We start from the raw sequence: 51,514 nt of genomic DNA, 5'->3' as shown, positions 1-51,514 counted from the left end.
TCAAGTTGTAGAAACATCAAGGATGATCAATGGAAACAGGATGCCCCTGAGCTCAATTTCAAGTCTCATAGCTAGGGTCTGAATACTTTAAATAAAAAAGGTATGTTTTTTATTTATTTTTAATACATTTACACACAAAAAATCTAAAAACCTGTTTTCACTTTGTCATTATGGGGTAGTGTGTGTAGACTGAGGATTTTATAAAAAACAAAAAACAATTTTAGAATAAGGCTGTAACGTAACAAAATGTGGAAAAAGTCGAGGGGTCTGAATACTTTCCAAATGCACCGTATATAATACCATTAGTATATTACCATAAGTAGTTATCTATAACCCTGCTACCAGTCATGTTTTAGGCCAATATACATGTAAACAGGACTATCACGCCTACACGGACACTTGCACACCACTTATGATGCTGCCATACTGTTTACTATTATTATAAGGGATTCACAGCAAAGCTATGCTGAACAAATTTGCCTCAAGAACCCATACGGTCCCCCAGGATAGATTTTCCTCCATTTTGGACATTTTGAAAAATCTTTGAAAAACTTCTCATGAACCATAAATCCAAATTATACCATCTCTTAACTTAGTTTGAGAAAAACTAAGGGATTGGTGACGAGATGGCTGAGTTATTGATAAATCAGGAAATCAGATTGTACATGTCCATTTAAAACCTTTGTAAATCCACAATGGCCTAGCAACTTTGTAGGGTCATCAAATACATTACCATGATGAACCATGTTAAGTTTTGCTTTGATATCTTTAAAAAATGTAGTCAAAGTGAATTGTTAAAAGATTCCTATTTAAGGCTAATGTTTAAAGTAATCATAAAATAATCTTCACCTGGACTGAAAGTCTGATACACTCAGAATTTGGTATTTTGAATCATCAAAACAGTCCCTAAACAGTTTGAGAAAACAACATTAATGCATTCAAAGATGGCCACACTATACCAATAGATGCATATTAGCACATATGCTAAAATGTGAAAAACAAAAATATAATAATAACTTCAAAGAAATCTTCTCATGAACCATGACACAAAATGTGGAATGTTGGCCCATGCTACATCTTAACTTAGCTTGAGAAAAGCTAAAGGGATTGGTAAAAAGAAGGCAGAGTTACAAATCAAAAATCAGATTTGACGTGTCCATTTAAACCACAGTAAAGCCACTCCAAAGTGGCCTATCAACTTGAAACGCATCATCGCCATCATGGACATCCTTAAGATGAACCTATAGATGCATGTTAGCACATATGCTAATAATACTTAAAAATATATTCTCATGAAGTCAGATTGAGTCTATATACCAAATCTGGCGTCAATGAATTAGCCTAATGAATTTGACAATGATTAGTTGCTGCATTCAAAGTCGGCCACACTGCACCACATCACACCAGGGCTATAAAGAACTGAACCGATGGACATGGGCCATGAAACTTGGTAAGTAAACCTTACATATATGTCCTTACAAGCTGTGTGAACATAAAGTCACTGCAACCTTTAGATGGCTGCACCAGACCAGTTGGTGGCACTATAGATGTCATTGGCAAGAGTGGCACCATAAGATACTAGAGTAAATACTATTGGTCAAGTGGACTTTGATATTAAACAAGATCGCTGGTGTAAAAAAATAATAATAATAACTAAACCATATATATATATATATATATATACACACACACATATATATATACATATTTGTATGCATACTAATGCATGCATTGCTCTGACAAAGTACAGTGAACAAGGACCCAAGTGTACTACTCAGGCATAACTCTACAAGAGCATGTTAATATCGCAATAATAGGGCTGCAACATTTGTACACAGAGGCTTGGGAAATACAACAAATGTAACACTATTCTATCAAACAAATTAACTGACAAAATAAACCCACCAGGTCAGAAATGCACACCTCCTCAAACGTATTAACATCACTAACGGTGCATTTAAAGGAGGGTCAGAGAGGCTATGGGAGAGATATCACTGTGTGCGCACCTGTGTAGACATGTTAGTGCCATAACAAGCTGTCTGTGACCACACCACACTGGGCCTTCATTCCTTCCTTCCTTGTCATTACAGCACAGCTCTGTGAGCCTTCAACACAGATCTACTGTGTGCATCTTAGGCTGGGTTTGCACTCTACCAAGCGTTCAAAAACATTATTGACACTAGTGTAAAGTTGTGGTGCGTGGTGAAGCGGTTGCAGAGCCTCTACGGAGTACATTTACATTTAAGTCATTTAGCAGACGCTCTTATCCAGAGCGACTTACAAATTGGTGCGTTCACCTTATGACATCCAGTGGAACAGCCACTTTACAATAGTGCATCTAAATCTTTTAAGGGGGGTGGTGAGAAGGATTACTTTATCCTATCCTAGGTATTCCTTAAAGAGGTGGGGTTTCAGGTGTCTCCGGAAGGTGGTGATTGACTCCGTTGTCCTGGCGTCGTGAGGGAGTTTGTTCCACCATTGGGGGGCCAGAGCAGCGAACAGTAGACCTAGTGGAGTGGAAATCCAGTCTTCGATATCATCCTCTCGCTCTGCTTCAAGGCAGGGTTTAGGGGCCATATGGATGCCTCAACACTGTGTGTTAAACTCTCCATTTGTCTCAGCCATACCCCCACCACAATCTGCCTGTCTATCCACCAGAGACTGTCTGTGTGTGTGTGTGTCTCAGCTGACGAGCAGACCATCCTTCCCTGCGAGGCGTTGGCGGTGCACATGGTCCTGCTCCAGGTCCTCGTGACTGGGATGCCACAGCCGGGACAGAATCCGTTCCATGTTCAGGGCATACATGGTGTGAGAGGGCATCACACCTCGGTGGACCTACGTCAAGGAAAATCATGAACAATATAGTTGTTTGAGTTGATTTTTCTTTCACATACAATGACACAAATACCTTTTCAGCTTTCCTTTTGATTAGAGAGAAAAATGTTTGTGGAATGCGGTTGAAAAAGCCAATCAATTCAAATGTCAGAATGTTTTTTGTTATAGGTATATCATGTGACGTAAGGCAGATTGAAGCTGTGATTCTCTCACCTGTAACGCTTCCAGGAGATCAAACATGTTGATCGGAGGGAGGGGCGCAAGGAGACTGTCACCAGAACAGGCCAATAGGAGAGCAGCCTGCTGCTCAGCATCGTCTTGTAATAGCTGAGGGGGCGGGCCGGCCAGACGAGATGCACTGTGAGGTGGGCTGGAGTACGGATGAGGAGAGGGAGTCAGAACAGACGAGCATGACAAGAGCCTAAAAGTAATTTATTAGTAAGGGGAAATTCTGCCTGGCCCTAAAACTGCAAAGGACCCTGCCTTTGTAAATAAAATAAAAATAAGTATTTTAAATGGACCTCTATCCAGTCTCCAAGTGATCCTTTTTGCAGTGTGCTGTATGGGCAGCTCTCCTACCTCACCTTACTGCTACTACTGGTGCTTCATGTACCTAAAGTATAGTATGTTGTTTGAACTAAAAACCATTTAAGGTAAAACTGAAGTCTATAAAATTACTCTAAGTTGACCCTTGATGTTACATTTGAACAGAGCAGTTAAACTGTATTTTACAGTCCACCGCTTACCATATAGTTACTCATTAAAATGGTAATAGCCTAATAATTGCATTTTGTTTTCTATGCAATTCATTGATACAAGTAGATGTGCAACCAGAGGGGGGGAAAAGCTGTAATAAAAAAATATAAACTCTTGACCACCTTTACTCCACACACAGAGACGCATTCAAAGCTCTTCCTCACCCTCCATTTGGCAAATCTGACCATAATTATATCCTCCTGATTCCTTCTTACAAGCAAAAACTAAAGCAGGAAGTACCAGTGACTTGGTCAATAAGAAAGTGGTCAGATGAAGCAGATGCTAAACTACAGGACTGTTTTGCTAGCAGACTGGAATATGGTCCGGGATTCTTCCGATGGCATTGAGGAGCACACGTACATACATACCCCAACCAGAAGCCATGGATTACAGGAAACATCCACACTGAGCTAAAGGGAAGAGCTGCTGCTTTCAAGGAGCGGGAAGAATATAAGAAATCCCACTATGCCCTCCAATAGTACCCTCCAAGCTCGTCATCAAGCTCGAGACCCTGGGTCTCGACCCCGCCCTGTGCAACTGGGTACTGGACTTCCTGACGGGCCGCCCACAGGTGGTGAGGGTAGGCAACAACATCTCCTCCCCGCTGATCCTCAACACGGGGGCCCCACAAGGGTGCGTTCTGAGCCCTCTCCTGTACTCCCTGTTCACCCACGACTGCGTGGCCATGCACGCCTCCAACTCAATCATCAAGTTTGCGGACGACACAACAGTGGTAGGCTTGATTACCAACAACGACGAGACGGCCTACAGGGAGGAGGTGAGGGCCCTCGGAGTGTGGTGTCAGGAAAATAACCTCACACTCAACGTCAACAAAACTAAGGAGATGATTGTGGACTTCAGGAAACAGCAGAGGGAACACCCCCTATCCACATCGATGGATCAGTAGTGGAGAGGGTAGCAAGTTTTAAGTTCCTCGGCATACACATCACAGACAAACTGAATTGGTCCACTCACACTGACAGCGTCGTGAAGAAGGCGCAGCAGCGCCTCTTCAACCTCAGGAGGCTGAAGAAATTCGGCTTGTCACCAAAAGCACTCACAAACTTCTACAGATGCACAATCGAGAGCATCCTGGCGGGCTGTATCACCGCCTGGTACGGCAACTGCTCCGCCCTCAACCGTAAGGCTCTCCAGAGGGTAGTGAGGTCTGCACAACGCATCACCGGGGGCAAACTACCTGCCCTCCAGGACACCTACACCACCCGATGTTACAGGAAGGCCATAAAGATCATCAAGGACATCAACCACCGAACCACTGCCTGTTCACCCCGCTATCATCCAGAAGGCGAGGTCAGTACAGGTGCATCAAAGCTGGGACCGAGAGACTGAAAAACAGCTTCTATCTCAAGGCCATCAGACTGTTAAACAGCAATCACTAACATTGAGTGGCTGCTGCCAACACACTGTCATTGACACTGACCCAACTCCAGCCACTTTAATAATGGGAATTGATGGGAAATGATGTAAATATATCACTAGCCACTTTAAACAATGCTACCTTATATAATGTTACTTACCCTACACTATTCATCTCATATGCATATGTATATACTGTACTCTAGATCATCGACTGCATTCTTATGTCACTAGCCACTTTAACTATGCCACTTTGTTTACTTTGTCTACATACTCATCTCATATGTATATACTGTACTCGATACCATCTACTGTATGCTGCTCTGTACCATCACTCATTCATATATCCTTATGTACATATTCCTTATCCCCTTACACTGTGTATAAGACAGTAGTTTTGGAATTGTTAGTTAGATTACTTGTTGGTTATCACTGCATTGTCGGAACTAGAAGCACAAGCATTTCGCTACACTCGCATTAACATCTGCTAACCATGTGTATGTGACAAATAAAATTTGATTTGATTTGATTTGAACCATCAAAACAGGTACAGCATCAATACAGGACTAAGATTGAATCGTACTACACCGGCTCCGATGCTCGTCGGATGTGGCAGTGCTTGCAAACTATTAGACTACAAAGGGAACCACAGCCCCAAGCTGCCCAGTGAGCCTATTTTTATTTATTTAAACCTTTATTTAACTAGGCAAGTCAGTAAGGAACAAATTCTTATTTACAATGACGGCCTACCAAAAGGCCTCCTGTGGGGACGGGGGCCTGGGATTAAAATAAATACAACATAAATATAGGACAAAACACACATCACAACAAGAGAGACAACACTACATAAAGAGAGACCTAAGACAACACAGCATGGTAGCAACACCACATGATAGCAGCACAAAACATGGTACAAACATTATTGGGCAGTCAACAGCACAAAGGTCAAGAAGGTGGAGACAAAAATACATCATACAAAGCAGCCACAACTGTCAGTAAGAGTGTACATGATTGAGTCATTGAATGAAGAGATTGAGATAAAACTGTCCAGTTTGAGTGTTTGTTGGAGCTCGTTCCATTCACTAGCTCCAGCGAACTGAAAAGAGGAGCGATCCAGGGATGTGTGTGCTTTGGGGACCTTTAACAGAATGTGACTGGTAGAACGGGTGTTGTATGTGGAGGATGAGGGCTGCAGTAGATATCTCAGACAGGGGGGAGTGAGGCCTAAGAGGGTTTTATAAATAAGCATCAAACAGCAGGTCTTGCGATGGGTATACAGAGATGAACAGAATACAGAGTAGTACAGAGTGCAGTGATGTGTCCTATAAAAGTGCATTGATGGCCGAATGGTAAAGAACATCTAGCCGCTCAAGAGCACCCTTACCTGCTGATCTATAAATGATGTCTCCGTAATCTAGCATGGGTAGGATGGTCATCTGAATCAGGGTTAGTTTGGCAGCTGGGGTGAAAGAGGAGCGATTATGATAAAGGAAACCAAGTCTAGATTTAACTTTAGCCTGCAGCTTTGATATGTGCTGAGACAAAGACAGTGCACAGTCTAGCCATACTCCCAAGTACTTGTATGAGGTGACTACTTCAAGCTCTAAACCCTCAGAGGTAGTAATAACACCTGGGGGAAGAGCAGCATTCTTCTTATCAAATCACATGACCTTTGTATTGTAGCTGTTCAGAAGGTTAAGGGCAGAGAAAGCTTGTTGGACACTAAGAAAGCTTTGTTGTAGAGCATTTAACACAACATCTGGGGAGTGGCCAGCTAAGTATAAGACTATCATCTGCATATAAATGGATGAGAGCGCTTCCTACTGCCTGAGCTATGTTGTTGATGTAAATTGAGAAGAGCGTGGGGTCTAGGATTGAGCTTTGGGGTACTCCCTTGGTGACAGGCAGTGGCTGAGACATCAGACTTTCTGACTTTATACACTGCACTCAGAGAGGTAGTTAGCAAACCAGGCCATAGACACCAATACTCCTTAGCCGGCCCACAAGAATGGAATGGTCTACCGTATCAAAATCTTTGGCCATGTCAATAAAAATAGCACAATATTGCTTAGAATCAAGGGCAATGGTGACATCATTTAGGACCTTTAAGGTTGCAGTGACACATCCATAACCGGAGCAGAAACCAGATTGCATACCCGAGACAATACTATAGACATCAAGAAACCCAGTCAGTTGATTATTGACAAGTTTTTCAACACTTTTGATAAACAGGGCAAAATAGAAATGGGCCTATAACAGTTATGATCAGCTTGATCTCCCCCTTTAAATAAAGGACAAACTGTGGCTGCCTTCCAAGCAATGGGAACCTCCCCAGAAAGGAGAGACAGGTTAAAAAGGTTGGAGATAGGCTTGGCGATGATAGGGGCAGCAACCTAAAAGAAGAAAGGGCATAAACCATCTGACCCTGATGTTTTTTTGGGGTCAAGTTTAAGGAGCTCCTTTAGCACCTCAGACTCAGTGACTGCCTGCAGGGTGAAACTTTGTAGCAAGACAGGGGAAAAAAAGAGGGAGAAGCGTCGGGGTTAGTCGCATTAGAAGGGGTGGGAGATGAGGAAATGTTGGACGGGCAAGGAGGCATGGCTGAGTCAAATAGGAATCCTGACTTAATGAAGTGGTGAATAAAGAGCTCAGCCATGTGCTTCTTGTCAGCAACAACCATCAACATTAAGGGATATGGGCAGCTGTGAGGAGGGTTTATTCTCCAGAACTTCTTGGGGTTAGACCCACAGAGAGAGAACTGCTCCTTAAAGTAACTAAATTTGGCCTTCTGGATAGCCTGAGTTCACTTAATTGTCATTTGCCTGAATGATAGCCAGTCAACTTGAGTATGCGTGTGCCGAGCCTGTCGCCAAATGCAATTCTTGAGGTGGAGTAACTCTGCAAGATCACGGTCGAACCAGGGGCTGAACCTGTTTTTAATTCTCATTTTCTCTATGGGGGCGTGTTTGTTAACAATACCATTGAAAGTATCAAAAAAGGAAGGTCCAAGCGTCTTAGACAGAGAGGATCAAGCTGATTCTATACCATTTTTACAGAGGCCAGTTCATGAAGGAAGGCTTGCACATTAAAGTTTTTTAGCAAGCGTCTATGACAAATCAGATGAGATAAATTACTTCTATGCTTGTGTCAAGGAAAGTAACACTGAAGCATGCATGAGAACATCAGCTGTTCCGGACAACTGTTTGATCACGCTCTCCATAGTCGATGTGAGTAAGACCTTTAAACATGTCAACATTCACAAGGCCAGACGGATTTCCAGGACGTGTAATCCGAGCATGCGCTGACAACTTAGCAAGTGTCTTAACTGACATCTTCAACCTGTCCCTGACTGAGTCTGTAATACCCACATGTTTCAAGCAGACCACCATTGTCCCTGTGCCCAAGAACACTAAGGTAACCTGCTTAAATGACTACTGACCCGTAGCACTCACATCTGTAGCCATGAAGTGCTTTGAAAGGCTGGCCATGGCTCACAACACCAGCATCCCAGAAACTCTAGACCCACTCCAATTTGCATACCGCCCGAACAGATCCACAGATGACGCAACCTATATTGCTCTCTACACCGCCCTTTCCCACCTGGACAAAAACACCTGTGAAAATGCTATTCATTGACTACAGCTCAGCGTTCGACACCATAGTGCCCTCAAAGCTTATCACTAAGCTAAGGACCCTGGGACGAAACACCTCCCTCTGCAACTGGATCCTGGAATTCCTGACGGGCCGCCCCCAGGTGGTAAGTGTAGGTAACAACACACCCGCCACACTGATCCTCAACACGGGGGCCCCTCAGGGGTGTGTGCTCAGTCCCCTCCTGTACTCCACATTCACTCATGACTGCATGGCCAGGCATGACTTCAACAGCATCAGCAAGTTTGCAGATGACAACAACAGTAGGCCTGATGTGACGACCCTCCCACTCTGTCTGCCGTATTCTCTCTGTTATTTCCTTATTAGGATGCTGGTGGGCGGAGTTGGGAGGGTCGTCAGCTACATGGGAAACACCTGGGCCCGGTGTCTCCCAGGATAAATACACCACTTCCCCATTCATGGAGGAGACTCTCTCCATGCAGACACCCTCTGTAGATTGTGTTGTGGTTCTTGATGGCCGTTTGTTTGTTTGTTTGCTTTGGCACCTTTCATCACCCTGCATTATCACATTCACGCATGCAAAACACTCACTTACACTACTGATTACTGATTACACACACCATTGTATATTATATTTATTTGCTTTAGTTAATAAATATATATCTTTCTACTCATTATCTCCACGTTGTCTCCCTTTGTTACGGGCTTTGAGCCGGTTCGTGACAAGTGGGGGCTCATCCGGGATATTTGAACTATTGGTTTGGGAGACCGTGGAGGTACGTGTTTGGTTTGCATATTTTGTTTGAGTTTGATAGGCCCAGTATTGGTTGCCTTTTGTTGTTTGGTTTGTGTGCTGTGTTGGAGAGACTATAATGGTTAGTTTCCAGGCCCTGCCTAGCCTGAACTCTTGTTCTACTTTCTGTTGGGACATCAGTCTGAGGTGAGTAGTCTGCTGTGTACCTCGGTGGGAGATTTGGGTAGACGGAGCTGCTCTTCCTCCCGGGGAAGGACTGCCCGTTCCATGATCTCGCCATCACGGTTGACAACTCCATTGTGTCCTCCTCCCAGAGCGCTAAGAACCTTGGCGTGATCCTGGACAACACCCTGTCGTTCTCAACTAACATCAAGGCGGTGGCCCGTTCCTGTAGGTTCATGCTCTACAACATCCGCAGAGTACGACCCTGCCTCACACAGGAAGCGGCGCAGGTCCTAATCCAGGCACTTGTCATCTCCCGTCTGGATTACTGCAACTCGCTGTTGGCTGGGCTCCCTGCCTGTGCCATTAAACCCCTACAACTCATCCAGAACGCCGCAGCCCGTCTGGTGTTCAACCTTCCCAAGTTCTCTCACGTCACCCCGCTCCTCCGCTCCCTCCACTGGCTTCCAGTTGAAGCTCGCATCCGCTACAAGACCATGGTGCTTGCCTACGGAGCTGTGAGGGGAACGGCACCTCAGTACCTCCAGGCTCTGATCAGGCCCTACACCCAAACAAGGGCACTGCGTTCATCCACCTCTGGCCTGCTCGCCTCCCTACCACTGAGGAAGTACAGTTCCCGCTCAGCCCAGTCAAAACTGTTCGCTGCTCTGGCCCCCCAATGGTGGAACAAACTCCCTCACGACGCCAGGACAGCGGGGTCAATCACCACCTTCCGGAGACACCTGAAACCCCACCTCTTTAAGGAATACCTAGGATAGGATAAAGTAATCCCTCTCACCCCCCCTCCCCCTGAAAAGATTTAGATGCACTACTGTTCCACTGGAGGTCATAAGGTGAATGCACCAATTTGTAAGTCGCTCTGGATAAGAGCGTCTGCTAAATGACTTAAATGTTAAATGTAGTGAAACTTGCTACCCGGAGCTATAGCCTTTTTCCCCTGATAGGTTTAGCGACGTGTTTCATTTTTTGGAATATGTTGGGCATGGTTAATGTTTGTTATTTTTGTGTGGTGTCTGTGGACTGAGCAGTTGTCTCGGGGGCACATCCGTGGCTTGGTGGAATTTTTCCAGCATGCTGGGGAGTTCTATTTCCTTGCCAGCGGGCTACAGTGCGTAAATTCCCACCGCAAATCTACACGAAGACTAGGGTTGAGTTATTGTAGGTTTTGGGGAAGCTCCGTATCCATCTCTCTTCTGTGGTACTCAGGGTGATTATAATTCTCGGGTTGTGGTCTGGTGTGCTCAGCAGAAGGGAAGAGCCAGAATTTTTTTTTTTGTGTGATTATGGCGTCTTATGTAGATAAGTTCATTCGCTCTCCATCAGAGGAATTGTTAGATTTAGGTACTAAAGAACAGCTGTTGAAGGTCGCGGAACACTACAAGGTTGAGATTAGTGATAAACGTCTAAAGAATTCTATTAGGTTGATATTGAAGGCCAATCTGATGGAGAGTGGTATTCTAGAAGTTACCACTGGGCCAGCCTCTGCTGAGGATTTGTCGTCTCCCCATAACGTTACAATGGCCATTCCATCGGTTAGTCCTAGTAGCCTTCTTTTTGAACAGCAGAAAGAACTGCTTTTGTTACAGCTGGAGCATGATCGTGAGAAGCTAGAGCATGATCGTGAGAAGCTAGAGCATGATCGTGTAAAATATGAAAAGGAATTAGCATTTAAACAAGATATGGAGCGTGCTAAAATCAAGTTGCAACAAGAACGTATAGATTTGGTTAGGGAAGGAAAGATCTCAGGGGAGAGTTTGTTTTGGGAAGGTGACCCAGATTTACCTAGGGGTAGTTCCGCTTTTGGTCGTGCCCCAGAGACATTTGATATTGTTGGGAACTTACGGTTATTGCCTCGGTTTAATGAAAGGGACCCCGAGACATTCTTTTCGTTGTTTGAGCGGGTTGCTGACGCTAGGAGTTGGCCTGATTCTGACCGCACTTTAATGTTGCAGTGTGTGCTGACTGGTAAAGCGCAGGAAGCATATTCAGCTCTTAGTGTACACGATAGTGCCAGTTATGATAAAGTTAAAACAGCTGTGTTACAGATTTATGAATTGGTCCCTGAGGCTTACCGCCAAAGATTTAGAACTTTAAAAAGGGATGATAACCAGACTCATGTTGAGTTTGCGCGACAGTTGTCTTTACAGTTTAATCGCTGGTGTTCCGCCTCTGCAGTTGTGACTTTCCAAGGGCTGTGTGATCTGATTATGTTAGAGCAATTTAAGGACACAATTCCTGATCGTATTGCCACGTATATTAATGAACAGAAAGTAAAGAATGTTGCTGAAGCTGCAGTTTTGGCAGACGAGTATGTGTTGACTCACAAAAGTGTCTTTGCAGAACCCCGTATTCGGAAAGAGTGGGGGCGTTCGGATAGATTTGGCTTCGCTCACCGAGATACTTTGGTTCTCGGGCAGAGTTCTATTCAACTAGGGTTGAACCTGACTCCCATGGTAAAGCTGACTTTGGGCAGGAGTGTCACTACTGTCACGGTTCAGGGCATTGGAAAAACGAATGTCCACTTCTCAGGTCAAAGGGTGCTTACGCTAAATCTAAGCCTACTGCATTAGCTGCACCTGTTCCACATCAGTTCATTCATAACTCATTTCCTCAGGCCCAGGAGAATGTGAAAGTCCATATTGATCCAGACTATTTACCTTTCATTACAGAAGGTTTTGTGTCTATGTTAGGAAGTAAAGACCTAGTGCCAGTGAAGATCCTGAGAGACACAGGTGCCTCTGAATCATTTGTGTTGGAGTCTGTGTTACCCTTTTCTGCTGAGACTGATTCGGGGAATAGTGTTCTAATTAGGGGAATAGGTTTGAACACTCTGTCAGTTCCATTGCATAAACTGATGTTGGATTGTGGGCTGGTGAAGGGTGAAGTTGTTGTGGGTGTGCGTCCTTCGTTGCCTATTGAGGGTATCGATGTTATCCTTGGGAATAACTTGGCTGGTGAGCGTGTATGGCCTGTCGTGTTTCCATCTCTAGTGGTTTCCACTAAGCCGTCATTTGTTGGGATTCCTGATGAGAGTGTACAGAGTTTCCCAGAGGTGTTCTCTGCGTGTGCAGTGACACGTTATATGAGCCGTGGCGAACTGGTCACTGCGCCGACTAATGATAATAATACAAAGTATGTCACTGTTTTCCCTGTTATCCCGTTATCTGTAACCCGCTCAGATCTAATCAATGCGCAACGGGATGACCCCACGTTGGAAGAGTTGCGTGATCAAATTGTGCCTATAGAACAGTTGGGAGATGTCGCCCATGGCTATTTTCTCCAAGAGGATGTCCTGATGAGAAAGTGGGTGTCTCATGATAGTGTTTTTCTGGGGGAGGCAATTAGTCAGGTTGTTGTACCAGTTAAGCTTCGTAAGTTGGTGTTGGAAACTTCTCACAGCGACGTGGCTGGACATATGGGGGTGAGGAAAACCTACAATCGCATATTAAGACATTTCTTTTGGCCTAGATTAAAGAGGGATGTTTCTGATGTTATCAAAACTTGTCACACCTGTCAATTAACTGGTAAGCCTAATCAAGCTATTAAACCAGTACCATTGTTTCCTATTCCTGTACTCAGCCAACCTTTTGAGTATCTGATTATTGACTGTGTGGGTCCTCTGCCTCGTTCTAAAAGGGTAGTAGTTACCTGTTCACTGTGATGTGTCAGACCACTAGGTTTCCTGCTGCCTATCCTCTCCGATCTATCACGACTAAATCAGTGTTAAAAGCTTTGACTCAGTTTCTCTCATTGTTTGGAATCCCTAAGGTCATTCAGAGTGATCAAGGATCTAATTTTACCTCTAATCTGTTTGGTCAGGTTCTTCAACAGCTCCATATTAAACACAATTTGTCTAGCGCCTATCACGCGCAAAGTCAAGGAGCACTGAACGTTTCCATCAAACACTAAAGTCTTTGTTGAGAGCTTATTGTACTGAGATGGATAAGGATTGGGAGGAGGGGTTGCCTTGGTTACTGTTAGCTGCTAGGGAAGTTTCACAGGAGAGCACAGGTTTCAGTCCAAATGACCTTGTGTTTGGACATAGGGTGCGTGGACTTTTATCTGTTCTCCAGGATGACTGGAAGTCTCCCGAGCCTCCTCAGTCCCTGTTATCGTATGTGTGTGATTTCCGGCGACGGCTGTATGCCGCTTGTGAAATGGCTAAAGAGAAGTTATCATCTTCACAGGAGAGGATGAAGGGCATATTTGATCGCCGAACTGAGCCTCGTCACTTTAGTCCAGGTGACCAGGTTCTTGCTCTGCTGCCAATTGTTGGTTCTCCTTTTCAAGCCAAGTTTCAAGGTCCATATACAGTGGTGCGCCAGTGCACTGAGCAAAATTATCTAGTTGCCACTCCAGAACGGAGGAAAGCACACCAGCTGTGCCATGTAAATCTGTTAAAACCCTATTATGCACGTTCCTCTGAGACTGAACAGTGGGATTCTACAGAGGACGGTAAAACCTGTTCTTTTGGCTGATACCGTTGTTTCCTTGGGTTCTTGTCGTGCTAGATCTGTGCATGAGGAGGAAGATGTTCCTGGTCTTGTTTTCTTCTTTCCTCTTAAATGTTGCTTTCTGTGCGAAGGTCGCTGAGGTCTGGGGAGGAGGTTGGCTGGGGCAAATTGTAAGTGTGAAAACGTAAACCCTCATCAATTTGTGGCGCAGAAGCTGTGTCAATTTGGAACTTAGAGACTGGTATTTTGTTCCGGGGTCCTTGTTGGTCCCCGGTTTTATGGGGGGGATGTGACGACCCTCCCACTCTGTCTGCCGTATTCTCTCTGTTATTTCCTTATTAGGATGCTGGTGGGGCGGAGTTGGGAGGGTCGTCAGCTACATGGGAAACACCTGGGCCCGGTGTCTCCCAGGATAAATACACCACTTCCCCATTCATGGAGGAGACTCTCTCCATGCAGACACCCTCTGTAGATTGTGTTGTGGTTCTTGATGGCCGTTTGTTTGTTTGTTTGCTTTGGCACCTTTCATCACCCTGCATTATCACATTCACGCATGCAAAACACTCACTTACACTACTGATTACTGATTACACACACCATTGTATATTATATTTATTTGCTTTAGTTAATAAATATATATCTTTCTACTCATTATCTCCACGTTGTCTCCCTTTGTTACGGGCTTTGAGCCGGTTCGTGACAAGTGGGGGCTCATCCGGGATATTTGAACTATTGGTTTGGGAGACCGTGGAGGTACGTGTTTGGTTTGCATATTTTGTTTGAGTTTGATAGGCCCAGTATTGGTTGCCTTTTGTTGTTTGGTTTGTGTGCTGTGTTGGAGAGACTATAATGGTTAGTTTCCAGGCCCTGCCTAGCCTGAACTCTTGTTCTACTTTCTGTTGGGACATCAGTCTGAGGTGAGTAGTCTGCTGTGTACCTCGGTGGGAGATTTGGGTAGACGGAGCTGCTCTTCCTCCCGGGAAGGACTGCCCGTTCCATGATCTCGCCATCACGGTTGACAACTCCATTGTGTCCTCCTCCCAGAGCGCTAAGAACCTTGGCGTGATCCTGGACAACACCCTGTCGTTCTCAACTAACATCAAGGCGGTGGCCCGTTCCTGTAGGTTCATGCTCTACAACATCCGCAGAGTACGACCCTGCCTCACACAGGAAGCGGCGCAGGTCCTAATCCAGGCACTTGTCATCTCCCGTCTGGATTACTGCAACTCGCTGTTGGCTGGGCTCCCTGCCTGTGCCATTAAACCCCTACAACTCATCCAGAACGCCGCAGCCCGTCTGGTGTTCAACCTTCCCAAGTTCTCTCACGTCACCCCGCTCCTCCGCTCCCTCCACTGGCTTCCAGTTGAAGCTCGCATCCGCTACAAGACCATGGTGCTTGCCTACGGAGCTGTGAGGGGAACGGCACCTCAGTACCTCCAGGCTCTGATCAGGCCCTACACCCAAACAAGGGCACTGCGTTCATCCACCTCTGGCCTGCTCGCCTCCCTACCACTGAGGAAGTACAGTTCCCGCTCAGCCCAGTCAAAACTGTTCGCTGCTCTGGCCCCCCAATGGTGGAACAAACTCCCTCACGACGCCAGGACAGCGGGGTCAATCACCACCTTCCGGAGACACCTGAAACCCCACCTCTTTAAGGAATACCTAGGATAGGATAAAGTAATCCCTCTCACCCCCCCTCCCCCTGAAAAGATTTAGATGCACTACTGTTCCACTGGAGGTCATAAGGTGAATGCACCAATTTGTAAGTCGCTCTGGATAAGAGCGTCTGCTAAATGACTTAAATGTTAAATGTAGTGAAACTTGCTACCCGGAGCTATAGCCTTTTTCCCCTGATAGGTTTAGCGACGTGTTTCATTTTTTGGAATATGTTGGGCATGGTTAATGTTTGTTATTTTTGTGTGGTGTCTGTGGACTGAGCAGTTGTCTCGGGGGGCACATCCGTGGCTTGGTGGAATTTTTCCAGCATGCTGGGGAGTTCTATTTCCTTGCCAGCGGGCTACAGTGCGTAAATTCCCACCGCAAATCTACACGAAGACTAGGGTTGAGTTATTGTAGGTTTTGGGGAAGCTCCGTATCCATCTCTTCTGTGGTACTCAGGGTGATTATAATTCTCGGGTTGTGGTCTGGTGTGCTCAGCAGAAGGGAAGAGCCAGAATTTTTTTTTTTTTTGTGTGATTATGGCGTCTTATGTAGATAAGTTCATTCGCTCTCCATCAGAGGAATTGTTAGATTTAGGTACTAAAGAACAGCTGTTGAAGGTCGCGGAACACTACAAGGTTGAGATTAGTGATAAACGTCTAAAGAATTCTATTAGGTTGATATTGAAGGCCAATCTGATGGAGAGTGGTATTCTAGAAGTTACCACTGGGCCAGCCTCTGCTGAGGATTTGTCGTCTCCCATAACGTTACAATGGCCATTCCATCGGTTAGTCCTAGTAGCCTTCTTTTTGAACAGCAGAAAGAACTGCTTTTGTTACAGCTGGAGCATGATCGTGAGAAGCTAGAGCATGATCGTGAGAAGCTAGAGCATGATCGTGTAAAATATGAAAAGGAATTAGCATTTAAACAAGATATGGAGCGTGCTAAAATCAAGTTGCAACAAGAACGTATAGATTTGGTTAGGGAAGGAAAGATCTCAGGGGAGAGTTTGTTTTGGGAAGGTGACCCAGATTTACCTAGGGGTAGTTCCGCTTTTGGTCGTGCCCCAGAGACATTTGATATTGTTGGGAACTTACGGTTATTGCCTCGGTTTAATGAAAGGGACCCCGAGACATTCTTTTCGTTGTTTGAGCGGGTTGCTGACGCTAGGAGTTGGCCTGATTCTGACCGCACTTTAATGTTGCAGTGTGTGCTGACTGGTAAAGCGCAGGAAGCATATTCAGCTCTTAGTGTACACGATAGTGCCAGTTATGATAAAGTTAAAACAGCTGTGTTACAGATTTATGAATTGGTCCCTGAGGCTTACCGCCAAAGATTTAGAACTTTAAAAAGGGATGATAACCAGACTCATGTTGAGTTTGCGCGACAGTTGTCTTTACAGTTTAATCGCTGGTGTTCCGCCTCTGCAGTTGTGACTTTCCAAGGGCTGTGTGATCTGATTATGTTAGAGCAATTTAAGGACACAATTCCTGATCGTATTGCCACGTATATTAATGAACAGAAAGTAAAGAATGTTGCTGAAGCTGCAGTTTTGGCAGACGAGTATGTGTTGACTCACAAAAGTGTCTTTGCAGAACCCCGTATTCGGAAAGAGTGGGGGCGTTCGGATAGATTTGGGCTTCGCTCACCGAGATACTTTGGTTCTCGGGCAGAGTTCTATTCAACTAGGGTTGAACCTGACTCCCATGGTAAAGCTGACTTTGGGCAGGAGTGTCACTACTGTCACGGTTCAGGGCATTGGAAAACGAATGTCCACTTCTCAGGTCAAAGGGTGCTTACGCTAAATCTAAGCCTACTGCATTAGCTGCACCTGTTCCACATCAGTTCATTCATAACTCATTTCCTCAGGCCCAGGAGAATGTGAAAGTCCATATTGATCCAGACTATTTACCTTTCATTACAGAAGGTTTTGTGTCTATGTTAGGAAGTAAAGACCTAGTGCCAGTGAAGATCCTGAGAGACACAGGTGCCTCTGAATCATTTGTGTTGGAGTCTGTGTTACCCTTTTCTGCTGAGACTGATTCGGGGAATAGTGTTCTAATTAGGGGAATAGGTTTGAACACTCTGTCAGTTCCATTGCATAAACTGATGTTGGATTGTGGGCTGGTGAAGGGTGAAGTTGTTGTGGGTGTGCGTCCTTCGTTGCCTATTGAGGGTATCGATGTTATCCTTGGGAATAACTTGGCTGGTGAGCGTGTATGGCCTGTCGTGTTTCCATCTCTAGTGGTTTCCACTAAGCCGTCATTTGTTGGGATTCCTGATGAGAGTGTACAGAGTTTCCCAGAGGTGTTCTCTGCGTGTGCAGTGACACGTTATATGAGCCGTGGCGAACTGGTCACTGCGCCGACTAATGATAATAATACAAAGTATGTCACTGTTTTCCCTGTTATCCCGTTATCTGTAACCCGCTCAGATCTAATCAATGCGCAACGGGATGACCCCACGTTGGAAGAGTTGCGTGATCAAATTGTGCCTATAGAACAGTTGGGAGATGTCGCCCATGGCTATTTTCTCCAAGAGGATGTCCTGATGAGAAAGTGGGTGTCTCATGATAGTGTTTTTCTGGGGAGGCAATTAGTCAGGTTGTTGTACCAGTTAAGCTTCGTAAGTTGGTGTTGGAAACTTCTCACAGCGACGTGGCTGGACATATGGGGGTGAGGAAAACCTACAATCGCATATTAAGACATTTCTTTTGGCCTAGATTAAAGAGGGATGTTTCTGATGTTATCAAAACTTGTCACACCTGTCAATTAACTGGTAAGCCTAATCAAGCTATTAAACCAGTACCATTGTTTCCTATTCCTGTACTCAGCCAACCTTTTGAGTATCTGATTATTGACTGTGTGGGTCCTCTGCCTCGTTCTAAAAAGGGTAGTAGTTACCTGTTCACTGTGATGTGTCAGACCACTAGGTTTCCTGCTGCCTATCCTCTCCGATCTATCACGACTAAATCAGTGTTAAAAGCTTTGACTCAGTTTCTCTCATTGTTTGGAATCCCTAAGGTCATTCAGAGTGATCAAGGATCTAATTTTACCTCTAATCTGTTTGGTCAGGTTCTTCAACAGCTCCATATTAAACACAATTTGTCTAGCGCCTATCACGCGCAAAGTCAAGGAGCACTGAACGTTTCCATCAAACACTAAAGTCTTTGTTGAGAGCTTATTGTACTGAGATGGATAAGGATTGGGAGGAGGGGTTGCCTTGGTTACTGTTAGCTGCTAGGGAAGTTTCACAGGAGAGCACAGGTTTCAGTCCAAATGACCTTGTGTTTGGACATAGGGTGCGTGGACTTTTATCTGTTCTCCAGGATGACTGGAAGTCTCCCGAGCCTCCTCAGTCCCTGTTATCGTATGTGTGTGATTTCCGGCGACGGCTGTATGCCGCTTGTGAAATGGCTAAAGAGAAGTTATCATCTTCACAGGAGAGGATGAAGGGCATATTTGATCGCCGAACTGAGCCTCGTCACTTTAGTCCAGGTGACCAGGTTCTTGCTCTGCTGCCAATTGTTGGTTCTCCTTTTCAAGCCAAGTTTCAAGGTCCATATACAGTGGTGCGCCAGTGCACTGAGCAAAATTATCTAGTTGCCACTCCAGAACGGAGGAAAGCACACCAGCTGTGCCATGTAAATCTGTTAAAACCCTATTATGCACGTTCCTCTGAGACTGAACAGTGGGATTCTACAGAGGACGGTAAACCTGTTCTTTTGGCTGATACCGTTGTTTCCTTGGGTTCTTGTCGTGCTAGATCTGTGCATGAGGAGGAAGATGTTCCTGGTCTTGTTTTCTTCTTTCCTCTTAAATGTTGCTTCCTGTGCGAAGGTCGCTGAGGTCTGGGGAGGAGGTTGGCTGGGGCAAATTGTAAGTGTGAAAACGTAAACCCTCATCAATTTGTGGCGCAGAAGCTGTGTCAATTTGGAACTTAGAGACTGGTATTTTGTTCCGGGGTCCTTGTTGGTCCCCGGTTTTATGGGGGGGGATGTGACGACCCTCCCACTCTGTCTGCCGTATTCTCTCTGTTATTTCCTTATTAGGATGCTGGTGGGCGGAGTTGGGAGGGTCGTCAGCTACATGGGAAACACCTGGGCCCGGTGTCTCCCAGGATAAATACACCACTTCCCCATTCATGGAGGAGACTCTCTCCATGCAGACACCCTCTGTAGATTGTGTTGTGGTTCTTGATGGCCGTTTGTTTGTTTGTTTGCTTTGGCACCTTTCATCACCCTGCATTATCACATTCACGCATGCAAAACACTCACTTACACTACTGATTACTGATTACACACACCATTGTATATTATATTTATTTGCTTTAGTTAATAAATATATATCTTTCTACTCATTATCTCCACGTTGTCTCCCTTTGTTACGGGCTTTGAGCCGGTTCGTGACACTGATCACAAACAATTATGAGACAGCCTATAGGGAGAAGGTCAGAGACCTGGCAGTGTGGTGCCAGGACAACAACCTCTCCCTCAACATGATCAAGACAAAGAAGATGATTGTTGACTATAGTTAAAGGATGTCCGAGCACGCCCCCATTCTCATCGACCGGGCTGCAGTGGAGCAGGTTGAGAGCTTCAAGTTCCTTGGTGTCCACATCACCAACAAACTATCATGGTCCAAACACATTAATAACCTCTTGGAACTCACTCTCCTGGATAATTGTCATCAATTGACACTAATTAGCATAACGCAACAGACAAAAAAATATTACTAGAAAATATTCATATTCATGAAATCACAAGTGAAATATATTGAAACACAGCTTAGCCTTTTGTTAATCACCCTGTCATCTCAGATTTTGAAATGATGCTTTACAGCCAAAGCAAGACAAGCATTTGTTTAAGTTTATCGATAGCATAGCATAGCATTATGCCTAGCTAGCAGCAGGCAGCTTGGTCACGAAAATCAGAAAAGCAATCAAATTCAATTGTTTACCTTTGATGAGCTTTGGATGTTTTCACTCACGAGACTCCCAGTTAGACTGCAAATGTTCATTTTGTCCCATAAAGATTATTTTTATAGCTGAAACACCTCCGTTTGTACTTCACGTTTGGTTGAGAAATCCATCGGAAACTGCGGTCATGACAACGCCGAAACATATTCCAAATTAGATCCGTAATATCGACAGAAACATGGCAAACGTTTTTTATAATCAATCCTCAAGGTGTTTTTCAAATATCTATTCGATAATATATCAACCGGGACAGATGGCTTCTTAGTAGGAAAGAGCGAAACAATGGCCGCATTTGTCTTTTACGCACAAAACACTCTGAGAGCCTCCAGGTGACCACTGACGCAATGTTGTCGTTCAGGCTCATTTTTCAAAATAAAAATCTGAAACTATTTATTGTGACACTAGACACATTAGGGAAGCCATAGAAAAAGGAATCTGGTTGATATCTCATTCACTGCTCAATAGGGACGCATAGGAACGCAGAGCTTTCTAAATAAGAGTCCCTTCCGGATTGGATTTTTCTCAGGCTTTCACCTGCAATATTATCTCATTCACTGCTCAATAGGGACGCATAGGAACGCAGAGCTTTCTAAATAAGAGTCCCTTCCGGATTGGATTTTTCTCAGGCTTTCACCTGCAATATCAGTTCTGTTATACTCACAGACACTATTTTGACAGTTTTGAAAACTTTAGAGTGTTTTCTATCCTAAGCTGTCAATTATATGCATATTCTAGCATCTTGTCCTGACAAAATAGCCTGTTTACTTTGGGGAACATTATTTTTTCCAAAAATGAAAATAGTGCCCCCTAGTTTCAAGAGGTTAAGACAGTCGTGAAGAGGGCACGACAAAGCCTATTAACCCTCAGGAGACTGAAAAGATTTGGCATGGATCCTCAGATCCTCAAAAGGTCCCACAGCTGCACCATCCTGACTGGTTGCATCACTGCCTGGTATGGCAACTGCTCGGCCTTTGACCGCAAGGCACTACAGAGGGTAGTGCGTATGGCCCAGTACATCACTGTGGCCAAGCTTCCTGCCATCCAGTACTTCTATAACAGGTGGTGTCAGAGAAAGGCCCTAAAAATGGTCAAAGACTCCAGCCACCCTAGTCATTGACTGTTCTCTCTGCTACCGCACGGCAAGCTGTACCGGAGCACCAAGTCTAGGTCCAAAAGGCTTCTTAAAAGCTTCTAGCCCCAAGCCATAAGACTGCTGGAAAAAGAAGAATCAAGGGCTACGCAGGCCCTTCTTTTACACTGCTGCTACGCTCTGTTTATTATCTATGAATAGTCACTTTAACTCTACCTACATGTAAATATTACCTCCACTAACCGGTGCCCCTGCACATTGACTCTGCACCGGTACCCCATGTATATCGCCTCGATATTATTATTTTACTGCTGCTATTTAATTATTGGTTACTTTTTATTTTCAATGTTTTACCTAAAACGTTTTTTTCTTAAAAACTTCTTAAAGCATTGTTGGTTAAGCAGGGCGGCAGGTAGCCTAGTGGTTAGAGCGTTGGGCCAGTAACCAAAAGGTTGCTGTATCAAATCCCCGAACTGAAAAGTTAAAAATCTGTCGTTCTGCCCATGAAGGCAGTTAACCCACTGTTCCCCGGTAGGCCATTATTGTAAATAACGATTTGTTCTTAATTAACTGACTTGCCTAGATAAATAAAGGTGAAATAAAAATGTAAGGGCTTGTAAGTAAGCATTTTACTGTAAGGTCTACCTACACTGTTTGTATTTGGCGCATGTGATAAATAACACTTGATTTGATACTTTGTTGAACATTTTTCTAGTTGATTTAAGGCAGCTGAACGCTGCAGAAAGACAATTAACCTCATTACCAATCTGTGACAATGTGGTAGGCTGCCAGGCTGTTCTTCAAGTAGGGCTGGGGGGTGACATCACTGCCGAAGGCGTAGGAGAAGTGTCCATCACGCAGTCGGTAGGCCTTCCTCCTGGACACCACAGCAGTCAGCATGTCCTTCAGGTGAGTGAAGTGTGTGTATGGGGAGGGGGGGGGTCCTGAGTGAACTGATACAACTTGCTGTTGGAAGGGGTACAAAGCCTGTCTCAAAGCATAAAGTAACCTGTGCTACATGAGAAACATGAAGTCTTACAACCCTTCTCATATCTTGTACTAGTATCCCATAAAAACACACTCGACACATACCTCCACTGCGTGGACCATGGTGCTGACGGCGTCCTCCGTGACGTTGTCCAGGCCCAGCTCAAAAGCGGTGACCATCATGCGGGCCTCCAGCTGGCCCCGGGTGGGCAGCAACAGGGTGTGGGCACTAAGTCTCAGCTCCTCTTCCTCACTCCCAACCTCCCGCGGGCTGAAGGCCTGGGCCGCACTCAGAGGGTTCTGGGGCTGGAAGCGATGCTGGACACGCAACGGGTCACACGCACGGAATTATACTTCACCAACAGGAGAGGTCTGAAGTTTATAAACCATGTATTACTGCCACCTCCCATTATGCATTATTGAAGGACAACAACTCACATCAAATTTCTGTCTGAAGGAGAACTTCTTTTTTCCTTTGGCAGGCTTGCCAGGCTTGGAGGCTGAGCTACCTGCCCACTGCAAAGATCCAGCACCCTCTGGAAAAGGGAATGGGTTGCAGTCAGGTTTGTGGTCAACATACAGATGTGTGGTATCCATCGATAGTAATATACTCGATGGAAACCCTACCTGGTTTGGCGACGATTATCTGACAACGTGTGAGAATGGCCAGGAGAAAGTCATTGTGGACATGAACTGAGAGAGAGAAAGAAAAATAAGTAGAGTTTGATTGAAATTATTATTTTTTTGCACTGAGCAGACTAGCTCTGGTCCATACGCTTGTGTCAGCTCGTAGTGCAAATAGGACGCATGTGCATGGCTAGCGGCTGTAAACAAAGTGCTCTCATTTCATATTTTGGAGAACGGACAACTGAAGAATTCAGTGAAAAGTTAAATCAGAACTCTAGTAACATCTTAACTTTGGTGAGTAATGAAAGTATATTGAAGCCAGTCACTAAAAAAATTGTTGATGGGGCATGAATGGAAAGATGCAAGTCGCTGACATGGACCAGAGCTTGGTTTAAAACCCTTGATTGCTGATGCTATGTATTGGTCAGTGAGAGGTTTTGAAGCCCCAGGTCACCCATATTACCACTCCCCAGAAGAAGCAGTTCTCCATATGTATTTCGATTAAAATGGACAAAATTACATGTCATTATAGGTTTTGGGGGCAGTAATATTAGAACTTTCCAAAAAGTATACTTAAAGTTTTTATATATTTTTTCAATTTTATTTTTACCTCACATAATATAAAAGTATGCATTAAGGTGCGTCTGTAATATAATAAGGCAAAAATACATTTAGACATTAATAAATGCATTTTTAAAGCTTCCAAAATATTTTTTTACAACAGTGGGGGAATACCTAGATGAAGGCGGGGGGCTTCAAAACAGGCCTTTCCCAAAATGCACCTTGGCCTTTCCAACCCTGACCCAATATATACAGTTTAAGATGGAAGTTTACTTACACTTAGGTTGGAGTCATTAACTTCTTGGTGACTGGGGGGCAGTATTGAGTAGCTTGGATGAAGAAGGTGCCCAGAGTAAACTGCTTGCTTCTCAGCCATAAAAGCTAGAATATGCATATAATTAGTATAATTGGATTTTTTTTAAACACTCTGAAGTTTCTAAAACTGTTTAAATGATGTCTGAGTATAACAGAACTCATATGGCAGGCGAAAACCTGAGAAAAAAATCCAACCAGGAAGTGGGAAATCTGAGGTTTGTAGTTTTTCAACTCATTGCCATTCCAATATACAGTGTCTGTGTGGTCATTTTTGCACTTCCTAAGGCTTCCACTAGATGTCAACAGTCTTTAGAACCTCGTTTCAGGCTTCTACTGTGAAGGGGGGCTGAATGAGAGGGGATTGAGCCAGGTGTCTGGCAGAGTGCCATGGGCTCGTGACTCAAGTTCATGTGAGAGTTACCTCGCGTTCCATTGCTTTTCTACAGACAAAGGAATTTTCCGGTTGGAACATTATTGAAGATTTATGATAAAAACATCCTAAAGATTGATTCTATACTTCGTTTGACATGTTTCTACAGACTATAACGGAACTTTTTGGACTTTTCGTCCGACCTTTCCGCTGGACTTGCACGCGCGTTGCGAGTTTGGATTTGTTTACCAAGCACGCTAACAAAAGGAGGTGTTTGGACATAAATGATATACTTTATCGAACAAATCAAACATTTATTGTGTAACTGGGATTCCTGGGAGTGCATTCTGATGAAGATCAAAGGTAAGTGAATATTTATAATGCTATTTCTGACTAATGTTGACTCCACAACATGGAGGATATCTTTATGGCTTGTTTGGGCTCTGAGAGCTGTACTCAGATTATTGCAAGATATGCTTTTCCGCGTTTTTTTCTGAAATCTGTCGCAGCCGTTACATTAAGGAGAGGAACAGTAGCATCCCACCCTGCCAACAGCCAGTGAAAGTGCAGGGCGCCATATTCAAAACAACAATCTCATAATTAAAATTCCTCAAGCATACAAGTATTTTACGCCATTTTAAAGATACAATTCTCGTTAATCCAGCCACAGTGTCTGATTTCAAAAAGGCTTTACAGCGAAAGCAATTATGTTAGGTCACCACCAAGTTACAGAAAAACAGCAATTTTTCCAGCCAAAGAGAGAAGTCACAAAAAGCAGAATATAGATAAAATTAATCACTAAAATTTGATGATCTTCATCAGATGACACTCATAGGACTTCATGTTACACAATACATGTATGTTTTGTTCGGTAAAGTTCATATTTATATCCAAAAATCTGAGTTTACATTGGCACGTTATGTTCAGTAGTTCCAAAACATCCGGTGATTTTGCAGAGAGCCACATCAATTTACAGAAATTCTCATAATAGACATTGATAAAAGATACAAGTGTTATACATGGAATTTTAGATCCACTTCTCCTTAATGCAACCGCTGTGTCAGATTTCAATTTTTTGGGGGAAAAAGCACACCATGCAATAATCTGAGTATGGCGCTCAGACGACAAATCAAGCCCAACAGATATACGCCATGTTGGAGTCAACAGAAGTCAGAAATAGCATTATAAATATTCACTTACCTTTGATGATCTTCATCAGAATGCACTGCCAGGAATCCCAGTTGCACAATAAATGTTTGTTTTGTTCCATCATTTATGTCCAAATACCTCCTTTTTGTTAGCGCGTTCAGTACACAATCCAAACTCACGACGCGCGGTCACTAGCAGCAGACAAAAAGTCAAAAAGTTCCGTTACATCGTTTGGCATGTTTCTACGGACTGTATGAAATCAATCTTTAGGATGTTTTTAACATAAATGTTCAATAATGTTCCAACCGGAGAATTCCTTTGTCTGTAGAAAAGCAATGGAACAGAGCTCGCTCTCACGTGAACGCGCGAGACTGAGCTCGTGGCTGCTGGCAGACCTCTGACTCATTCCCCTCTCATTCGCCCCCACATCACAGTAGAAGCATCAAACAAGGTTCTAAAGACTGTTGACATCTAGTGGAAGCCTTAGGAAGTGCAATATGACCCCATAGACACTGTATTCGATAGGGCAAGCGTTGAAAACCTACAAACCTCAGATTTCCCACTTCCTGGTTGGATTTTTTCTCAGGTTTTTGCCTGCCATATGAGTTCTGTTATACTCACAGACATCATTCAAACAGTTTTAGAAACTTCATACCGTTTTTTATCCAAATCTACTAATTATATGCAGATTCTAGCTTTTATGGCTGAGTAGCACGCAGTTTAATTTGGGCACGCTTTTCATCCAAAATTCCCAATGCTGCCCCCTACCCTAGAGAAGTTAAACAATTTAAAAGCAAATTTGTGGAGAGTTTGAAAAACAAGTTTTAATGACTCCAACCTAAGTGTATGTAAACGTCTGACTTCCAACTGTATATATAGACCCGTTCCAAACAGACCCGAGGACAACCTGTATAGACCTAGTCAGATCCAGACTTGGTCCTATCCGAGTGAGGGAGCCGAGCTACTTTATTAACCGGAGGTGATAAAATGCGAGAAGAGACAGTCTAGCAGGTGGGGCAGGGCAGTACTGTGAGTAACACAGGGAGGAAGGAACCAACAAGCTACACACTCCAGAAAAGCATCGCTCTGTGTGTGTGTGTGTGTAGCCCCTTCCAGAAAAGTCTTAATTACACATACCAGAGACAATCATATCAAATCTGACCCAGACCCGAGACACTATTTATAATTCTGGATCCAGACCCGCTCAGGTCCCAGTTCGGGTCTCAGGCAATGTTACCTCTAACCTGCAGGCTCACAGCTCCCCGGGAATGCCCCTCAGAAGAAATATCAGCCCGCATAGAGAAGCACGACATTGAACTTCACTCAAATGTTCACTAACACTATGAACATTTCCCTTTACTATGGGAATTCGATCGAATCAATGCAATGTTAGCCACTTTCAATGCAACATACCGAAACAAAACAAAGTATGCAAGAGATTTTGTTTTAGGCAGAACGCATCAGATTAGGGTTATATTGCATTGATAGGCCTGAGACCAGAGTTAGGCATAACCAATCAGAGCTGCAGTAGACTTATATGCAATTAAACTATTACCATATATGGATCTGTGCCATTCCCTTTTAACTGGACTGTGTTTACAGCATGAGACCAAAGCGAGAGCTGCATGTAGCCACATGCGCACATTTGTTCATATCCTTTGCTAGTTAGTGACTTATTAGCCCAGTTATAGATCATTTGTAGTCAGCAATGGGGGAGTGATTGATTCCTACAAAAGCACAAAACATGTGCATTTGTAGCCTTTTTTTGAAAGCGAAGTGTTGTATTTTGCAACAGGCTTGAATAAGCCAAGTAGCCAACAGGCAGAGGGTAGCATAATTTGTCTTTCCTGTAATAATGGTATGGGAATAATGATGCATTTTATCTTAAAGTGGTTTGTTGCAACAAACACAATAACATTTCCATCCTTATCTGAAGAACAAGTGGATACACAAGTTAATGTCAAGCCCTGCATGTTTTTTCTAAAGTCTCATGGAATGTAATGCCTACATTGAACACCACCCATCGGCTGCTACCGTAGGCTGAATGACAGAACAGCTATTTCCATGTTAAAATGTTAGGCCTACATTATGATCAAATAGCCACAGTAGCCTACTTGACCACTTAAAACTGTAACTTAAAGCGGTTACAGCCTCATCGTTCACAGTAAACACTCGCTGGAAGTCACACAGCATTTTCTAAATGTTCAAGTTTGCGCTAAGCAGATCTGAAATGTTCTCAGTGCATACATTTCTGTATGAAGACCTCTAGTCCAACCCACAGAAACAGTCAGAGAATGTTGAATAATTTCTCCACTAACCGTTGTCTTGTGCCAAAAGGCGACGAGCCTCGATGTCAAACTCTTCCTTGCTTATCTTGTGTTTGAACCACAGTTTCAAGTTCGCCCAGTAACTATAAGAGATGCAATTGAGGAAATGAACATTCATGACAACGTTAGCTAAACATTCAGTAAAGTTAACGTAAAAGCGTGCGCATACTAGGTTCGATTTGCTCCTGGCAGAACTTGGCTTGGCGAAGTGAACGTCTGTGCCTCGCATACCCTCTTAAAAGACCTTCACTTGAGAAATTGCAATATTACGGTTTGTCCCTCAAGACAACGTAGCAACATAGCCAGTATACAGTTCCTCAAAATAGTCAGAATGAATATAAGATTAATTCATAAATTGTCATTCATTTTGACGTTTTTGCAGGAGAGGCCTTAGTCGAGCCATATTACATCTAACAGATGTTCGTTGCAGCATTTCTGAAGTAATAAACTAGTCATCTCTCGTTGAATAACAACACGTAGTTCCCACTCCTACAAGGGGGAGTAGACCGAACTTCGACTTGGGAGAGTATTCGAACACGCCTGGTGTTCAAATTGATTACGTTTGTTGCGGAACAAGAGTGGAGATGAACAGACTCAGTTCAGTCAGTCCAGTTTTGTCAGTCGTCCTGATGAGTCGTTCCCAGCTAGCTAGTTTATGCTTGTGGCTAGAAACTTGTCTGCTGAAGGTTGGTCTTGGGACTGTTCAGAATTATTCCATTTTAATCTGATTCATTTTTCTTTTTTCTACCTTTTACACTTGAACCTTTATACGTCATACCTGTATACAGGTTGAACATTGCCGATTTTGACACTCAAACTCCTAAATTGGAACGCAGTGGCTGTACAGTAACATGCTATACCTGACTTCAGAGCTCAGGGTCTCCGCTTCACAGTTCTGTATTGGTTTTGACCGACAGACTTTCTGAACTTGAGCACTGAGTGCCACAAGAAGTTGACCCCATCCCTCCTGCTAATTGGGACTTTTGCAAATGTTTTGTTTTCTGAGCTAGGGAAATGGTGTAAATAACGAGGACACCAGTGAGGCCAAATGTGCACTGAACATCTCCATATCACAAAACTCATGTAATATATATACTGTGTCAACGTTTATGATCACCAAAAGTACGATCTGCTTCTCTGAATTGCCTTGTGAAAGATTAACAATGTAAAATGGTATTTATATAATCATGTTGCAAATTATACCCACCTGACCCAGATTGCGATTTTATAATGGATTGCGTAAACAGTAGAACAAAAACGCCACAAAACGAACTGTTCCGGATGGATGCGGACGCCTTTAGTCGCACAATTTTACATCTACCTAAGATGTTTGGTGCAGTATTTCTCAAGTGGAAAAATGTACATGAAAACTAGTCATCTGTCGTCGAATGACAAACACCTAATTGAAAAATCCCTACTGATGACCAATCACTGACGAAGTTCGTCACGTCACTGACGAACTTCGACTGACGAACTTCGACTTGCCTCAAGAAAAAGTGTGCGCGCTCGGAACAGCCTAAAAAACCCTGCCGAACGCCCAACGTTTTTTTTGTTTGTTTATATGCGCGAATCATGTACTCCCGAGTCAATTTTCACGTGATAAAAGGGAATTCCCATCGACCACAAATTGCTGTTTGGAGCACCCGGCCGTCGTTTGATATTACTACTTTTTCCATAACGACAATACAAGTTTGACGTTGGGCGAAAAAAATTATGTTCATAATGTACCTATGACAATTGTCTACAGACATGTCGATAACCAGACTTTAGACTTGCTTTCAATGAGAATAACAGTCATTACACATATACTTTTTAAAAGTAGTTTTGAACGGTAAATTGGCTAAAACAAGCAGACAAGAAAATTGCATTTGTAAAAAGAGCCAATGGGGTAACCTAGGTAACCACAGGTTGTTTTACCCACAGGCGGGCGATGTCGCGATGTTATACCTATGGGTGTGTTGGTAAATTCACTCTGGAGTGCCAAACTGCGTTCTGGACGTTCGTAAATTGAGAGCATTGTCAGATTGCCCGTTAGTAAATTCAGAGGTCTACTCTCGGAGCATTCAGAGGGCACCCTGGACGCTCTGGCCGAGGAGTAGAGTTGATCCGAGCAGTCAAGCCGTTTTGAGCTCCCGAATGGCACAGTGGTCTGAGGCACTGCATCTCAGTCCCTGGTTTGAATTCAGGCTGTATCACATCCGGCAGTGATTGAGATAGGGCAGCGCACAATTAGCCCAGCATCATTCGGGGTTGGCCATCTATTGGTAAACAGCCCACCCATTTTCACCTACCTCATCCCCAGTTTTTATTTATTTACTTTTCTGCTCTTTTGCACACCAATATCTCTACCTGTACATGATCATCTGATCATTTATCACTCCAGTGTTAATCTGCAATATTGTAATTATTCGCCTACCTCATGCCTTTTGCACACATTGTATATAGACTCCCCTTTTTTTCTACTGTGTTATTGACCTGTTAATTGTTTACTCCATGTGTAACTCTGTGTTGTCTGTTCACACTGCTATGCTTTATCTTGGCCAGGTCGCAGTTGCAAATGAGAACTTGTTCTCAACTAGCCTACCTGGTTAAATAAAGGTGAAATAAAAAAAATAAAATGTAAATAAGAATTTGAAACCTGGCAACAATTTTAATATTTATTTTTGCCGAAATGTACAGACACCGGTCATATTAAACGGGTGTTGCGCGTTCGGAAATGCATCAGTTACTCTGCACTCTAGCACTCAGGCAAGAAGCTCAAAAATCGAGCAGATAGCCAGAGCGAATTTACGAACGCACCCATAATACCGACTGGGAAACAAGCTACAGGCTTTAGCTAGCTAGATAATACATAGCCGTTAGCAGAGCTAGTTTTAGCTATCCATTTGTGGCCGATTAAAACAACTTTCGAAATAGGAAAGTTAAAAAGAAAAGTGTAAGGACAACATCAAATCAACCAATGGTTGCTTACTTACTGTTTAACATTATCACCAATTGCTTCAGTTAAATGTTTCTTGGCAATTTCAAGCCCAGTAGCATGGGCTGCCATAACGACGCCTATACAAGTGTTGGACGTAATCATTCCGCGCCTGGGCTGCATCTTCTTTTTTCTGTTATCGGAATTGTGTGCATCAGCAAAAGGTGTAATAGCGCCACCTATGAACATGGAATATAGGAAAAACACACACACACACACACACTTCTGCAATTACCATTTCCTGCCAGCAGAGAGCACACATGCCTCAAGAGACAGTGCTGTGTATTATTAACAGTGCATTCGGAAAGTATTCAGACCCCTTGACCTTTTCCACATTTTGTTACCTTACCTTAGTTTTTTCCCCTCATCAATCGACACACAATACCCTACAAAGCAAAAACAGGTTTTTAGACATTTTAGCAAATGTGTTAGTAATCAAAGTTTTTAAAATGAAATGTATTAAGAAACACCTTTGGCAGCGATCACAGCATCAACTCTTCATGGGTATGACGCTACAAGCTTGGCACACCTGTATTTGGGAAGGTTCTCCCATTCTTCTCTGCAGATCCTCTCAAGCTCGGTCAGGTTGGATGGGGAGCGTCGCTGCACAGCTATTTTAAATTTTAAATTTAACCTTTATTTAACTAGGCAAGTTATTTACAATAACGGCCTAGGAACAGTGGGTTAACTGCCTTGTTCAGGCAATACTTATATAAATGTGATTTTTCAGTCAATTTTTTTGATAAATGAGCAAACATTTCTACTGTGCCTTGCGAAACTATTCACCCCACTTGACATTTTTCCTATTTTGTGGCCTTACAACCTGGGATTCAAATATACTTTTGGGGGATTTATATAATTTGATTTACACAACATGCCTACCACTTTGAAGATGCAAAATATGTTTTATTGTGAAACAAACAAGAAATAATACAAAATAAAAACAGAAAACTGAGCGTGCATAACTATTCCCTGCCACCTTTTGCAGCAATAACAGCTGCAAGTCTCTTAGGATATGTCGCTATAAGCTAGGCACATCTAGCCACTTGGGATGTTTTCCCATTCATCAAGGCAAAACTGCTCCAGCTCCTTCAGGTTGGATGGGTTCTTGATGGTGTACAGCAATCTTTAAGTCATACCACAGATTCTCAATTGGATTGAGGTCTGGGCTTTGACTAGGCCATTCCAAGACATTTCAATGTTCCCCTTAAACCACCCAAGTGTTGCTTTAACAGTATGCATCGGGTAATTGTCCTGCTGGAAGGTGAACCTCCGTCCCAGTCTCAAATTTCTGGAAGACTGAAACAGGTTTCCCTCAAGAAGTTATTTAGCATCATCCACCAATTTATTTATTTAGCACCATCCTTCAATTCTGACCAGTTTCCCAGTCCCTGCTGCCACCACCATGCTTCACTGTGGGGATGCTGTTCTCTGGATGATGAGAGATGTTGGGTTTGTGCCAGACATAGCGTTTTCCTTGATGGCCAAAAAGCTCAATTTTAGTCTCATCTGACCAGAGTACCTTCTTCCATTTGTTTGGGGAGTCTCCCACATGCCTTTTGGTGAACACCAAACGTGTTTGCTTATTTCTTCTTTCAGCAATGATTTTTTTATGGCCACTCTTCCGTAAAGCCCAACTCTGTGGAGTGTATGGCTTAAAGTGGTCCTATGGACAGATACTCCAATCTCCGCTGTGGAGTTTTGCAGCTCCTTCAGGGTTATCTTTAGTCTCTTTGTTGCCTCTGATTAATGCCCTCCTTCTCTGGTCTGTGAGTTTTGGTGGCCCTCTCTTGGCAGGTTTGTTGAAAACGCTATGTCTGGCACAAACCCAACATTTCTCATCACCCCGAGAACAGCATCCCCACAGTGAAGCATGGTGGTGGCAGCATCATGCTGTGCGGATGTTTTTCATCAGCAGGGACTGGGAAACTGGTCAGAATTGAAGGAATGATGGATGGTGCATTATTTAATAATGGATTTAATGGTGCTCCGTGGGATGTTCAAAGTTTCTGATCTTTTTTTGTAACCCAACCCTGATCTGTACTTCTCCACAACTTTGTCCCTGACCTGTTTGGTGATCTCCTTGGTCTTCATGGTGCCGCTTGCTTGGTGGTGCTCCTTGCTTAGCGATGTTGTAGACTTTGGGGCCTTTCAGAACAGGTGTTATAGAGATCATGTGACACTTAGATTGCACACAGGTTGAATCTTTATTTAATTAATTGTGTGACTTCTGAAGGTAATTGGTTTCACCAGATCTTATTTAGGGGCTTCATAGCAAAGGGGGTGAAAACATATGCACGCACCACTTTTTCGTTTTTTTTTTTGTAGAATTTTTTGAAAAAAAGTTATTTTTTTCATTTCACTTCACCAAATTTGGACTATTTTGCGTATCTCCATTACATGAAATACAAATAAAAAATCAATTTAAATTACAGGTTGTCATGCAACAAAATAGGAACAACGCCAAGGGGGGTGAATACTTTTGCAAGGCACTGTACAAGCCTGTTTTTGCTTTGTCATTGTGGGGTATTGTGTGTAGATTGATGAGGGGGAAAAAAACTATTTAATACATTTTAGAAAAAGGCTGTAAGGTAACAAAATGTGGAAAAGTCAAGGGGTATAAATACTTTCCGAATGCACTTTACATACTGTTTTACTCATGATGTATAATACTGTATTCTAGTCAAGACCATCCTTTTCAACTATTGCTGTACATATACAATTCTATCCTACGTATTTTACAGATATACTACATATTCTATCCACAGAGTGTCCATAATGTCTATACATCCCATCACATATACCGTATTTATTCAGAACAAATATATAAACGCATCAATTTCAACAATTATACTGAGTTACAGTTCATATAAGAAAATCATTCAACTGAAATAAATTCATTAGGCCCTAATCTATGGATTTCACATGACTGGGCAGGGGCGCAGCCATGGGTGGACCTGGGAGAACATAGGCCCACCCACTTGGGAGCCAGGCCCACCCACTGGGGAGCTAGGCCCAGACAATCAGAATTCGTTTTTCCCCACAAAAGGGCTTTATTACAGACAGAAATACTCCTCAGTTTTATCAGTTCTCCGGGTGCCTGGTCTCAGACAATCCCGCAGGCGAAGAAGCCGGATGAGGAGGTCCTGGGCTGGCGTGGTTACACGTGGTCTGTAGATGTGAGGCCGGTTAGACATACTGCCAAATTCTCCAAAACGACGTTGGAGGCAGCTTATGGTAGAGAAATGAACATTACATTCTCTGGCAGCAGCTTTGGTAGACATTCCGGCAGTCAGCATGCCAATTGCATTCTCCTTCAAAACTTGAGACATCTGTGGCATTGTGTTATGTGACAAAACTGCATATTTGAGAGTGGCCTTTTATTGCCCCCAGCACAAGGTGCACCTGTGTAATGATCATGATGTTTAATCAGCTTCTTGATATTCCACACCTGTCTGTGGATGCATTATTTTGGAAACTGAGAAATGCTCACTAACAGAGACGTAAACAAATGTGTGCACAACATTTGAGAGGAATAAGCTTTTTGTGTGTGTGGAACATTTCTGGGATCTTTTATTTCAGCTAATGAAACATGGAACCAACACTTTACATGTTGTGTTTATATTTTTGTTCCGTATATATATTTATACTGTGGACTCCGACAATGCTAGTCCTAATATTTCTATATTTCTTAATTCCATTCTTTTACTTTCAGATTCATGTGTATTGTTGTGTATTGTAAGATATTACTGCACTGTTGGAGCTAGGAACTCAAGCATTTTGCTACATCCGCAATAACATCTGCTAAATATGTGTATGTGAACAATACAATTTGATTTGATTTAGTCAGCTATCTAAACTTGTAGTAAGCATGGTCGAATTACTGAATGGGCTGGGGCCCATTGATCATCAGTTATCATATAAAAAACTATAAACTTTTGCCTCCACCCTATGGCAAAAATGTGTAGTACTGCAGGAAAATAGCTGTAAAACTGCTAATCTTTCTCTCCATTCATGGCAAAATTAGCAGAATTGCATGAAATGTGTTATAAAATTGCAAAATCTTCTCTCTAGCCCGTGGCAAAACGTGTAGAATTGCAGCAAACTTCATTTGAAATGGCAACGTTTTCTCTGTACAAGGGGGGCTGCTAAAATGTTTTGCTTGCAAGCCACATGATGAGTTCTGTTTTTTTGTGGGCCCCCATCCCCATCAAAGTTGCCCAGTCCTGATTTAGCTGTAAACGACTCCCAATAAACATAGCATAGCACAAATAAAACAATGAGCCAGATGTTTCACCGGATCTAATAATCTAAAGCATTCGGATGGCATTTCCACTAACCACCAGCTATGCTGATGAGAGGAAGCCCAGTGTCTGGCAGTGGGAGAAGATGGAGTGATATGGATTTTGGCAGACATTCTACACATTTTCTCATCAAACATTTGATCTCAATACAGTTTTCTGTTCCCAAAACTATAATTTGTTACAAACAGAGTGGACTAAGTTTGGTAGACTCAACCCTTTGCCAAAGAAAAAAAATGGCTTTGTTTAGGAGGAGTGCAAGGGTGAATTGAGTTATTGCCCACGCACTTCACAGAGTAGGTGTTCCCTAACGGAAATATGTAAATACATGCTAAAACACCGCAAATATGACCTCGCTAGCTCGTGCTTGGCTCTGCCCACCTCCTTGCTTGTTCTGCCCACTATGATTAATTTGCTCCCATTGGAAACGACAGACTGGTCTATCCTGGGTTATAGAAATCTTTGATGTTGGTCAAATCAAATCAAATTAAATGTTATTTGTCACATGCTCAGAATACAACAGCTGAAGATCTTACCGTGAAATGCTTACTTACAAGCCCTTAACCAACAATGCAGTTCAAGAAATAGAGTTAAGAAAATATTTACCAAATAATCTAAAGTAAAAAAATAAATAGAAAAATAATAACACAATAAAATAACAATAACGAGGCTTTATACAGGGGGTACAAGTACCGAGTGGATGTGCGGGGTACAGGTTAGTTGAGGTCATTTGTACATGTAGGTAGGGGTAAAGTGACTATGCATAGATAATAAAAAGCGAGTAGCAGCAGTGTAAAAACAAAGGGGGGAGGGTCAATGTAAGTAGTCCGGCTGGCCATTTGATTAATTGTTAATTGTCCAGCAGTCTTATAGCATGGGGGTAGAAGCTGTTAAGGATCCTATTTTGGACCTAGGCTTGGCGCTCCGGTACTGCTTGCAGTGCGTTTGCAGAGAGAACAGTCTATGACTTGGGTGACTGGAGTCTTTGACAATTTTTTGGGCCTTCCTCTGACACCGCCTAGTGTATAGGTCCTGGATGGCAGGAAGCTTGGCTCCGGTGATGTGGAAAATGTCTGGACCCAGGTACAAGTTGTCATTAGTCACAGATCTAGGATCAGTAAATCTGACTTTATTTTAGTGTGGGACAATTTCCTCATTCTCTATTGATTGGTTGTTATTGGGTTAAATATGACATTTTGTGATTGAATATATGCAATACGATACGATATATTGTCAAAAAGAATATTTGATTTTTTTCTCCCATCACTATTGTTGTGTTGTCGTCTTGCAGCACATACTCTCCCAGTGTCTGTGGCAATTTCCTCTTTCTCTATTGATTGGTTGTTATTGGTTTAAATATGACACTTTGTGATTCAATATACAGTATGCCTATCAAATATACAGTTTTTCAATCCAGTGTATAGATGTACAAGTTGCCTTGGGGAGAGACCATCTTTTCACCACAAACATTAAGAAAATCTCGAGACAACAAGACATGATAATACCCATTCTTGCACTCATCAAAGATCACTAAGGCTCTTGTTTGATGTTTCATGGAAATTAAAATCACTTCTAATGATGTACAACTTTGGCAATCAATAATTTTCTTGTGGCTGATCCATACTAGTATAGACTGGAGGAAAATAATCTATAAAAAAGCTAAATTAAATTAAAATGTACATTAGGAGCACTGGCCTACAGTGTCCAAATCCAACAAAGCAACATAATTATTAATAGGGCAAGAATAACAATTATTGGCTATAATACCTTTGTCTTTATTGAAGGCTATGATGATAAAATGATCAAATAAATGTGTGTGTGTGTGTGATGTGCAACAGGTTACTTAAAGAGTGTTGAGGGGTAGAGAACGTATTCATTTAAATGTAAATCAATTCCAGACAAGGAATGCTACATGCTTTGTGTTTTCTTCACTCTCATAAGAACTTTTTCTCCAAAGTTAAGAGTTACCTATTTTCACATACAAACAACCACCTTTGAGAGACAATGAAACACCAAAGCACGCATGCACGCACACACACACACACACACACACACACACACACACACACACACACACACACACACACACACACACACACACACACACACACACACACACACACACACACACACACACACACACACACACACACACACACCAGTAAAGAAAGTTTAAGAAAGTCCCCTATCCCAGTATTTTCCAAGTAGTACCCTTCTCCCACACTCAAGTATTTCCTCATTTGGTTTTTATGTCCAAAACATTTTGCCTAAAGCCCTCTTTGTTTGCTGAGACCACATATTGTGTCCATAATCAAATAAACACAGCTGCCAATAGCTCTGAGATGGCCACAATATGCACACCCTGCCTTGTGGGACAAACACACATAAACTCACAACCATCCCTCACAGAAACCTCTTTAATAAGAGCCAAAACACTGGATAATCAAGATCATAAGTTCTTCTAAGAGGACTTCTAGAAATAGAAACAGAGGTATGTATGAGAGAAATGTTGAAAGTGATTGAGAGTGAGTTGTTGATAAGTGGGTTATATGGGAAAGTTTCAAAGCTTAACCACGAGATTGAAAGTTAAAAATTGATTGAGAGCGTGCGTGAGTGAGTGAAACAAACACCAAGCACTAAAGCTGCAACAACAGCAAGTGTGAGTATGTATGTGTGATCCAGAGCGGGTGTAAGTGTCATCACCACACACACCCATTCCAGGCAACCAGGCATAGTGGGTTTCGATCTTTTCTTTTTTCTTTCCTGCCTTCTTTACTTCCTTCTCTCCTTCCTCCTTTCCTTCCTTCCTTCCCTCCCTCCTTCCTTCACACCTCACGGCACAACACCTCTCCCCTTTTTTAGTTTGTGCGTCTATATTGATATGTAGGCTACGTGTTCCATTTTTAAATTGATGTAGTTCTGTCCTTGAGCTGTTCATGTCTATTGACATTCTGTATTAGGTCATGTTTCAGATTTTGTGTTGACCCCAGGAAGCGTAGCTGGTGCTTTCGCAACACCTAATGGGGATCCTAACAAAATACCAAAAATACTTTCCTTCCATTAGCAGTTGAAACCTTATATTAGAAGGAGTTTTGTTATTCTTTAGAAGCACTATGACATCAAAGGTAGTTGGCAGGACAACCTCCCACTCCACAGTGAAAAATTACCATCACCCCAGGCTAGCTCAATCTTTTTGGACCAGCCTCCATCCTACTGCGAGTGTGTGTATGCATGCATGTGTGTTTGAATGCCAGAGAGAGAGCGAGACAGAGAGACCAGTACTAGGCAGAAGGCATGAGAGTCAAGAGCATGCAGTTATACAGGAGCCACAACGGAGACTGAGACATCGGCTCCGACAAGCCTGTAACAAAGACCAGCAGGAGAAACAAACGACGTTGGGACGCATAGACTGTCTTCACACAGCTGCAGGTGTGTACACACTCCTCTTTCCTGTAGCCTATCTTGTCCTGTTTGTCTTTTCTTCAACTACGTTAAACAGCAAATTCCAGTTACGGTATTGTTTAGATGAGAGATAACAACACGTTTGTAGATCGTATCTGTCATCCTCAAGAGTATCATAGTTCTGAAAATGGGTTCTATTACCATTATGCAACTAATTTATTTAGAAGAAATGTCATTACAAAGGGCTTGTATTTTAATGGAAGCCTCCCAGAACTTAAACCATTAACCACAATTAGTTGTTCATCTATTTTAATACACTCCCGCTGTTTATTAACGCTTTATTCGCTGTTGTTAAAGGTTTATTAACTAACTGTTATCAATGGTTTATTAACTTACAAATGTGAGCCATTATTAGACAAACTTTGGGTAAGGAGAAAAGACTGAGTAAACATCCCCCCTGGGTCTGCCTGTGACTGAACAGACACACTGCAGTCACAGCAGAACATCCAGTGACCCACTGGCACTGGAGGACAGTCACCCCAAAGACTGTCCTCTGCCAGCCTACTGTAGGACAGTCACCGTAAGTTTGACCTGTCTGGATGCAAACCGCCCCATCAATATAAATTAGCTATCGGTCTGGCTCTACCTGAGGGGGAAAATGTACTTTGGAGACTTTCTTTTGCTTTTTATAAGTCAATGAAAAATGTAATGCTCTGAATGTGGCTGACTTGATGAAGAGAAGCAGGCCTAGGGTGTTAGCAACAGAGACATACTATACAGCAGTAATAACACACTATTAGATGAATAATCCTGCTATATTGATCCTTTTCTGGAAACACTGTCACTTATCTAAATTGGGGTTTGGGACTAACTTTTAAGAAGGGTTAATCGCTGAAGCCTAATTATTGATAGTGATGATGAAAAAGGGTTTTGATAAAAGAGAGAGAGAGAGAGAGAGAGAGAGAGAGAGAGAGAGAGAGAGAGAGGGGGCATGGTTCATGTTCACGTCCCAAGTCTCCGACTTATTATGGCTTTAAAGTTCTAATATATCCCTTTCTTAATCTCTCCTCCTCCAATTTTCCTCAAACCTATTCTCCATCTGTAAGTATGTTTTGGGGTGCTTTCGATTTGATGTGCCTGAAAGCCTGACACAAAGGAAATTCATGGATTTCCAGTGCTGGACTGGTAATGATAAATAACACTTAATCAATAGTACATACATAAATAAAGAACATCTGATGTTGCCCTCTGCTTGACGTCGGGCAGTAATACAATGTTTCTCTCTTTTGACAGTGAACAATTTTGCCACCACATTGGTTTTGGTTTAGGTAAATGCTACTGGACCCCTCCCATTAAGTATGGTTGGGATGGGACCCTTCAATGCACCTCAGAACATTTCCGAGAAGACCGCAGGCAGAAATGATTGCGTGCCCCCACTACTTTTTCCATCCAAGACATATTGAGTCCTTGCTTCCTCAGTATGTTTAAATCCAGAGGATTTGTTTTTATGGGTAGCCTATTGGTGTGAAGTAGGTCATATTTTGCACCTGTCAAAAGTGTTGGATGGATGAGGGTTCTATTTCAAATACTTGATGTTTCGATGTCTCACTATGGGATATGCTTGGGCGTGGCCACAAGCTCGAAGTAACCAATCAAACAGCATCTGTTGGAGACAAGTAGCCACACGCTCACCTGGAATGCATTTCAATTAACAGGTGTGCCTTCTTAAAAGTTCATTTGTGGGATTTTAATTCCTTCTTTATGTGTTTGAGCCAATCAGTTGTGTTGTGAAAAGGTAGTGGTGGTATACAGAAGATAGCCTTATTTGGTAAAATAACAATTCCATATTATGGCAAGAACAGATCAAATAATTAAAGAAACATGGCAGTCCATCATTACTTTAAGACATGAAGGTCAGTGAATTTGAAAAATGTCAAGAACTTTGAAAGTGTCTTGGGCAGGCCAGTCACTAGTAAGGTGAATTCACTGTCATGTTCATAGAACCATTCCTAGACAATCCAAGCCTAGACAATCATACTTTTCAGACGGATACATTTGAGGAAGTGGGATACATACTCATCCTTCCTGGAGAGGAACAAACAGGGGATTGACCTGACCACCACTCCACATGGACCTGACCTGTCTGCCTCTCTTTGCCAATCTGCTCCTCTGGTACAGCATGGCACACAGTCCCGGGAGGCTCTGAGGTCAATAGCCAGCATGGACCACGGGGGGACAGGCCGCTCCGCCAACGCCCTCTATGCCAGCGACACAAGTTAGCATTCCCCCTCCATCTAGCCAAAGAACCTCTTCTTCGCCTTTCTGCCAATTAACAACAACGTAAAATCGTTCCTCTCATCCAGGGCTTGGACCAGGCCAGTCAACAACTATCAGCTCTCACTCATTTCAGGCTGCCACCAATTTAGGGTCTGGGACAGTAGGGGACAAGCCCAACGAGGCCACAGTTAGCTCATCAGCAGTCATGGTTGTATCCTTCACGCAACCAGATTAGGGAGCCAACATCATGGAACTGCTAATAGCCTCAGCCTATGGAATTCCAAGACCCAAACTGCCATACTTTGAGAGTGGAAAGGAGAGTTATTTCATCCTCTTGGAAATGGCATTGGAGAGCCTACTGGGTATTCACAGTCATCTGTCAGAAAGTTACAAATAACAAGTACTGATGGATCACTTGAGGTTCCCCAGTGAATACAAGCTGACCAAATCCAAAATGCACTCCGCAAAATCATACACGGCTGCTCTCCAGGCTCCGAAAGCGAGATATGGTGAGCCATGCCAGCTAGTCCAGAGTGTAATTGACAACGTCCTGAACGTGCCTCCATGGCAGCATGATTGCAGGTGAAGATGAGGGCGAAGAGCATTGCTCACCAGGCCTCAATCTCAGCCACAGCCTCTGGTTAAGGAAGGAGTTTGAACGCAAGGAGGGTCATAAAAGGCTGAATTCCACTACCATGTACTTAAATAGTGAAGCCGGGGAGGAGCCCGGAAGGGAGGAACCCGGGAAGAAGATCGCTCTCAAATTCCAGCACAATTGCCCCTATTGCAATAGTAAGGGGAACTTCCTGGGCTCATGACCCAAGGTACAAAATCTCACTCGACCCAAATTGAAGGCCTGGATAACTTCAGGTGAGCGATGCTACAAGTGTGCCCGTAGCCATAAATCGGAGAGCTGCAAATTGCTGAAACCCTGCAACAGCTGTAAGAAGATCCATCTCACAGTATTGCATGAAGTAATTCCCCAAACACCGAAGGAGCAGAGTATGCTCATGGTAGGAGCCACAAAGGAGCTCTACTGTACCTCGACCAGCCAAGGGTCATGTTGAAGGTGGTAAAGGTCACTCTGCAAAGCGAAGGGAGGAGCATGGATACAATCAATGTTCTAGATGATGGGTCTGAACGAACAATCATTCTCCCAGCTGCTGCCTGGCAGCTGAACCTGAAGGGGACCCACGAGACCCTTAACCTCAGAACGGTGCGACATAATATTATCCAAGTGAAGGGCTCTGCTGTGACATTTTGCATTTCCCCTTCAGGACATAGGGACGTGGCCTACAATATCACAAATGCCTTCACGGCAGATGGCCTTCCTGCCAGATGAGTGTTCTACAGAAGCAATATCCTCATCTCAGAGGACTGCCTCTTTGCAACATGGCCAGAGTTGCGCCACTCATCTTGATCGGGTCAGACTACCCACACTTGTCCATCTACTTCTGTCCACCCAAGCTGTAGAGTCACAGCAAGTCCTATTAACCAGAAGCAGTCTAGCTCCATCTCCCTGTGCAGCTACTGACCTCCTTCGGAATGTGTAGATGCTCTGAAAGATAGACACCTTCCCCAACCGGAATCTAAAGGAGGTCACCCGCTCAAAATATGACTCCTCCTATGCATTAGACCTCCTGCAGAAGCACACCACCACTGAAATGGATGATGTTCAGAGGTAAGCAGCCCCACTACTATGGGTGCCCAACCATACCATCGTCCTCTGTTAAACACAACACAGGCTGTACTCCCACTACTCCGTGGGACAGAGCGGTGACTGGTGAAGAACCCTGAGCTTGCAGTTTATAACTGGGAAATGCATGACCTTGTGAAGGCAGGATATGTCACAAAAGTGACAGCTCATGAAGAGGGAAACCCACTCAGCAAATCCTGGTATCTCCCTCACCATGTTATCCAGTAACACAGTGGGAAGTATTGACTTGTCTTCAACTGTTCTCTCCAAGGCGCTGGTCAAAGGATCAACCTTAGGTCCTTCCGTACAAGGTGTCCTTGCACTCCTCAGCCATCAAGTACTCCCATTTGGCACCACATGCAGTCCTTGCTGGGCCATATATGCTCTGCAGAGACACGCCTGGGAGCACCCAGACAGTGACCCAGAAGTCTGGGATTCAGTGGAGAATGCCTTCTATGTGGATAACTGCTTACAGAGCCTCCCATCCACTGCTGAAACGAAAGCACTCCTCGACAAAGTCCAGAATCTCCTATCCAAAGGGGCTTTTGAGGTCTGACAGCGGGCTAGCAACACAGCAGAGGTATCCTGCACCTCCTGCCACAAGTCAGGTCAAATAGTAGTGAACTTGATGATTTTTATGATTTTCGCAGTCTGGCGCTAACCCACAAGAGCCCACTCTAGGACTAAGATGGAGCTGCATACTAGATACCCTTGGGTACAAGCACCACCAAAGTCTTAGTCCAGGACCTGTGGCAGACCAAGAGGGATTGGGATGACCCAATCCACCCAGCAGAGCTCGTGGAATGATGGATCTGTTGGGAAACAGATTTGTCAGAGTTCTCCAGATGCCAAGGTGTTATGTTTGCACCCTGTGCTGACCAACTTGGATCAAGCCGGGAACTTCATGTGTTCTGTAACGTTTCAGAGTGGGCTTTTGGAGCAGTTTCCTATCTTGGAGTGTTGGATGATGCTGGCCAAACCCATGTCTCCTTTGTCATAGCCAGGTTCAGGGTTGCACCCAAGTAGCAGTTGTCAATTCTTAGGTTGGAACTCAGCGCTGCCCTTTCCGGAGCCCAATTGGCCTCCAATCTCCTTCAAATTCAACCCCCGAGGAGCTCATTTTGGAGGAACACGGGAGCGAGAGATCAAATTGGTTAAGACGTCCTGGGTGACCAAATTGCCACTGAAACCGTCTTGCGGACCGTCCTGTTAGAGGTTGAAGGAATACTGAACTACAAACAGTCGTGTTAGATCAGTGGAGATCCAGGTAAAGAACCAGACATATATCCAGCCTGCGGCACATCAGTTATCGTTTATAGTTATTACCACGGAGCGCAGCTTGGAGCGCATGCTTCAAACCTATTGTGTTATATCAATGGACAATGATCAAGGCCCTACAGATCATCACGGGACAATTATGCCACTGAAATATGGTTAAAATGTAACAAAATGTAGATATGAAGACAAACCTGGAAGTATGAAACGTAATTATTATTTGCTAAATTGATCAATCTTGAGATCAAACTGATTGAGATTACAGATTGAATCATTTATAACTGATTGATTTATTTGCATTGTCATTATCATGATTATATTTAGTGAGTTTTCAGGCCCCTCCGGTGACAAATTTAGCTACTTTTAGTCTGTCTTTGGGGAATTTTGACACAGAGGCATTCTGTGGTTTTGATGAAATGTACCAACTTTTCCAACTAAATTCTGATGCAAACGAGAGTGGAAGAAGCTGTCTGTGCAACGACACACACACACAGACAGAGAAGCACAAGGGGAGGGGGGGTGTGAAGGGGGAGGGGTGAAGAAACTACTTCCGGACTGCAGCAGTGCTGGAGAAAGGCAACTGCAAACGTCATCTTGCGACTACTAGCGACAAGTAAAGGAGCCAATAGCAGATCTCACTGAAAAACAGTTGCGGACGCTAAGCCTGCCTTATCAGTCAGTTGAATGAGAGAGAGTCAACTGAACACTGAAGAGAGAAGCACTAGATAAACAAATAATTTTAAATCTTATCTGGAAGGTGAGCGAGTTATAAAGCATAGGATATAAAACAAAGTTAAGCGAGAATAATTATATAATTGTTATTTTTTTATGACGTTTTGATAGTTGAATGGATTTATGAAAGTATGTTAGCAAAAAAGCTAGAATTGTCTAATTTTAGCTCCAGTCAAGCTAGCCTGTAGTGGCAACAGAGGAAAAGAGGACACCAACAAATGTTTACACGGTCACACCCTGATCTGTTTCACCTGTCTTTTATAAACTCAGAGAGTGTAACAGGGGGAACATTGTAACTTGCTGTTGTTAGGGATATGAAATTATGAAAATGTATCTTTGAGATAAGATTATTATTAATACCTTTTACAAGTAGTTTTTAGTATGTTGGCTATGTATAAGATGAAACTAGTCGTTGAGGAGAGATAGCTGTATTGAAGAGAGAAGCACCTGGAAACCTTTTTTTTAAAATCCTTATCTTCACGGTGTGTCAGTCTCTCTTCATTTTTTTTACCACACCATATCCAGGTCCCAATGTTTAAGAGGGTACACTATGCTAGAATGTGTGTTGTTGTTTTTCGCTATGCGCTAAAGGGGTTTAAAAACGTCTTGGGGATTAAATCCCTTTAGCGGGATCGATTTGACAACATCCGGTGAAATGGCAGAGCGCCAAATTCAAATGAAATTACTGTACATATTAAACTTTCATGAAATCACACATGCCATACACAACATTAAAGCTATACTTGTTGTTAATCCAGCCAACGTGTTAGATTTCAAAAAGGCTTTACGGCAAAAGCAAACCATGCTATTATCTGAGGACAGCACCCCGTCAAACAAAGACAGACCATCATAATTCAACCCGCCAGGCGCGACACGAAACTCAGAAATAAAGATATAATTCATTCCTTACCTTTGACGAGCTTCTTCTGTTGGCACTCCAATATGTCCAATAAACATCACAAATGGTCCTTTTGTTCGATTAATTCCGTCGTTATATATCCAAGATGTCAATTTATTTGGCTCGTTTGATCCAGAAAAACACCGGTTCCAACTCGCGCAACATGACTACAAAATATCTCATAAATTACCTGTAATCTTTGTCCAAACATTTCAAACAACTTTCCTAATACCACTTTAGGTATATTTTAACGTAAATAATCAATAAAATTTCAGACGGGATAAACTGTGTTCAATCCCGGAGGAAAACAAAGTGGAGCGAGCTTTTCAGGTCACGCGCCTCTAACAAACAGTACACTACACTCGACCCTTGTTCTGGACAGCCCTACTTCTTCATTTCTCAAAGGAAAAACATCAACACATTTCTAAAGACTGTTGACATCTAGTGGAAGCGATAGGAACTGCAAGCAACTGCCTTAGAATTCTAGATTCCCATCCAAAACCATTGAAAAGAGAGTGACCTCCAATTTATTTTCTCCTGGATGGTTTGTCCTCGGGGTTTCGCCTGCCAAATAAGTTATGTTATACTCACCGACATCATTCAAACGATTTTTAGAAACTTCAGAGTGTTTTCTATCCAAATCTACTAATTATATGCATATCCTAGCTTCTGGGCCTGAGTGGCAGGCAGTTTACTTTGGGCACACTTTTCATCCGGACGGGAAAATACCGCCCCATAGCCTTAAGAAGTTTTAAGAGTGTCCACTAGGCCTACACTTTTTAATTCCAGAGCGAGTAGTGGATGTTGCATTATGTGAGTACCATAAATGATTGCATTTGTAAGGGTTTTCCTGTGGTGAAGGAGAAGCGGACCAAAATGCAGCGTGGTGGTTATTCATGTTCTTTAATAAAGGAAGTAGACATGAAATAACAAAACAATAAATGTACGAAAACCAAAAACAGTCCTATCTGGTGCAAACACAGAGACAGGAACAATCACCCACAAACACACAGTGAAACCCAGGCTACCTAAGTATGATTCTCAATCAGAGACAACTAATGACACCTGCCTCTGATTGAGAACCATACTAGGCCCGAAACATAGAAATACCCAAAACCTAGAAAAACAAACATAGACTGCCCACCCAACTCACGCCCTGACCATACTAAATAAATACAAAACAAAGGAAATAAAGGTCAGAACGTGACAGTACCCCCCCAAAGGTGTGGACTCCGGCCGCAAAACCTTGACCTATAGGGGAGGGTCTGGGTGGGCGTCTGTCCGCGGTGGCGGCTCTGGCGCGGGACGCGGACCCCACTTCACCATTGTATTAGTCCACCTCATTGTCCGCCTCCGTGGCTCTCTAACCATGGCAACCCCTCTCAATGACCCCACTGGACAGAGGGGCGGCAGCTCGGGACAGAGGGGCGGCAGCTCGGGACAGAGGGGCGGCTGCTCGGGACAGAGGGGCGGCTGCTCGGGACAGAGGGGCGGCAGCACCATGGCTTCCCCCCTGTCTGCACTCACATCCCCCAAGGTTCCATTCACATGGTCCCCAGCTGCTGACCGGGTGCTCTGGGACCTCAAGCACCACTTCACCACTGCTCCCATGTTGGTTCATCCTGACACATCCCGTCAGTTCGTGGTGGAGGCCAATGCTTCGGATGTTGGAGTGGGGGCTGTCCTGTCCCAGCGTTCTGCCCTGGACCTCAAGTTACATCCATGCACCTTCTTCTCCCATCGCCTCAATGCCACGGAGAGGAACTACGATGTGGGGAATCATGAGCTTCTCACGGTGAAAATGGTGTTGGAGGAGTGGAGACACTGGTTGGAGGGGGCGGTACATCTGTTCATTGTGTGGATGGATCACAATAACCTGAAATATCTCTGCACCGCCAAGCATCTCGATTCCAGTTAGGTTAGGTGGGCCCTGCTTTTCACCCGGTTTAACTTCTCCCTCTCCTACCGACCAGGATTCAAGAACATCAAGCCGGATGCACTGTCACGCTGCTATAGGCCCGCGGCTACACTTTCAGATCCTGAGACCATCCTTCCCACCTCGTGTCTGGTGATGGAACTCAGCTGGGGAATAGGGAAGCAGGTCCGTGAGGCGAATCGTTCCCAGCCAAACCCCGGGGGGCCAGATAACAGGATGTTTGCGTGTGCCTGACACTGTCCACTCCTTGGTCTTGGAGTGGGCCCACTCCTCCAGGCTTGCCTGCCACCTGGGCTCCCATCGGACCCTGACTTTTGTGGGACAATGCTTTTGGGGGCCTGCCTAACATGGTCCCGGAAGTCTCCGCGTTCATCGCCGCCTGCACGATCTGTGCACAGAACAAGACTCCTTGGCAAACTCTGGTCTTCTTCAACCACTGCCTGTCCCTCACCATCCCTGGTCTAACATATACTTGGACTTTGTCACGCGTCTTCCCCCAACTGATGGCAACACCGCCATCCTGACAGTAGTGGACCAGTTTTCCAAAGCCACCCACTTCATTCCTCTCCTCAACCTACCCTCTGCCAAAGAGACATCCCAGGTCATGGTGCAGCACATCTTCCAGATCCATGGACTCCCGGTGGACATGGTCTCCGACCGGGGCCCTCAGTTCTAGTCCCGGGTTCTGGAAGGCGTTCTGCATGCTATTTGGTCAGCCTGTCCTCCGGGTTCCACTAGCAGTCCAATGCCCAGTCGGAGCGAGACCTGTAGACAACTCTGCCATCAACTTGTGTGGGTTGAATAAGCCTGCAACACCCTCCCCTGTTCTGCCACTGGGCTCTCACCTTTCAAGTGTTCTCTGGGGTGTTAGCCCCTGCTCTTTCCGGAGCAAGAGGAAGAGGTCACCATACCCTCGGCCCAGATGTTTGTCCCGTGCTGTTGCCATACCTGGAAGAGAGCCCGGTCGGCTCTTCTCAAGACCACCACCAGGTATCGACGACAAGCGGACCGCAAATTCCTCCAAGATTATTAGCCCCTCTGCTGTTTGTCTTCTGTTGCCCCGTACCCTCCGTATTCATCCAACTTTTCATGTGTCTAGGATTAAACCTATGTCTCACAGCCCTTTGTCTCCTGCCTGCCCTGACCCCGAGCCGGCCTGCTGTTCTGCACCTTATTGACTCTGTCCTGGATTACGGACCTCTGCCTGCCTTTGACCTGTCTTTTGCATGCAACCGGTTTGGGTCAATAAACATCTGTGATTCTAGCTGTCTGCATCTGGGTCTTATCCTGAGTTCTGATCTTTTTAAATAGATTCGCAGAAAACATTACTTATAAGCCAGTCTCACACATCCAGCTCTTTCATTCGATACCAAATTCAGCCAGTGCCATATTTAGGCCAGCCAGGAGAAATAGGATGCGAGTAAAATGGGTCAGTCAGAAACAATCATTGGCCTCCAGCTGGCGCCCAAGAGATGCACAGGCATAATCTTATTATAGGTACACTTATGCACACACTTCTTTGAGATAACTTTTTTTATTTAGAATTGGGGCTTCATGTTTGCCTTCATCTAATTCCAAACAAAAACTTCCTACCTGATTTTCAGACTTGTATTATGAAAGAGTAGGGATTTTTTTAACAGTATCCCTCCACTTAATTATAATAATACATAGGTCCTATATAGCCCTTTTCTATAACCCAAAGACACAATCTGGAAGCTTTTGGAGAAGCTTGAGAAAGCAGGGGAGATGTAGGAATATGAGAACCAGGACTAACCAAACACACCCAGAGATATGATATAGCCTGGTCAGGGGCAGTAGCGTGAAGGAATATCCAAGAGTGAATGAACTTAAGTCAGAATTGGAGTTGTGATAACATATTTCTGCATGTCTGTTCTGCAGTGCACACACCACTGCTAAGAATTCAACCACGTATTGACTCGCTCTCCCCTGCCTATGTTTTAGGTGCACCTCCTGTAGAGGAGCAGAAGAAGAGAAAAGGAACCACTAGCTATGGGGCCCAGAGCTTGGTGCCTGTTTGTCCTGCTTGGGCTGTCCGTCTGGGGCAGCAGTGAGGGCCTCAGATCCCCCATCCTGACCCGGAGACGGAGGTACCTGGAGGACAAAGGAGAACCACCCAAAAAGTGCTCGTATACCTTCCTGGTCCCTGAGCAGAAGATCACAGGGCCAATCTGCACCAGCCGGGGCCTACACACGGACAAGGACCGCGTGACCCGCCTGGACGTAGCGGCGGTGAGGGACCTGCTTTCCAAACAGAGACGGGAGATGGATACCCTGAAGCTGGTGGTGAACATTGATGGGAACATGGTGAACGAGATGAAGTTGCTGAGGAAGGAGAGCAGGAACATGAACTCCAGGGTGACCCAGCTCTACATGCAGCTTCTGCACGAGATCATCAGGAAGAGAGACAACTCTCTGGAGCTGGCTCAGCTGGAGGGACGCATTCTGAACGCCACAGCAGAGTCCCTACGCCTGGCCGCCCGCTACCGTGACCTAGAGGTCCGATACGCTGCGCTCTCCGCCGTGGTCAACAGCCAGTCAGTTCTGGTTGGTGCCCTGGAAGAGCGCTGTCTGCAGGTGTACGGCCGGCGGCAGGAGCAGTCTCCTCAGGGCCCACCACTGGTGCAGGTGGTGCCAGAGAACATACCGGTTAGCATCCCGAGATTTACCAACGAGATCCAGAGGGACCACGGCCGGGCATTTCCCAGAGACAGGGGCTCCCAAGCAGGGCCAGCACCCACAGGAAGCACCCTGGAGCTCCAGAAGGCTCCGCAGGGCAACTTCAGTGCAGAGGGTGAGGCAACTGATTATTAGATACACTATATAGTGCATTGGGTCAGTATTCAGACCCCTTGACTTCGTCCACATTTTGTTACGTTACAGCCTTATTCTAAAATGGATTGAATTGTTTTTTCCCCCTCATCAATCTACACACAAAACCACATAATGACAAAGTGAAAACAAGTTTTTAGACATTTTTGCAACTGTATACAAAATAAAAAACAGAAATACCTTATTTACATAGGTATTCAGACACTTTGCTATGAGATTTGAAATTGAGCTCAGGTGCATCCTGTTTCCATTGATCATCCTTGAGATGTTTCTACAAGTTGATTGGAGTCTACCTGTGGTCAATTCAATTGATTGGACATGATTTGGAAAGCCACAAATGGAAACCACTCCTCAGTAAAAGGCACATGACAGCCAACTTGGAGTTTACCAAAAGGCACCTAAAGTATTCTCAGACCATGAAAAACAAGATTCCCTGGCACCACCCCTACGGTGAAGCATGGGGGTGGCAGCATAGTGCTGTGGCAATGTTTTTCAGCGGCAGAGACTGGGAGACTAGTCAGGATCAAGGGAAAGATGAACAGAGCAAAGTACATAGAGATCCTTAATGAAAACCTGCACAGGACCTCAGAATGGGGCGATGGTTCACCTTCCAAAAGGGCAACGCCCCTAAGCACACAGCCAAGGCAACGCAGGAGTCACTTCAGGACAAGTCTCTGTGCCAAGCTAGTAGCATCATACCCAAGAAGACTCAAGGCTGTAATACCTGCCAAAGGTGCTTCAACAAACTACTGAGTAAAGGGTCTGAATACTTATGTAAATGTAATATTTCAGTTTTTTATTTGTAATAAACTTGCAAAAATGTCTAAAAAACAGTTTTTGCTTCGTCATTATGTGTGTAGATTGATGAGGGGAAAAACTATTTAATCAATTTTAGAATAAGGCTGTAACGTAACAAAATGTGGAAAAAGTCAAGGGGTCTGAATACTTTCCGAATGCACAGTATATACAAAAGTATGTGGACACCCATTCAAATTTGTGATTTGCCTATTTCAGCCACACACATTGCTGACAGATATATAAAATCGAGCACACAGCCATGTAATCTCCATAGACAAAACTTTGTCATGTGGAATGGCTTAACTGAAGAGCTCAGTGACTTTCAACGTGGCAATGTCA

General features: G+C 43.9%; 2 protein-coding genes across 3 annotated transcripts in view; one reads left to right on the top strand and one right to left on the bottom strand.

Moving 5' to 3' along the window:
* Window positions 1-2,357: 2,357 nt before the first annotated feature.
* Window positions 2,358-31,093, bottom strand: LOC115101755 (transcriptional adapter 1-like). 2 transcript variants are annotated; one of them, XM_029621218.2, is made up of 8 exons: window positions 31,009-31,093; window positions 28,025-28,116; window positions 23,312-23,377; window positions 23,123-23,220; window positions 22,790-23,002; window positions 22,461-22,663; window positions 3,049-3,205; window positions 2,358-2,835 (listed from the first exon to the last, which is right to left on the bottom strand). In XM_029621218.2, the coding sequence occupies exons 1-8, from the start codon at window positions 31,080-31,082 to the stop codon at window positions 2,683-2,685; spliced, it is 1,056 nt and encodes a 351-aa protein (XP_029477078.1). In that variant the 5' UTR covers window positions 31,083-31,093; the 3' UTR covers window positions 2,358-2,682. The 2 variants fall into 2 exon arrangements, with proteins under 2 accessions (XP_029477078.1, XP_029477079.1); XM_029621219.2 differs by lacking the exon at window positions 28,025-28,116.
* Window positions 31,094-38,653: 7,560 nt separating this feature from the next.
* LOC115102910 (angiopoietin-related protein 1-like) overlaps window positions 38,654-51,514 on the top strand; it is a 16,642-nt gene continuing 3,781 nt past the window's right edge. Inside the window, exons 1-2 of the mRNA XM_029623345.2 lie at window positions 38,654-38,740; window positions 49,490-50,339. Of these exons, the coding sequence (XP_029479205.1) occupies window positions 49,538-50,339 (802 nt within the window). The 5' untranslated portion in view covers window positions 38,654-38,740; window positions 49,490-49,537. The remainder of the gene's footprint in view (window positions 38,741-49,489; window positions 50,340-51,514) is intronic.

The sequence above is a fragment of the Oncorhynchus nerka genome, linkage group LG20 (assembly GCF_034236695.1).
Source record: "Oncorhynchus nerka isolate Pitt River linkage group LG20, Oner_Uvic_2.0, whole genome shotgun sequence".
Taxonomy (NCBI): Eukaryota; Metazoa; Chordata; class Actinopteri; order Salmoniformes; family Salmonidae; genus Oncorhynchus; species Oncorhynchus nerka.
This window is presented reverse-complemented; position numbering and strand designations above follow the sequence as displayed.

Coding starts and splice junctions, on each gene's coding strand:
- LOC115101755 (XM_029621218.2), bottom strand. CDS start 31,082: ATGGCAGCCCATGCTACTGGGCTTGAAATTGCCAAGAAACATTTAACT. Junction 3,206..22,460: donor TACCACATTGTCACAGATTG/GTAATGAGGTTA, acceptor TCCGTACTCCAG/CCCACCTCACAGTGCATCTC. Junction 2,836..3,048: donor ATCTCCTGGAAGCGTTACAG/GTGAGAGAATCA, acceptor TCCTTGACGTAG/GTCCACCGAGGTGTGATGCC.